The 71,430-nt window shown below is 45.8% G+C and overlaps 3 protein-coding genes across 3 annotated transcripts in view; all 3 read right to left on the bottom strand.

Moving 5' to 3' along the window:
- Positions 1-1,117: 1,117 nt before the first annotated feature.
- LOC133381656 (zinc finger protein 420-like) lies at positions 1,118-59,798 on the bottom strand. Its single transcript, XM_061621005.1, has 7 exons — positions 59,723-59,798; positions 53,038-53,208; positions 51,593-51,737; positions 45,894-46,892; positions 31,746-31,766; positions 29,057-29,884; positions 1,118-2,438 (listed from the first exon to the last, which is right to left on the bottom strand). The coding sequence occupies exons 2-7, from the start codon at positions 53,110-53,112 to the stop codon at positions 1,651-1,653; spliced, it is 2,856 nt and encodes a 951-aa protein (XP_061476989.1). The 5' UTR covers positions 53,113-53,208; positions 59,723-59,798; the 3' UTR covers positions 1,118-1,650.
- LOC133381672 (zinc finger protein 620-like) lies at positions 10,732-18,771 on the bottom strand. The gene is made up of 4 exons (XM_061621045.1): positions 18,531-18,771; positions 15,106-15,252; positions 13,807-13,951; positions 10,732-12,406 (listed from the first exon to the last, which is right to left on the bottom strand). The coding sequence occupies exons 2-4, from the start codon at positions 15,178-15,180 to the stop codon at positions 12,369-12,371; spliced, it is 258 nt and encodes an 85-aa protein (XP_061477029.1). The 5' UTR covers positions 15,181-15,252; positions 18,531-18,771; the 3' UTR covers positions 10,732-12,368.
- Positions 59,799-71,357: 11,559 nt separating the features above from the next.
- Positions 71,358-71,430, bottom strand: part of LOC133381663 (vomeronasal type-2 receptor 26-like) — a 15,690-nt gene continuing 15,617 nt past the window's right edge. The window contains exon 3 of the mRNA XM_061621023.1: positions 71,358-71,430. This exon is cut by the window's right edge and continues 4,759 nt beyond it. The gene's annotated coding sequence lies outside the window, so the exon portion shown is untranslated.

Consider the following 71,430-nt stretch of genomic DNA (forward strand, 5'->3'; position numbering starts at 1 on the left):
ATTACCTCTATCCCAAATATTTTCTTGCCATCCATTCTGAATAGGTTGCTGAAATACTGCTGTAAAATCATATCTCTGTTCTTTTTTTCAAAATACACTGGGTCATCTCTTGAAAGTTTTTCCATTGTTACATGGCTGCAGTTAATTCCATAAATTTTCTCTATATTGGGCTCCATCACATCATTCCAGTCCAGAAGATTATCCATGCCATTGATAACTTTATCTCTAGAATCTTCATTAATTTCTTCAGAGATAACATTGAGTTCCAAACAATAGATTTTATTTCTAAAGTCCATAGACTCCAAATCTTTTTCCTGTTCCACGTTTGTTCCAATCTCCGGGGTCTCCTCTCTCACAGGGACCCCTGTTCCAGTCTCCAGGGTCTCCTCTCTCACAGGGACCCCTGTTCCAGTCTCCAGGGTCTCCTCTCTCACAAGGACCCCTATGTCTTTAATCTCCTGTGTCTCCAAACAATAGATTTTATTTCTAAAGTCCATAGACTCCAAATCTTTTTCCTGTTCCACGTTTGTTCCAATCTCCGGGGTCTCCTCTCTCACAGGGACCCCTTCCAGGGTCACCTCTCTCACAGGGACCCCTATATCTTTAATCTCCTGCGTCATTTTACTCAATTCAATTTTCAGCTCCTTACAACCCTGTCGCAGGTTTTGTTTCGTTATCTCAATCTCATCCATTATTTTCTGAAACATAGTTATTTCCAGATTCTCAGCCACTTTCTTAATTGCCATTTTAAAAGAAAAATATAGGAAAACCACTTATTTCAGCAACAATTGGGTTAATACTCCAAACTTGGTGACATCACAGTATAAACAGAGCAGACAGCCTTATCTCTCCATAGTTAAGTAAACAAAATGCAGTTCCCAGGATCGAAACAATTAATGGCAGTCGTCAAGAAACAGATTCGTCAAAATAAAATAGACCAAAAAGAGAGTAGTCTCAGACAGTATAATATTCTTCAAAATAAAAATCTGGAATAGAAATCCCTCTTCTGTGTATATCTTTAGAATGCAAATCCAGGACAGCTTTTTGCAACAAAAACAGAGATAAGCTATTAATTAGTGCGTAGCAGAGAGAAGTTATGGCTCCCCAGTGAGATGTCAAAAACCGATCAATCTGGCAAATCTCTTTTAAACAGCAACAATTTAAGTCAAGTAAAAGAAAAATATAGAAAGAAGGGTGCTTGCCTGTTAGTGCGTTCTCTCTTAGAAGATAAGATGAACGTTCGCTTTAACAGATAGAGCTTGCTGTTGAAAATCCGTCCCACCTTCGTCGGCTGGACCTCGTCCCATAAATTAATGAGATCTGGTCGTCCCAACAAAAATAGGCTTTGAGGTTAATCTCTTCGTTTCTCCCTACCCGGGAGAAGTTTAATCAGTCAAAAAAAAAAGAAAAAACTGACTGATATATCTGAATAAGCTTCTTTTGAGGCAGGAGCCCGTCTCAAAAGCAGGCACAGGCTAAGTCACCCTTCCCGGAAGTCCCTGTGATGTATTTTTTCAAGTAAAATAACAAAACTGCTCTGACTGAAGCTCTTCCCACATCGTGTGCATTTATATGGTTTCTCCCATATGTATTCTGTAATGTGAATTAAGATTACTGCTCACACCGAAGCTCTTTCCACACTCCATGCACTTAAATGATGTCTCCCATGTGCTTTCTGTGATGTAATATGAGGTGAATACTCTGACTAAAGCTCTTTCCACACTCCCTGCATCCATATGGTTTCTCCCCTATATGTGTTCTCTGATGTAAACAAAGATTACTGCTCCGACTGAAACTCTTTCCACACTCCATGCATTTAAATGGTTTCTCCTTTGTGTGTATTTTTTCATGTAGAGTGACGTAACTGCTCTGACTGAAGCTCTTCCCACATTGTGTGCATTTATATGGTTTCTCCCCTGTGTGTATTCTGTAATGTGAATTAAGATTACTGCTCACACTGAAGCTCTTTCCACACTCCATGCATTTAAATGGTTTCTCCTGTGTGTGGATTCTTTCATGTAACGAAAGGTGAGTTTTCCGACTGAAGCTCTTTCCACACTCCATGCATTTAAAAGGCTTCTCCCCAGTGTGTGTCCTGTGATGTAATGTCAGTTTACTATTGTTACTAAAGCCCTTTCCACATATCACGCATTTACATGGTTTCTCCCCTGTGTGGGTTCTGTAATGTTCAGAAAGACTACTGGTCTGACTAAAGCTCTTTCCACACTCCCTACATTTATATGGTTTCTCCCCTGTGTGCATTCTTTGATGTAAAGTAACATAACTACTCTGAGTGAAGCTCTTCCCACATTGTGTGCACTTAAATGGTTTCTCCCCTGTGTGTATTCTTTGATGAATGGTTAGGTTACTCCTCATACTGAAACTCTTTCCACACTCCATGCATTGAAATGGTTTCTCCCCTGTGTGTGTTCTTTGATGTGCGGTTAATTTACTCCTCGAACAGAAGCTCTTTCCACACTCCATGCATTGAAATGGTTTCTCCTCTTTGGGGTTTTTTTCATGCTGTTTTGGTCCCTCATGATTTCCAAAGAACTCTTTCTGTACTTCGCACTCGGCTATTGCTGATGACACCATCTGTGGTTCCCCGTCATTCTCATTCTTCTCCACAACATCTGTCAAAGGGGAGAAAAAAGTCATGATTGAATATCAAGGCAAAAACAAAGAATCTCATCACAGATCAACTTCACTTAGACGAATCTTGATTTTTGCATCTCCACAATTCTCCCCCTTTCCAACTTTGGAAGGTTCCCCAAACATTCTACAATCTCAAACAACAACATGAATTCCATTTTGGTCCACATGCCACTTGAAGTCCTTATCCACAAGGCACTTAGAATTAAAAAGGTGCCAGAGCAGCTTTTAAACTGACTGAGGGGGGAAACCCGACAGGAGCTGAGAAAGGTCCGGTTCGGAATAAACCTCCCCCCTGGGATAAAAACCAAAGAAATGATGAAATTTTAAAAGGGGTAGGCCTAGAAGTAGGCATTGTGAGAGCAGGGGCACAGGATAAAAATTCAGAAGAGCAAAATTACCACAGGCCAAACCACAAGTGCCAAAGACACTTGAAGAGAGACACTGCTTACAAGTGCCTGTACGCTAATGCTAGGAGCCTGCGAACCAAGATGGGAGAACTGGAGTGCTTGGTCTTAGAGGAGAGCATTGATATAGTGAGCATAACGGAGACCTGGTGGAATGGAGAAAACCAGTGGGATACGGTTATCCCTGGATATAAACTATATCGGAAGGACAGGGAAGGACGTATTGGTGGCGGACTCGCTCTATATGTCGGAAGGCAGAGCTGGGGTCCCAATCCCGGGGAGCTGGATCCCGGAGAGTTGGGAGAAGAGTATTCGGATGGATGGCAGAGGGAAGGGGGAGGAACTTCCCCCCTTTGGAGCGAAGACGAAACAGAGGAACTGCCAGTGATAAGGTCGCTTAGCAACGGGGAGCCTGAGCCCTCCCTGGACATTCTCATGCCTCCCCCTCTTTCAGGCTCAGAGCAAGAGGGGAAAGAGGGAGGGCTGCTCACAGCCGAAAAGCGGGGAGGCAGTTTACCATCAGCCCCTCCCCTATCCCCCATCCTGGAATCGGAAACTTCAGAAGAGGAGGGGGTGATGCTTCCCCCCTCACCGTGCACACGCAGACAGCTGAAAAGACAGGAGAGAAGGGGGGGAAGGCGGGCAGTACCTGAGGGGCAGTTAAGGAGGAGCGAAAGATTGCGTGCCCGTTTGGCCCCTTCTTAAAGAACAGGCTGGAAGAAGTCCCTTGCTCTGTCAACTTTCTCCCAATGCCGCAGGACCTGTATCCCTGTATTGCTTCATGAGAAAACGCAGTCTTTGTTTGGACATTACCCTAATAAAACACGAATTAACTACAGCCGTTGGTCTGGTTCCTGAGTCACATCCTGGGCCTGACACTATACGTGAAAGAAGGCATTGAATCCAGCAAGCTCGAAACCCCAAAAGAGGCAGACTCCTCCACAGAATCGTTGTGGGTGGTGATACCATGCCCCAGGAGGGACTTAATACTGGGAACGATCTATCGTCCCCCTGATCAAAATGCTCAGGGAGACCTGGAGATGAGATATGAAATTGAGGAAGCATCCAAACTAGGAAATGTGGTAGTAATGGGTGACTTCAACTACCCGGACATAGACTGGCCGCATATGTGTTCCAGTCATGACAAAGAAGCAAAATTTCTAGATATTCTAAATGACTGTGCCCTAGACCAGTTGGTCATGGAACCGACCAGAGGGATGGCAACCCTGGACTTAATCCTCAGTGGGGACCGGGACCTGGTGAGAGATGTAAGTGTTGTTGAACCGATTGGGAGCAGTGACCATAGTGCTATTAAATTAAACATACATGTAAATGGCCAATTGCCAAGAAAATCCAACACGGTCACATTTGACTTCAAAAGAGGAAACTTCACAAAAATGAGGGGATTGGTAAAAAGAAAGCTGAAAAACAAAGTCCAGAGGGTCACATCACTCGAAAATGCTTGGAAGTTGTTTAAAGACACTATATTAGAAGCTCAACTGCAGTGCATACCGCAGATCAGAAAAGGTACCGCCAGGGCCAAGAAGATGCCAGCATGGTTAATGAGCAAAGTCAAGGAAGCTCTTAGAGGCAAAAAGTCTTCCTTCAGAAAATGGAAGTCTTGTCCGAACGAAGAAAATAAAAAGGAACACAAACTCTGGAAAAAGAAATGCAAGAAGACAATAAGGGATGCTAAAAAAGAATTTGAGGAGCACATTGCTAAGAACATAAAAACCAACAACAACAAATTCTATAAATACATTCAAAGCAGGAGACCATCTAGGGAGGCGATTGGACCCTTGGATGATAAGGGAGTCAAAGGTGTACTAAAGAACGATAAGGAGATTGCAGAGAAGCTAAATGATTTTTTTGCATCTGTCTTCACAGTGGAAGATATAGGGCAGATCCCTGAACCTGAACTAACATTTGCAGGAAGGGATTCTGAGGAACTGAGACAAATAGTGGTAACGAGAGAGGAAGTTCTAGGCTTAATTGACAATATTAAAACTGACAAATCACCGGGCCCAGATGGCATCCACCCGAGAGTTCTCAAAGAACTCAAATGTGAAATTGCTGATCTGCTAACTAAAATATGTAACTTGTCCCTCAGGTCTTCCTCCGTGCCTGAGGACTGGAAAGTGGCCAATGTAACGCCAATCTTCAAAAAGGGATCCAGAGGGGATCCCGGAAATTACAGGCCAGTTAGCTTAACTTCTGTCCCTGGAAAACTGGTAGAAAGTATTATTAAAGCTAGATTGACTAAGCACATAGAGAGCAAGCCTTGGTGAAGCAGAGCCAGCATGGCTTCTGCAAGGAAAGTCCTGCCTCAGTAACCTATAGTGTCAACAAGCATATAAATAGAGGTGATCCAGTGGACATAGTGTACTTAGACTTTCAAAAAGCATTTGACAAGGTACCTCACCAAAGACTTCTGAGGAAGCTTAGCAGTCATGGAATAAGAGGAGAGGTCCTCTTGTGGATAAGGGATTGGTTAAGAAGCAGAAAGCAGAGAGTAGGAATAAACAGACAGTTCTCCCAATGGAGGGCTGTAGAAAGTGGAGTCCCTCAAGGATCGGTATTGGGACCTGTACTTTTCAACTTGTTCATTAATGACCTAGAATTAGGAATGAGCAGTGAAGTGGCCAAGTCTGCTGACGACACTAAATTGTTCAGGGTTGTTAAAACAAAAAGGGATTGCGAAGAGCTCCAAAAAGACCTCTCCAAACTGAGTGAATGGGTGGAAAAATGGCAAATGCAATTCAATATAAACAAGTGTAAAATTATGCATATTGGAGCAAAAAATCTTAATTTCACATATACGCTCATGGGGTCTGAACTGGCGGTGACCGACCAGGAGAGAGACCTCGGGGTTCTAGTGGACAGCACGATGAAAATGTCAACCCAGTGTGCGGCAGCTCTGAAAAGGCAAATTCCATACTAGGGATAATTAGGAAAGGTATTGAAAATAAAACAGCCAATATAATGCCATTGTATAAATCTATGGTGCAGCCGCATTTGGAATACTGTGTACAGTTCTGGTCGCCTCATCTCAAAAAAAGGATATTACAAGGTTCAGAAGAGGGCAACCAGAATGATCAAGGGGATGGAGCGACTCCCTTACGAGGAAAGGTTGCAGCATTTGGGGCTTTTTAGTTTAGAGAAAAGGCGGGTCAGAGGAGACATGATAGAAGTGTATAAAATTATGCATGGCATTGAGAAAGTGGATACAGAAAAATTCTTCTCCCTCTCTCATAATACTAGAACTCGTGGACATTCAAAGAAGCTGAATGTTGGAAGATTCAGGACAGACAAAAGGAAGTACTTCTTTACTCAGCGCACAGTTAAACTATGGAATTTGCTCCCACAAGACGCAGTAATGGCCACCAGCTTGGATGGCTTTAAAAGGAGATTAGACAAATTCATGGAGGACAGGGCTATCAATGGCTACTAGCCATGATGGCTGTGCTCTGCCACCCTGGTCAGAGGCAGCACGCTTCTGAAAACCAGTTGCCGGAAGCCTCAGGAGGGGAGAGTGTCATTGCACTCAGGTCCTGCTTGCGGGCTTCCCCCAGGCACCTGGTTGGCCACTGTGAGAACAGGATGCTGGACTAGATGGGCCACTGGCCTGATCCAGCAGGCTCTTCTTATGTTCTTATGTCCAGATGTGTCTGGTTTTTCCTCCTACTGCAACACAACTGTGGTATACATTTAGAAAAGAATATGCAATAAGAAGCAGGGTGAAGGGTAAAAGAAGTGCAGGAGGACTGTCAAAAAGCAAACATGGCACAGATCACTGCTCAGTGGTTCCTATGAATTTGGCTGCAGTCAGAAGACGTAGTCTTTAGAAATACAGGAACATAAGCAGTTGCCTTATACTGAAGGAGACCACTGGTCCCTCTCGCTCAGCGCTGAATATTAAGCTGTCCCTGAAGATTCCAGGGACTAAGCCTAGCACCTTCTCCATAGAACTCATGTGCTCTATCTCTGAACTAAGGCAAAGCTGGCCCAAGGGGCACATTACACAAGTCTGAGATGATGGTCTGCACTGTAGGGGCAATTCCTTACCAGTTCAAACACAGCATGGTATATATTTCACCGGCAACCTTTGAATTTAGCCACAGATTTTGCATTGTCCTTTTGTTCCCATTAAAACTTTTCCCAAGGTACCTGCTGATATTGACCCTTCATCACAGCCCGATCCAACTGGATACTGTACTTCCAGCCAACAGATGAACTCCGGTTTTGAAATTCCTTTACGAGAAAATGACAAGCTAGTTAGTTCTGAACCCAAATTATCTAGGCATGAAGAATCAGAGAAGCTCCTGCTGGATCAGGCCAATGGCCCATCTAGTCCAGGATCCTGTTTTCACAGTGGCCAATCAGATGTCCATGGGAAGCTTACCAGCAGGACATGAGTGCAAGAGCACTCTCCCCTCCTGCAGCTTCCAGCAACTTGTATTCAGAAGCATAGCGCCACTGACCATGGAGGCAAAGCACTGCTAGAGCCATTGGCTGCTACATCATGACTAGTAGCCACTGATAGCCCTATCCACCATTTATTTGTCTAATCCTCTTATAAAGCCAATCAATTTGTTGGCCATCTCTGCCTCTTGGGGGAGTGAATTCCACAGCTGAAGGATATGCTGCGTAAATAAGTTTTGTCTCTACTTAATTTTCCAGTGTTCAGCGTCACTGGATGTCCACCAGTTCTACTGTTATGAGAGAGGGAATGAAATGTTGCAGAGATAAGTGCAAAGTTGTACACCAAGGAAAAGAAACCAAATACACAGTTATAAGATGGGGGTCGCTTGGCTCAGCAATACTACATACCACCGAGTCACAGCAGGACTCGATACAGGAATCCAAATCCAAGCATCCCCGACAGATGGCTGTCCAGCTGCCTCTTGAATGCCTCCAGTTTCGGAAAGCCCACTACCTCTCTAGGTAATTGGTTCCATTGTTGTATGGCACTAACAGGAAGTCTCGCCCTTTGGCTTGCCAAAGATGTTTTCATGAAGCCACACCAACCTGCTCATACAACCAAGAGTTTAAAGTGGGCTCCTGATTGCTCCTTTGCTGGAGCGAGGCATGCTCCCACCCACCTATGAGCTGAAGGGGTCTTGCTCAGTTACCACTGAATGGAGAGGGAAGAGCCTCACTCCTAGCGCTGCTCTTTGAAGCAGCCCCCACAGCACCGTTCAAATTCTGAAATTCCTCTTGCCAAAAGAATTTCTTGCATGCCTATTTGCTCCTGTTTGTTGCTTTTTGAACCAGCTGCCTTATGGGAGGAGGGATTTCTCCTGTGGTCAGTTGATCCTTCCAAAAGCAGCCTTCGCCCCGCCTTTAAAAGCCACTCATTTAATAGAGAAGGCTGCTTTCAACTAGTGATTTGCAGCTTTACCATGCTCGCAATTTGCACTCGCGTCCTGCTTGTCCGCTTCTCATAGGCTTCCCTTTGTCAGGCTCACTGTGTTCTTTTTTTAAACCTCCTACATTGGGCACCGGACAGGGAAGTGGGGGAGACTTGCAAAGCCCTGCTCTAAGGGTTGTGCAGGTAAAAGGCAAAGTAACCAATACAAGCAAAAGCCAATAAATCAATAGTATTAAAATCACATGAAAGGAAATAAAACAGACATTCAGGAATCTCGTTGAGGGCAGTATGCTTCTCGGTTCTCATAGGCATCTGCTTGGCCACTGGGAGGACAGGACGCTTGACGAGATGGGCCACTGGCCTGATCCAACAAGATGACGACACTAAATTGTTCAGGGTTGTTAAAACAAAAAAGGATTGCGAAGAGCTCCAAAAAACAAGTGTAAAATTATGCATATTGGAGCAAAAAATCTGAATTTCACATATACGCTCATGGGGTCTGAACAGGCGTTGACCGACCAGGAGAGAGACCTCGGGGTTGTAGTGGACAGCACGATGAATATGTCGACCCAGTGTGCGGCAGCTGTGAAAAAGGCAAATTCCATGCTAGGGATAATTAGGAAAGGTATTGAAAATAAAACAGCTGAGATCATAATACCGTTGTATAAATCTATAGTGTGGCCGCATTTGGAATACTGTGTACAGTTCTGGTCGCCTCATCTCAAAAAGAATATTATAGAGTTGGAAAAAGTTCAGAAGAGGGCAACCAGAATGATGAAGGGGATGGAGCGACTGGTTGGCCACTGTGAGAACAGGATGCTGGACTAGATGGGCCACTGGCAGGCTCTTCTTATGTTCTTATGTCCTTAAAGCCATCTAAGATATCCTCTAGGAAAACGTGCACACTGATGGGTTAATGTGTCAGAATGGAATGGAAGAATCCTTCCATTCCCAGACCAAAAAGGACCCCCAACACAGCCAAGCATCTACCTGCTGATGCCTCCTCTTCTTTGAGGTCCTGGATAAACGGGGCTTTTCTTTCTTCCCAACAGGAATTGAGGTCCAATTCTGTCAAGGAAAGAGAGAAAACTAGTTACTTTTGACCAGAAAATACTCAGTCCTTGTACACAGAGCCTTTTAAAGCTAACAAGAGGTATAATTTTGATCTGGTAAGTCCTGCACTCCATGAATAGAATAAGAACCTGTAGAGTCAGTCTTGCACTTGTGAATATGCATTCACTGGACATGAAACTCATCTTGAAATGCCTGTTGGGGATGACATTGCGGAATCTTGTGTAATGAGCCAGCCCAGATATTGGCTTAAAATATGCTTACAATGTGCCAAAATCATTTACATTTCTTTATATTTGCTTAGCCTATGCGGCTTTTTAACACACAAGTGGGATAGAGGAAAAACTTTCTCTTTTATAAATGGGCTTTTTCCCGCCCTCCCTCCCGAACAGAGCCATGTTTTCTTATGAAACAGACTACAAGAGATAAGGAAGTCTAGGCAGTCAGCCAACACTCTGGCTATTTCAGAGGAAGTTCCATATACAGCGAAGTTAAGCTGACAAGTTGCAGAGAGAAGTCCCACCAGGAGTGCCTGGTTAATCTCTTGAAGAGCCTAAAGAGGTGCACTAAAGAGATGCAGCGACAGGCAATAGCAGATAAGGCCCCAGGAACCCTTTGATAAGAAAGTGTATAAGAGGCCAGTTTTACAGTACTCGTGAGCCCTCAAGCTATGTTGGAATGGGGGGACTGAAAAAAAGCAGGAGACCCATCCATCCATCTATTGGGAGCTGAAAGAATCGGCAGTGCGGGGGGAAGAGCGCAATGGGGAAGAGTGCCCTCAGGTCCTGCTTGCCTGCTTTGCATAGGCTTGCCCTTGCCCATCTCACCATGTTCTTTTTTTAAACCTCCCACATTGGGGGTTGAATGGGGACGCAGGGGAGACTTGCAAAGCCCTGCTCTAACCGGTGTGCAGTTTAAAGACAAAATAATTAAAACAACAGTGCAACCAAGAAAAGCCAATAAGCAACAGTATTAAAATCATATGAAAGGAAATAAAACAGACATTTAGAAATCTAGTCGAGGGCAGTATCCTCTTGGAAAACTCGCACACTGATGCGTTAATGTGTTAGGAGTATTACACAGGAGTGGAAGAATCCTTCCATCCCCAGACCGAAAAGGACCCCCAACACAGCCAAGCATCTACCTGCTGATGCCTCCTCTTCTTTGAGGTCCTGGATAAACGGGACTTTACTTTCTTCCCAACAGAAATTGAGGTCCAATTCTGTCAAGGAAAGAGAGAAAACTAGTTACTTTTGATCAGAAAATATTCAGTCCCTCCAAACATAGCTTTTAAAGCTAAGAAGAGGTATAATTTTGATCTGGTAAGCCCTGCACTCCATGAATAGAATAAGACCACGTGGAACCAGTAAAGTCAGTCTTGCACTTGCGAATGTGTGTTCACTGGACATAAAACTCATATTGACATGCCTGGTCGGGATGACATTTTGGAACCTTGCAAAGCCAGCTGTTTTCATTTGGGCTGTATCATTTTATCTCACCGAAAGCAAAAATCATCCTGGGAGCTGTCCCTCCTCCTTCCCCAGTAAGCAAGTCAGGGCTGCACTTCAAATGGGCAATTCTGGGGGAAATCTCCTTCATGGCAATTAAGATTGAAGCCACTGCAACATACATTATGTATGCAGCCAAAAATGCTCTGATGGACACCATCAGCACTTTGGTGTCTTGGTTTGCGAAAAATAATCAGTCACAGTTATCAGAAATCAATCAGTCAATCTAGTTATCTACCTGTCTAGTTAACTGTCTCTCTCTCTGTGTACATATATATATATAATAATCCCTCCTCCCTCCCTCCCTCTCTCTGTGTATATGAGAAGCTTTCTCAGACATGCAGCTAGAGCAGGGAATGGATCTTTGCAAGGTCTGGTCCCCATATTTCTAGCAATTATAACCGTGGATGCCAATGAATGGCAAACTGAACAGTGACTGGTGTGAGGGGGAGCAGCGCCACATCAGGAGGAACAAGGGTGTGGCAACGCCCTGAGAATGGTCAATGAGTTGAAGCTGGAGGATTCCCTGAGTTGGAGAGAGGGAAGGAAGGTGCCACAGGGTGGGAGACTGGGGTGGAGCAGGCTCCCAGGTGAAAGACTTGGCAGTGCGGGAGGAGGACTTGCAATGGGGAACATCACAGACACCCGCACTGGAAGCAGCTGTGAAATGGTGGTAGTTTGTCACTTTTCCCAAATACATGTAACACACACTTATCATATATAAATATGATATATAGCGTGCAACAAACACTCACACACATATATTGCTAGTACTACGGAGGAAGGGAAGAAAAGCGGGTAAGGGACAATATTGTGTATGGTTGGTTTGTATTATTAATCATTTGTTTTAGAAATTTATAATGTGACCACACTAGGAATACTGTGTACAGTTCCGTTTGCCTCACCTCAAAAGAAACCGGACACGGCTCAGAAAAGCACAGCGAAAATGAACAAGGGGTTGGAGAAACACTATGAGGGAAGGTTACACTATCTGGGGTCATTGCGTTTAGACAAAAAGTGGGTAAAGGGAATATGGTTTGAAAACAATAATCAGTCACAGTGACAGAATCAATCAATCAGTCAGTCAGTCAATCAATCAATCACGTTCTCTCTCTCTCTCTGGGGCCTCAAGTAACAAAAATGGTTCCAGCAACAGCTCCCAAATGATGCACTTGCTCCTTAAGGGAGAGTGCAACCCCATTAAGAATTTGTAGGTCTGACAATTCCTGGGCATGGGAACTGCCCACCCATAGTACTTCCATCTTGTCTGGATTCAGCTTTAATTGTTTGGCCAACATCCAGCCCATTAGTCCCACCAGACACTGGTTGAGGACTTGCGCTGCCTCTCCTGGAGGGTGATCAATATCCTGGAGACACCTTGCTCCAAATCCTCTGAGCTGCAAATTGGAGGAAATGTGAGAATAAGGATTTCAAATAAATATTGAAAATATATATCATCACCTTTCCATCAAGCATGCTTGGGATGGCAGCCTTATTTTGATTTCAAGTTTATGATTCAGTTGTAATTTGTCTATGAAAAGGGGTCCAGCAGAGAGAAATTGGACAGGAACAACCAGTGAATCTTCCTCAGTAGAAATGCAACCCAATATGGGGAACACAGCAATGTTCTTTCAGAGGTTCTGGTCCCTATTGAGGATGTTGCGACCCTAGACCCCAACTCTACTGCATCTGGGCAAGATCCAGGTGGGCACAGCTCTTCCATTTTGGGGTCATGTGTGCACAAGTGAAGTTTTTAAGTGAAGTGCTAAGTTTGCATTATGTTCCATCCCAGTGGTCCCTTTTCCCTTATTGATTAGAGCTTGTGTAGCCAGTGTTCAGCAGATTACGGAACTGTTTTTAACATATTAATGTACAAATGTATTATTATGTACAGAATGTTTGAAAATTGATGTTAATGCTGCTTATGTGTATGCCTTCACAGATTGCCCTTGATAAAGGGTCTCTGTCACCCGAATCGCGTCGGGCAGCAATAAAAGCACTTCTGTTTTTCCTTTTGGCTGTTTGCTGCCTAGGCCTTTGAGGGTTTCCCCTCTTTTCGTGGTGCCTCCCTCCTTGCTTTCCCGGCGAGCCTAGGCCCCGACTCCACTGCATACGGGCAAGATCCAGGTGGGCACAGCTCTGGGCACAGCCTGATGCAAGCACAGCTAAGCCCACCTTGATGCCCTTGCTACCTCCTCCTGATTCAAAGACGAAAGCTGACCTTTGGGCAGAGGAAGGAAGGCGGTGGGTGTCCCAGGCTCCAGGGGAGCATCTCTTCCAATTGGGGGCTTAGACTGCAAGTCACAGAGTGTCGATTACCTAGTGGGGATTCAGAAGATGCTCCATTAGGGCTTGGGAACACCTGCCTTCTTCTTTTCCTGCTCCAAGGTAAGTCTTTTGGTATCGGGGCAGCGGATGTTGCAAGGGACGGACGCTTTTCAAAGCAAATGATCAAAAAACCACAAAACAGAGGAAGCTGCATTATACCAGGTCAGGAGATTTGTCCATCTAGGGCAATCTTGACTACTACAATTAAGAGTGGGTCTCAGGCAGAGAAAGACCTTTCCCACCACCTCCTAGCTGACCATATCCTGCCTCCACTTGGAGCTGCCAGGATTGGAGCTAGCATCTTCTACATGCTTTACTTCTCTCCCCCTGAGCTGCGATCCCTCCCCAGACATCCAGGGCCCAGACACCCATTTCCATTACAACATCCCTGCAGTGCAGTAGCAAATGGCACAAGTACTAAATTCATATCTTCAGCATTCATCAGTCAAGTGGGGAAAAGTGTCCCTACCGAGAGAGGCCACCGTCTCGTAATTCTCCTCCATTACTTCCCTGTGCAGAGCTCTTTGGCCAGGATCCAGCAGGGCCCATTCCTCCTCCGTGAAATACACGGCCACCTCCTCAAAGGTCAAGACAGCCTGGAAAGTCAACAAACCCTGGAAGAAGAAGAGGAGGAAAAGGGAATTTCTACAACATGTGCCATATCCTGAAAGGGGATGGGGTAACAGGGTAGTTGAATGTGGGCATTTATTGAGTGATAGCCCCCATACCTTGGTCACTCTGAGATCATGCAGTGATGGCTGACAATTGAATGGCTTTAAAAGAGAATTAAATGAATTCACGGAGGATAAGCCTATCAATGGCTACTAGCCACAATTGCTCTGCTCTGCCTCCACTGTCAGAGGCAGTATGCTGGGAATTCATGGAGGATATTGCAACATGGCAGCTACACTTTGGTTCATATTGGACTAACAGCCTGACCAGTGGGGCATGCTCGGATTACTCCCTTACTGACCCCACTCTCGTTTCATGATATGAGTTTAAAACCAGTCACTGCTTATCTCTGAGTTTCATTCCATTTGACGTGCTCCACCCACTTTTTCTTTTAATTGCATTAGTATGGTTACTTTTTATTTAGCTTTTGTGGGGGGTGAGTATTTCTGGATTTTAGGCTGCTCTCATACAATTTCAGGGCAGCACTCGATTGACTCTCGAAAAAGATCCCACCTGTCTTAAGAGTGTATTTTAGGAGTCACATGTGTACACGCGAGTTCTGCCAGACACGTGCCACCAAACCACAAGTGGGGCGAGTGCTCGCGTGTTAAGGTCCTGCTTGCAGACTCCCCATAGGCATCTGGTCGGCCACTGCAAGAACCGGGTGGACTGGACTGGGACCATCAAGCGGCATGCTTGTCCACTTCCCTTGCCCCCGCTCCTCCGCTCTTAGTGACATTTTTCTGGGGACTGTCCTTTCCCAGGAAGATGGATGCTTTTGGTTGTTAGCTGTTGTTGCTTTTTAGAAACGATAAAATTTTGTTGGGTTGAATGTTTGAAAATTGTATTGTTTTTATTTGTATTTGTGTTTTTCCATTTCTGTGTTAGCTGCCTTGGGGGCCTTTTTGCCCAAAAGGTGGCCTAGATATAAACCATAACATAACCGGGTGCTGGAAGAGACGGGCTATTGGCCTGATCCAGCAGGCTCTCCTTGTGCAGCCTCAGAAGTAGTCTTCTCCCAGAGCCCTCCCCACCACGCACAGGGAGACACAGCCATGCTGCCCCCTCTGTCTTCCCCCAATGAGCCTTCCCTTACCTGATGGGGCTGCCCGGCCGCTCTTTCCACTCTATCCCAGAGAAGAGACAACCCGGACGGTGCCTCTGAGGCCATGGCGCTGCCTGAGAGGGAGGCGTAAACTAGGCCAGCTCTGGGACTCCCACGTAGGGAGCAGCTCTCAAGGGCCTGCAGGAGAGACAGGAGATGGGAGGGTTTTCATCCTTCGTGCATATTTGGGTTCCAGGGGTTTGAATATTATAAGTAGCCTCAATCTAAATTTAAAAATGGCATGTTCCTTTCCTGTGTTGTTTTCTTTGGGGCTCACTTTTGTTCAGGATGCTCGATCTACGCAGGGCATTAAAGGTTAGGCCCCAAATCTCTCTCAGAGGCCTCCCCAGTTTCTTCCAGACTTTTCTCCATGCTTGGACACCTCTTGTGTCTTTTGTCACCCTTGGCCCATCCAGCCCTCTCTCCCCTCATCTCCTGCTTCCCCAAAGCCTTTCCTTCCTGCCCACCACAGAGTCCCTCCTCCAACTTGTGAATCATTTCAGGCTTTGTTATTGAACCCTTTTCATCATGCGTATAATTAGAAACTTAATCCACATGATATTAATTCCATGCCCTTTTGTTACTGAGCCCTTTCCATCATGCGTGTAATTAAAAACTTAATCAACATGGATATTAATTCCATGCCATGTCCCTGACAGTTGGCAAAAAACAGGTTTTGCACACATTGTAAAAGAAAAGAAAAAAGAGGTGGGTTCAGTCTAATGTCTCCAACTCAGAGCTCCATGGGGATGCAAAACGCCTCTAAGTCTTGCCATGGGAAACAGGGAAAAAGAATACTGCTCTGCATTCAGTCTGGTTCAGCCTACTGGGCAAGGAGTAGGGGTTGAACTATTTGCAGAAGCAAGACACATTTTTGGTACCATCCACTTGGATAATCCGAGTGAACCTTTAGACGTTTCTGAACCACAACATCCATCTGCCCCAGCAAGCTCCCGCACTGGAGCTGATCGTGCCGGAGGAGGGGAAGATCAGCTGTAGCGCGCTCAAACTGATCTTCTCCTCCTCGGAGCGATCAGACTCCCGCGCTCGAGCTGCCGGAGGAGGGGGAGATCAGCTGTAGCGTCTTCTCCTCCAGCACGATCAGCCGGTTAGGTTCCAGATCCCCGCACTATAGCTGATCCGCTTTTTGGCGGTTTTGCTTTTTGGCGGGGGTCTGGTATCTAACCTGCTGCATGAGTGGGGCCGTACTGTATGTGGCGGGGGAGGGGAGAGAGAGAGAGTTTTGAAAGCAATAAACAGAACTTCACTCAAGCTTGCTCTGGATCCCTATAAGGATTCTGTTAATCACCTAAAAATATATGAATGTAATTAACAAAACAGAGGTTTTTATTGTATTAACAAAACATTTCAGCGTCCGCCTTCATCAGCTGCTAACATACAAATGCTGTTACCAAGGTGGCAGTTATAGAGCTTTGAGGATAGAACGCTCAGAGGGGCTTCCTTTGCAGAAGCTAAATAGTGGTGGTACTGTCCTCCAGGTTCAGGCCATGTGGTGCCAATGTGTCCAGAGAGTAAATCCAAAAGCTCTCCCTTTTAGACAATGCTTCTGGATCTGTTGGCATCTCTATCGCCAGAATCCTATGCAGTGAACTGGGGGTTCCATAGCAGGTTGTGCTTATCAGGATTTCCTTAGCTATTGGAGAATATGGAAAAGGATACTCAACCACTGCCTCAGATCTCCTCATACTCAAGCGATGTTCCCAAGGAGTGACGACACCAACGTCGCTCTCGTGCACCAATCAGAGAAAGAGCGAGGGTATCCTTTATATATATATAAATATATGTAATACCGCCATGTGAACGGCTGTATACTATAGTTAGCATGGATTTTTCGCATTCCTCAATGTTAAATTGAAAATACCCCCATGCCAATCTGATGCTTCTCATAAGCTCATTTCAAACAGAACCTTACAAAACTTATAGTCCTGAACTCAGAAATGTTTGCTTAACAACCCTCCCAATTTCCATGGCACTACACAAAACAGTCAGAGAGAATCAAGAGTTCAAAGAGTAAAAAGAGAGAGAAAAAACCCAGACACCTATTGCACATTTTTGTTAGAGTTCTCATAATCTGTTGAAATTAATTAAAAATCACCCATGTTTACAGGGTACCTGTAATCCTATTACTGACCTTGCCCCATACTCTGACCTTCATCTTCTGCAGTTTAAAAGTTAAAAAAAATGCCTGGCTGATTTTTAATTAATTGAAGACATTTTGCATTGAACTGAAAGACAGTGTCGGGCAAGCTTAGTAAGGGCCAACTGTCAGTGTTCTAAAAGCCAGACTCACAGCTGCTGGGCTTGCCTACTCAGGGGGCCACACCCACACCAAACCTTGATTTCATGTGAGACAGGCATGGCTTCCCCCAGAGAATCCTGGGAAGTGTAGTTTGTGAAGGGTGCTGAGAGGAGACTGCTATTCCACTGACAGAGCTCCAGTGGCCAGAATGGTTCAACAGTCAGCCGCTCTGACTGAAAGTCTGTGAGGGGAACAGGGCGTCTCCTAGTAACTCTCAGCACCCTTCACTAACTACACTTCCCAGGATTCTTTGGGAGAAGTCATGGCCATCCAAAGTGAAATAAAGGCCTGGTGTATTTAAAATGTATTTAAAATATTTCTATCCTGCCCTTCTACCCTATAATAGGGCGCTCAGGACGGCTTAGAAAAATAAAATCAAACACATACATAATAATATTGTAAAAAATGAAATCACAAAAACATTAAATTAAAATACATAAAATACAATTAAAATACATAAAATACAACACACACATACACACGTATAGGGAGTGGTACTAAAGGGGACTACAAGGGTAAAATTTAACGTAGAAGGCATAAAATCGGTTTCAGGCTCTACCTCCAGTCCCTCCCAAAAGAGTGTGTTACAGTAATCAAGCCTCGATGTCACCAGTGCATGTCACTGTGGCCAAGTCAACTGCTTCCAGGAATGGACGCAGCTGGCAGACGAGTTTGAGTTGGCCAAAAGCACTCCTGGCTACCGCAGCCACCTGATATTCAAGCAGCAGGGCAGGATCCAGGAGGACTCCCAAACTGCGGACCGGCTCCTTCAAGGGGACTGCAACCCCATCCAGAACAGGTTGCAACCCCATCACTGGTGCAGTTTTTCCCTTGACCAGCAGTAATTCCATCTTGTTTGGATTAAGTTTCAGTTTGTTAGCCCACATCCAGCCCTTCACAGCCTCCAGGCAGTGTTTTAGGATGAGCACTCCCTCCCTGCAATCAGGTGGTAAGGAGAGATATTGCTGAGTGTCATCGGCATATTGATGGCACTGTACTCCAAATCGCCTGATGACCTCTCCCATCTATATCTCTATATTTACCCAGGCCTTCCTTCAAGGAGCTCACAGCGTGAGATACAGTTTAACGTACATACCGCTTTGTCATCGCAACAACACTGTCACTGGACCAATTACGATATGCTGCTACTTAAGCAATGACTCTAGCTGTTAGGAAAAACAAACTTGGGTTGGGGGGGCAGCTTCAGTGGAAACAGTATTGGCCACACTTTGCAGCTGGACTGCGTGGATCAGCCTCCCCCCACTTTCTATGGATTCCCAGAGGGAAGGGGGGGCTCTTCCATCAACCCCCTCCCCCTCCCACAAAGCAAATCTTCCTTCTCTTCCCTCCCCCCACCAGTCCCATCAGGCCCAGGAATTGCAAAGGCAGCTGCCCTTCTCCACCTGTGGCACTCAAAACCAACACAGGACACCAACCCCCCAACACACAGCCACCCCCCAAGTTCCCTCCTGCAGAGCTGCATCCCCTTGCCCGGGCTCTGGCTTCCAAGAGGGCCTTGCAAGGCAAACCCCGCGGCACTTCAGACCCCCTTTGCAAATGGACTGAATGCACCAGGGACCCCCAGAGGGAAAGGGGGAGTGGGGCTCTTCCCCCCTTTCCCCACTCCCCCCCACAAAAATACCAAATCCGCCGCCGCCGCCGCCGCCCCCCCGTTGCACCTCTTTGTCCTCTGCACACTCCAGCCTCCTCCTCTCTGGGCCTGATTACCCGGAATATAAATGAAGACTCACTTCCCCTTCAATATTCTTCCCCCTCCCTGTGATGAAGACTTCCTGCCTGTCTAGGAACCAGAACTCTTTTCCTTAACCCATCGGAGGACTGAGTGGCAAGAGCTGCTTCCGCCCCCCCCACTGCCAAAATGTTTCTCCCTCCTGTCTGTTGGGGAGGGGTGCAAATGCAACCCCCCTCGAGTTCCCCTCCTTCCCCCACCGGCAGCAGGAAGTCTTCATCAGAAAGGGGGGCACAATAGAGAAGGGGACAGGAAGACGGGGGTCTCCATTCAAAAGGGGGGAGGGTGTGGGGCTGGGACTGGCATGAAGGGAGCCTGCGCTTGTGCATTTGCCCCCACGTTACGGGTGCCACTTGGAGGAAAAATGAGATATAAATGCATAAATAAATAAATAGGTAGGTGCAACATAGGGGTCATTCAGTGTATGGGGGGACAAGGAGGGCCTCCTAAATGGGGCTGCAGGTGCCTCTTCCTCAGAGGGAGGCACAGTCTGCCTGAGCCCTTTGCAAGCTGCCCCACGCTGCTCCTTGCAGCTTCCGATGCCAGGGGGTCGAATGGGGCTGTGGGGGCTGCTTCAAAGAGCAGCGACGGGACGGGTGTGTGTGTTGCAGACCTGTTCCCTTTCTGGGAGCACCAGCCAGTGCATTTCTGCACGTTATTTCTCCACTCGTATATTCATTTCTGGGGCACACATTTCACTAATGTATGCATTTTTGTAAACATTGCTTGGCAAACTGCTTCACAAAATTCAAATATGCGCCAATTTCGAAGGGTCGCTGTGTTTCAGTTCACATATTGTGTTGGAACTTGTGTATTTGGATAAATCCAGCTTGAAATGCGAACTGAATGGGAATTCCCACCCATCCCCAGTCCAGGGAGGGCTTTTTGAGGATCACCACCTCTTTCAGGTGGCTGGGACCACTCCCTCCTGCAAAGATGCGTTGGCCACACCCTGGATCCACTCGGTCATATTAAACAGGTACTTAACCCTTACAAAACAGATTAAGTCCAAAAGAGAAAGACGAAGCAAGCATCCCATCAAGGCTAGTTCCCTGGAGTTAAATAAAACGTGAGTGGGTAAGGGTGAGGCTGTTCTGGGCAGCCTTAGCAACTGTTGCTAAGGGGATTGGAATGTGGAAGAAGGGGGCAGCTGGGGGGCAGTTAGGCTAAATGGGGGAAGCAGGAATGGGGGGCTGTGATGTTCCTATATATTAGTGCATATATGGTAAGTGCTGGTTGTTTAGAGTATACATGGTAAGTAGTGAAAGAGGAGGGGGAGTGAATGGGCAATAGAATGCTTGATGATTGGCTGAATGTTTAAAATGGCTGACAGTATAAATGAAAGGATGACAGGTAAATCTGGGTGAATGTGAGGTGGTGAATTGTGGAATCTGTGGGGAGAAGAGAAAGAGTGGATTGCTTGGTGGGGTTTAGAGAGTTGTTTACCAGGAGGGAGGTGGAGTTCGGATTAGTATTGAGTAAAACCATATGCTTATGTGCCTTAAGAAGAAATCTTGTTAATCTTGTTAGCTTTGTTATCTTTAATAAATACTTAATTTGGTTTACCAAAGGCCTGATCCTTGACTGGGGTTTCACAGACCAGAAGGGAGGGTAAGGTAATGACCAAGGCTGAAGGGGAACTGTAACAAATGGTGGCAGCGGTGAAGAGAATAACAATACCAGTATTCAGAGTCTCTGGGAATACTAGTATTGGGACGTTACTGGTGGTTGCCTAGCAGGGGGATCTGTTGAGATCTGTGCTAGAGCGGGGAGAGAAATCATAAGAGAGAGCGGTCCGGACTGGTGGAGTCCCTGGTGGTGCCTAGAGACAGGCAGTAACCACGAGCAGGTAGGAACCTGACAGGGAGAGCCAGGGAAGGACGCATCACATGGACTTTCAAGGAAGAAGAGTGGGAAATGGCCTCTTGGCTGCAGCTGAAGCTGTGAGGGTTTGTTGGAACAAATATGTCTCGGGAGAAGTCATGACATTGTTGGGAGAGGCCAGGGCAGATGTGTGAAACCAGAATGAAGAGATTGCCGGGGGTGGGGGGACTTGTTGCGCTCAAGAGAGATTAGCAGAGTCTGTTTTTTGAAAAAGGAAAATAGATCTGATGGGGGGGGGAAAGGAAGCCAAAGTTGTTGTTGAGGAAATAGAAGTTGCCCAGAGTCACTGTATATTGAAAAGAAGAAGAAAACAGCTGGTCAGGTGTCTCAAATGTTGATCCTTTCAGAGACCGGATCTCATCAAGTGCTCAAACAAACCCAGGATCGCTCTGGGGATGTGGGAATGGAAATGACAGGCTCTCAGTAGCCCAGGGGATATGTCATGCATCAAACCTTTGAGACAGAGGGCAAGAAGTTACCGCACTTTGCCCTTGAATCTGATGTTTACACAATTGCTCTCACAGGCAATCTTTGGTGAAATCCCTGGAGCTTTGGCAAGAAGAAGAGTAATTATAAGGGGGGGGGGGAAACATCGCTTTGGCAACATCCCAGAGCCTCTGTGCGACTCAGGAGCAGAGCTGGAAAAAAACATTTTTACAAGAATTCACGGAAGTGGCTCCCTGGTTCTGACATGGGTCAGCATGGAGGAAATCTGACCTTGGTCTTTAACTGACAAAGCACCTTCATAGGATCAAGGTCCAGGACCGAGGTATTCTTTTAGGATGTATGTGAACATGCTAGGAGTAGTTTGGGGGATGTTTCTTCTAACCCTGTGTCATGGTCAGATCACTATCTGGTGAATATAGATCTCTCGATGCCGCACACCCTCCGCAGGGGACAAGGACCTATTAGGATGGTCCGCCCCAGACGCCTGATGGAACCGCAGGGATTCCTGAATGCGCTGGGTGATTTGGAGCTGACTGAAGGACACCCGACCGAAGCCCTGGTGATGGAGTGGAATAGGGAGATCACTGGGGCTTTGGATAGGGTGGCTCCGAAACGTCCTCTCCCCCTGAATAGAACTGAGACAGCACCCTGGTATACACCACGGTTGCGGGGTCTGAGGCATGAGGTGAGACGACTTGAGCGCCGGTGGCGGAAATCTCGCACTGAAGATGATCGGACACTGGTTAGAGCGGCAATAGCTGCCTACCAGGTGGCAATAAAGGCAACAAAGAGGGATTTCTTTGCTGCCTCTATTGCGTCAGCAGAGTGTTGTCCCAGGAGATTGTTCCAGGTGGTCCGAAGCCTGGTCGGTCCAGTTGCTCAGGAACCCATGGAGCAATCTAAAATCTCCTGTGACATTTTTGCTAAACACTTTGCTGGTAAAATCGAGCGCCTGAAGAGCTTGATTCCGTTCGCCGTGGATACAGGTAGTAGGCCAGGGTCGGCCAGTTGCGTTCCGGTCCGGTGGGATCGGTTTCAGCCTCTTCCCTCTGAGGAAGTGGACAAGGTGCTCAGTACTGTGACGCCAACCACCTGTCTGCTTGATCCTTGCCCTTCGTGGCTCATCATGAGTTGCAAAGAGAGACTGAGCAAAGGGATCAAGGCAGTGGTAAATGCATCCTTGACAGAGGGTGCAATGCCATCAGCCCTCAAGGAGGCGGTGATAAAGCCCATCTTAAAAAAACCCTCCTTGGATCCCCAAGAGTTGAATAACTTCCGCCCAGTTTCTAATTTACCATTCTTGGGCAAGGTGATTGAGCGAGTGGTGGCCAGACAGTTACAGACACACTTGGAGGAAACGGATTACTTAGATCCATTCCAATCGGGTTTCAGGACTGGGCATGGAACTGAAACAGCCTTGGTCGCTCTGGTGGATGATATGAGGAGGGCGTTAGATAGGGGAGAGTATACCTTCCTCGTCCTCCTAGATCTCTCAGCGGCTTTCGATACCGTTGACCACGGTATCCTGTTATTTATTTATTTATTATTTATTTATTTATTTTATTCAGCTTATATCCCGCCCGACTAGCAAACAGCTCTCTGGGCGGCAAACATAGAAACATATACAATAATAAAATTACAAGATCAATATAACAAATATAAAAGTACATCATCTAAAATACCAATTACAACATTTACATAAATAACTTAGATTAAAATGCCTCAGAGAAGAGAAAGGTTTTAACCTGGCGCCGAAAAGATAATAGTGTCGGCACCAGGCGTACCTCCTCGGGGAGACTATTCCACAATTCGGGGGCCACCACTGAGAAGGCCCTAGATCTTGTTACTACCCTCCGGTTCTCCCTATGGGTCGGGACCCGGAGGAGGGCCTTCGTAGTAGACCGTAGTGTACGAGCCGGTTCATAACGGGAGAGGCGTTCCTGCAGGTATCGTGGTCCTGCGCCGTATAAGGCTTTATAGGTTAATACCAACACTTTGAATCTGGCCCGGTAGCATATTGGAAGCCAGTGCAGGCGAGCCAGAACAGGTGTTATATGTTCAGACCGCTTAGTTCTTGTTAGCAGTCTGGCCGCCGTATTTTACACTAGCTGTAGCTTCCGAACCATCTTCAGAGGTAACCCTACACAGAGCGCGTTGCAGTAGTCCAAACGTGAGGTTACCAGAGCATGAACCACTGATGTAAGGTCCTCCTTACTCAGATAGGGACGTATCTGGGCTACCAACCGAAGTTGGTAAAACACATTCCATGCCACCGAGGCTACATGGGCCTCGAGTGATAGGGAAGAGTCTAAAACGACTCCCAAACTACGAACCTGATCCTTTAGGGGGAGTGTAACCCCATCCAGGACAGGGTATGTATCCACCATCTGACCAGAGAAACCATCCACCAGCAGCATCTCAGTCTTATCCGGATTGAGTCTCAGTTTGTTAGTTCTCATCCAGTCCATTGTCGCGTCCAGACAACGGTTCAGCACATCGACTGCCTCACCTGAAGAAGATGAAAAGGAGAAGTAGAGCTGCGTGTCATCAGCGTACTGATGACAACGCACTCCAAAACTCCGGATGACTGCACCCAACGGCTTCATATAGATATTAAAGAGCATGGGAGACAAGACCAAACCCTGCGGGACCCCATATTGGAGAACCCACGGGGTCGAGCAATGTTCCCCAAGTATTATCTTCTGGAGACGGCCCGCCAAGTAGGAGCGGAACCACTGCCAAGCAGTGCCTCCAACACCCAACTCCGCAAGTCTCTCCAGAAGGATACCATGGTCAATGGTATCAAAAGCTGCTGAGAGATCAAGGAGAATCAACAGAGTTACACTCCCTCTGTCTCTCTCCCGATATGTTGGATCGCCTAGAGGGATTAGGAATAGGGGGCACTGTTTTACAGTGGTTCCATTCCTATCTCTCAGACAGGCACCAATGGGTAGCTTTGGGAGATGAGGTTTCAGACCCTTGGCCTCTTAATTGTGGGGTGCCACAGGGTTCTATCCTCTCTCCCATGCTGTTTAACATCTATGTGAAACCGCTGGAGGCCATCATCAGGAGTTTTGGGCTGAAGTGTCACCAATATGCGGATGACACTCAGCTCTATCTCTCATTTAAGTCCTCACCAGAGTTGGCTGTGGATACCATGTCCAAGTGCCTGGAATCCGTAAGTGGATGGATGGGAGAGAACAGGGTGAAGCTGAATCCCGACAAGACCGAGGTGCTGCTTGTGAGAGACAGAGAAAGGTTGGGTATTACGGACCTGATGCTTAACGGGGTGAGATTACCCCTGAAGGACCAGGTCCGCAGCCTTGGGGTCATTCTTGACTCCAAGCTGTCCATGGAGGCTCAGGTTTCAGCGGTGAGTCGGGCAGCTTGGTATCAGCTACATCTGATACGAAGGCTGCGACCCTACCTTCCTGTTCATCTGCTCCCATGGGTGATACATGCCCTGGTCTCCTCTCACTTAGACTACTGTAATGCGCTCTACGTGGGGTTACCCCTGAACACAGTCCGGAAGCTACAGCTGGTACAAAATGCGGAGGCACGCTTGATTAAGCATAGCCGTCGCCGTGATCATATCACGCCAGTATTAATAGATCTCCACTGGTTACCAGTTGTTTACCGGGCCCAATTCAAGGTGTTGGTGTTGACCTTTAAAACCCTATACAGTTTCGGCCCAGTCTATCTGAAGGAGCGCCTCCAGAATCACCAATTATGCCGCCTGACAAGATCAGCCTCACAAGACCTTCTCTCGGTCCCACTGGTTAAAACAGCTAGGCTGGTGCGGACCAGAGAGAGGGCATTTTCGATTGTGGCCCCCACCCTCTGGAATTCTCTTCCTTTCGGTCTCCGACATGCTCCCTCCCTGATGGGTTTTCGCCAAGCCTTAAAAACCTGGCTATTCAGGCAGGCCTATGGAATTGGGGAGGATTAATTTTTATGAGGTTTTAACTGGAATTGTTTTTAAATTGGTTATGATTATGTTTCCTGGTTTATTATGTTATGTTATATATTATGTACTGCTTTTATTAGTGTAAGTTGCCTAGAGTGTCCAGTAACCTGGACAGATAGGCGACCAACAAATAAAATTTATTATTATTATTATTACTTCTGAGCTTTCTTTTACCGAAGGGGTATGAAAGCTTTTTCACAACAAGGATCACTTCCCTTCTGCGCCACCATTGGGGCCACATGTCAGTGGTGAGCGGTGCCAGGGACAAAAATGGGCAGACATCCACATCATGCATAATCCTATACACCTCTATCATGCCCCCCCCCCAGTTTTGTCTCTTTTCTCTCAACTAAAAAACTAAACTAAACTAAAAAGACTCAACACCTGATATGGGAGTTGTCCAGGGCCCTTGATCATTTTGGCTGCTGTTTTCTGAATCTTTTCCAGCTCTACAATAACTTTTTCAAGATGAGACAACCAGAACCATACACAGTATTCCAAGAGAATTCACACCACCGATTTCCCTAAAGAAATCTTAAGCCGCCTTGGGTTTCAATCATGAAAAGAAAGGCGGGGTATAAATGTAATAAATAAATAAATAAATAAGAGAAAAATCAACTCATTTGAAATGTGGTGTTGGAGGAGAGCTTTGCTCATACCATGGACTGTGAAAAAGACAAATAATTGGGTGTTGGAACAAATTAAACCAGAACTGTCACTAGAAGCTAAAATGATGAAACTGAGGTTATCATACTTTGGACACATCATGAGAAGACATGATTCACTAGAAAAGACAATAATGCTGGGGAAAACAGAAGGGAGTAGAAAAAGAGGAAGACCAAGCAAGAGATGGATTGATTCCATAAAAGAAGCCACAGACCTGAACTTACAAGATCTGAACAGGGTGGTTCATGACAGATGCTCTTGGAGGTCACTGATTCACAGGGTCGCCATAAGTCATCATCGACTTAATGGCAAATAACAACAAGGGATAGGGCTGATTCCAGGTTTGTGTGGGGCCCTGGAGAAAGGATCCTTGGGGAGGGAGATTGTCTGTTGGTGGACCATGAAGGGACTACTTGGCTGTGGGGGCAGGCAACAATCCAAGGAGCCCTGGGTGAGTCACTCTAGCTTTGACTACGAAGGTGCTGAATTGGTGTGCATTCCTGAAACTGGGTGGGTGAGCTGGGAGGAGTTGATCTGACCCAGCTTTGCCCACCTGGATACTCGGTGCAACACCAGCACAGGCTGCAGGGATGGGGGGGAGGAGTTGCTGTGGTCTACAGAACTTCCATCACTGTCACCAGGAAACCACTCTGTCCTGGAGCTGGCTGTGAGGGCCTGCACCTGATGTCGGGCCAAGGAGACAGGAAACTATGGCTGCTGCTGGTGTAAAGTCCAGCCTGCTCCCCAGCAGCTTCTCTGACTGAGCTGGCGGAGGCTGTCTCGGCTGTGGTCTAGTGTAGATGGGACCATAGTGCCATCCCTTTCCTAGCATATGTGGCAGCGTTACTTCCAGATAAAACCCAAAATTTTATGAAAATATGGATAAAAATAGATGAATGGATATTTTCTTTCACACCGGGTCACTAGTCTAATCACCTTTACTGGCTAGATCCTAAGATACAGGAAGGACCGGATGGAGCAAGTGAGCCTTTCAGCAATCTGGTCCCTGAGTCACTCCCTTGTCTGTGGATGACCCAGTTCACCAATCTCCCAGACAGTCGTCTTCACACTTGTGATTCCTAGCAAGTGCCATTCAGAAGCATACTGCCTCCAACAGAGACCCTAGAAGGAAGCGTAATTAACAAACACACAACACGGATTAGTTGCTCCTGAAGATTCTGCACATCTACATTTACCTTCTAGTGAACCAGACGGTTGATATATCTGGTCCAGGACTGCTTATCCTGACAAACAGTGGCTCCCCAAGATCTTAAGGAGAGAATTCACCCAACCCTGCTGCCTTCCCAAAAGGCCCCTCCGTTGCACGGAGAATGAAGTTTTACTAAGCAATTGCTGTCAAGACCCAATTCTCACTCCCTTCCTGCTACAAGTACCAGATGAAAGCAAAGACCTTCATGTGCCCGACAAGGGAAGAAGGTCGTGACCAGATATACCTGGGGGGTGAAATCAGCGTAGAATTATTATTATTATTATTATTATTATTATTATTATTATTTAATTAATTAATTTGTATCCCGCCCTTCCTCCCAGCAGGAGCCCAGGGTGGCAAACAAGGCACTAAAAACACTTTAAAACAACATAAAAACAAATGTTAAAATACATTAAGACAAAACAGCATTAAAAACATTTTAAAAACTTTTTAAAAAGGGTTAAAACATTAAAAACAGATTAAGCAATTCTGACACAGACACAGACTGGGATAGATCTCAACTTAAAAGGCTTGTTGAAAAAGAAAAGTCTTCAAAAGGAGCCAAAAAGATAGCAGAGATGGCACCTGCCTAATATTCAAAGGGAGGGAATTCCACAGGGTAGGTGCTGCCACACTAAAGGTCCGTTTCCTATATTGTACAGAATGAACTTCCTGATGAGATGGTATCTGCAGGAGGCCCTCACCTGCAGAGAGCAGTGATCGGCTGGGTATAGAAGGGATAAGACGGTCTTTTAGGTATCCTGGTCCTGAGCTGTGTAGGGCTTTGTACACCAAAACTAGAATCTTGGCCCGGTAGCAAATGGGCAGCCAGTGCAATTCTTTCAGTAGCGGGGTGACATGTTGGCGATACCCTGCTCCAGTGAGCAGTCTCGCCGTCGCCTTTTGCACCAGCTGCAGCTTCCGGATGAACCTCAAGGGCAGCCCCACATAGAGCGCATTACAGTAATCCATCCTGGAGGTTACCAGTGCGTGGAATGTACTTAAAATACATCAGCCGAAGACCAGTGAATGAATTTCAATTTCTGAAAGATGTTAGCATAGTCCACACAAAAAATGTCAAAGGAATATCAAAAACAAGTTATACATAAAAACCGACAGGATACCATAATTAGATGGGGAGATCAAGTGAAGCAAACTGTTTATTTACTTCATTTATAATTTAACGAAATCTGTATATTCCTGAGTGTTTTACAAAAAAACCCCCAAACATTAAAATTGTCAATACAAATGAACATTTAAAAACAAGTTTTAAAAAGGGAAATGAATAAAATCAATAAAATTTAGAGGATATAGAAGGATATGGAAGCACCTCGTAAACTAGCCATCACATACAAGGATTATCATTTGTTTATTTCCAATCATTGTTCACCTCCCATATAATATCTCAAAAACACCAAGAACGAAAACAAAACAAAACACATACCTCATATGTAAAAATATATTTTCAAATCCAATACAGGTACAGGGAACCTCCTACCCACAGCACGTCTGTCTTAGAATTCACCCTCAGTTTGTTGGCCTCCATCCAGCCCATCACTGCCTCCAGACACCTGTCCATTACCTTAGCAGCATCTCTCAATTCAGAAGATGGAACGGAGGCAGATGTAAGATACTCACTCCAAAGCTCTTTCTGCATTCCCTGCATTTAACTGATTTCTCCCATGTGCATTCTGTAATGTAATGTAAAGTGACTGCTCTGACTGAAACTCTTTCCACACTCCCTGCATTCATATGGTTTCTCCCCTGTATGTGTTCTCTGATGTAAAGTACTCTTCCCACACTCTATGCATTTAAAAGGCTTCTCCCCAGTGTGTATTCTGTGATGTGCAGTCAGGTCATGGTTACTAACAAAGCCCTTTCCACACATCATGCATTTATATGGTTTCTCCCCTGTATGTGTTCTCTGATGTAAAGTAAGCTTACTTCTCTGACTGAAACTCTTTCCACACTCCCTGCATTCATATGGTTTCTCCCCTGTATGTGTTCTCTGATGTAAAGTAAGCTTACCGCTCTGACTGCAACTCTTTCCACACTCTATGCATTCATATGGTTTCTCCCCTGTATGTGTTCTCTGATGTAAAGTAAGATTACTGCTATGACTGAAACTCTTTCCACACTCCCTGCATTTATATGGTTTCTCCACTGTGTGTATTCTTTGATGAATGGTTAGATTACTCCTCGTACTGAAGCTCTTTCCACACTCCATGCATTTAAAAGGCTTCTCTCCAGTGTGTATTCTGTGATGTACCGTCAGGTCACTGTTACTACCAAAGCCCTTTCCACATATCACGCATTTACACGATTTCTCCCCTGTGTGGGTTCTGTAATGTTCAGAAAGACTACTGGTCTGACTAAAGTTCTTTCCACACTCCCTGCATTTATATGGTTTCTCCCCAGTGTGCATTCTTTGATGTTTCATAAGGTGACTGCTCACAGTGAAGCTCTTTCCACATTGTGTGCACTTAAATGGTTTCTCCCCTGTGTGTATTCTTTGATGAATGGTTACTTCTCATACTGAAACTCTTTCCACACTCCATGCATTGAAATGGTTTCTTCCCTGTGTGTGTTCTTTGATGTGCTGTTAATCTACTCCTCCAACAGAAGACCTTTCCACACTGCATGCATTGAAATGGTTTCTCCTCTTTGAGGTTTTTTTGATGCTGTTTTGGTCTGTTGTGATTTCCAAAGAACTCTTTCCGTGCTTCCCACTTGGCTATTGCTGATGTCACCATCTGTGGTTCCCTATCATTCTTATTCTTCTCCTCAACTTCTGTCAAAGGAAAGGGGAGAAAAAAGTCCGGTTTTGAAATTCCTTTACAAGAAATAGACAAGCTAGTTAGTTCTGAACCCAAATTATCTAGGCAAGAAGAATCGGAGAAGCTCCTGCTGGATCAGGCCAATGGCCCATCTAGTCCAGGATCCTGTTTTCACAGTGGCCAATCAGATGTCCATGGGAAGCTTACCAGCAGGACATGAGTGCAAGAGCACTCTCCCATCCTGCAGCTTCCAGCAACTTCTATTCAGAAACATAGCGCCACTGACCATGGAGGCAAAGCACTGCTAGAGCCATTGGCTACTACATCATGGCTAGTAGCCACTGATAGCCCTATCCACCATTTATTTGTCTAATCCTCTTATAAAGCCAATCAATTTGTTGGCCATCTCTGCCTCTTGGGGGAATGAATTCCACAGTTGAACTATGTGCTGCATGAGCAAGATTTGTCTCTTCTTAATTTTCCACTGTTCAGCTTCACTGGATGTCCACAAGTTCTAGTGTTATGAGAGAGGGAATGAAATGTTGCAGAGATAAGTGCAAAGTTCTACACCAAAGAAAAAGAAACCAAACACACAGTTATAAGATGTGGGTTTCTTGGCTCAGCAATACTACATACCGAGTCACAGCAGGACTCGATGCAGGAATTCAACTTAAAGCATACCGAACAGGTGGCTGTCCAGCTATCTCTTGAATGACTCCAATGTTGGAGAGCCCACCATCTGCCTAGGTAATTGGTTCCGTTGTTCTACCTCTCTAACAGTTAGGAAGCTTTTCATGATGTTCAGTTGAAATCTGGCTTGCTGTAACTTGAGCCCATTATTCCGTGTCCTGCACTCTGCGATGATTGAGAAGAGATGCTGAATCTCCTCTGTGTGGCAGCCTTTCAAATACTTGGAAAGTACTATCGTATCGCTCCTCAGTCTTTTCTTCTCAAAGCTAAACATGCCCAGTTCTTTCAGTCCCTCCTCATAGGACTTTGTTCCCAAGCCACTAATCTTCCCTGTTGCCCTTCTCTGAACCCGTTCCACTTTGTCTGCATCCAACTCGAGATGAGGCCTAACCAGTATGGAATAGAGGGGAACTAATACGATGTCCCCGAATACTTTTTCAAAGATTGGTATTACCACAGCCACTTTCCAGTCCTCAATGTAAGGAGAAGTTACATATTTTTGCTAGTTAGGTTGTTATATGCCTTCAAGTCATTTTCGACTTACGGCGACCCTATGAATCAGTGACCTCCAAGAGCATCTGTCATGAACGACCCTGTTCAGATCTTGTAAGTTCAGGTTTGTGGCTTCCTTTATGGAATCAATCCATCTCTATTTTTGCTAGAAGATCAGTAATTTCACATTTGAGATTTTTGAGAACTCTCAGGTGGATGCCACTGAGACCCAGCATCTCGTCTTTTTTAAATTTTGTCTATTAGGCCTAGAACCTCATCTCTCGCTATCACTATTGCAAAAGTCAGTATCATCATAGACATCTATAATGCAACCACACTAGGAAGACTGTGTACAGTTCTGCTAACCGCACCTCAGAAATACATGGCTCAGAAAAGCACAATCAGAATAAACAAGGGGTTGAAGAAACCCCACAGTTGGGGCCATTTAGCTTAGAGAAAATGTGGATAAAGGGGGATATGATGAGGTTTATAAATTTATGTGTGGTGTGGAAAAAGTGGGTACAGATGAGTTTTTCTTACTCTCTCCTAACACTAGACCTCACGACATCCAAGGAAGCTGAATTTAGGACAGACAAAAGAAAGTACTTCACACAGCAAATGTGGGAATTCAGAGAAGATATGGCTATCAATGCCTGCTAACTACAATGGCTATGATCTCCTGGTTTTATTCATTTAAAAGTGTTTATAAATTGGTTAGTGTTTTTAAATTCTCTAAGCCATGGGTTGGGAACCTCTGGCCGGTGGGCCAGTCTTGGCCACTCAGGGCTCCCCCTCTGGCCCGCCAAGATGTTTTCGTGAAGCCACACCAACCTGCTCACCCCACCAAGAGTTCAAAGTGGGCTCCTGATTGCTCCTTTGTTGGAGCGAGGCGTGCTCCCACCCACCTATGAGCTGAAGGGGCCTTGCTCAGTTACCACTGAATGGAGGGGGAGGAGCCTCCCTCCTAGCGCTGCTCTTTGAAGCAGCCCCCACAGCACTGTTCAAATTCTGAAATTCCTCTTGCCAAAAAGAATTTGTTGTATGCCTATTTGCTCCTGTTTGTTGCTTTTTGAACCAGCTGCCTTATGGGAGGAGGGATTTCTCCTGTGGTCAGTTGATCCTTCCAAAAGCAGCCTCTGCCCCACCTTTAAAAGCCACTCATTTAATAGAGAAGGCTGCTTTCAACTAGTGATTTGCAGCTTTACCATGCTCGCAATTTGCACTCACGTCCTGCTTGCCCGCTTCTCATAGGCTTCCCTTTGTCAGGCTCACTGTGTTCTTTTTTAAAACCTCCCACATTGGGGACCAGACGGGGAAGTGGGGGAGACTTGCAAAGCCCTGCTCTAAGGATTGTGCAGGTAAAAGGCAAAGTAACCAATACAAGCAAAAGCCAATAAATCAACAGTATTAAAATCACATGAAAGGAAATAAAACAGACATTCTGGAATCTAGTTGAGGGCAGTATGCTTCTCGGCTCTCATAGGCATCTGCTTGGCCACTGGGAGGACAGGATGCTTGACGAGATGGGCCACTGGCCTGATCCAGCAACCTCTTCTTATGTTCTTAAAGCCATCTAAGATGTCCTCTAGGAAAACGTGCACACTGATGGGTTAATGTGTCAGAATGGAATGGAAGAATCCAAAAAGGACCCCCAACACAGCCAAGCACCTACCTGCTGATGCCTCCTCTTCTTTGAGGTTCTGGGTAAACGGGACTTTTTTTTCTTCCCAACAGGAATTGAGGTCCAATTCTGTCAAGGAAAGAGAGAAAACAAGTTATTTTTGATCAGAAAATACTCAGTCCTTGTAAACAGAGCCTTTTAAAGCTAACAAGAGGTATAATTTTGATCTGGTAAGTCCTGCACTCCATGAATAGAATAAGACCTCATGGACTCAGCAGAGTCAGTCTTGCACTTGCGAATGTGCGTTCACTGGACATAAAGTTCATCTTGACATGCCTGGTTGGGATGACTTTTTGGAACCTTGCAAAGCCAGGTGTTTTCATTTGGGCTGTATCATTTTATCACACCGAAAGCAAAAAATCATCCTGGGAGCTGTCCCTCCTCCTTCCCCAGTAAGCAAGTCAGGGCTGCACTTCAAATGGGCAATTCTGGGGGAAATCTCTTTCATGGCAATTAAGATTGAAGCCATTTCAACATATTTATGCAGCTGAAAATGCTCCCATGGACACCATCTGGGCATAGGTATCTTAGTTTGCAAAAAATAATCAGTCACAGTACCAGAAATCAATCAATCAATCAAACTTCATTCTCCCTCCCTCCCTCCCTCCCTCCCACTCACTCACTCTCACTCTACATAGGAAATTTCATAAGGGGGAGCTTTGCCCCACATGATAGCACCTAGGGCATGGAAGGGATCCTTGCAAGGTCTGATCCCCATATTCCTAGCAATAACAACAGCGGATGCCAATTCACGGCAACCTGAGCAGAGACTGGTGTGAGGTGTGGCAGCGCCATTGGTCTGTATACCACCGAGACAGCTGCGTGGTACTTGCACTAGGTATGCTGATCCCTGTTACTGCTTTTGGTGCCTTTGAATCAGAGACAGCCGTGAAAGAATATTGGCTGTATGTCTATTCACATTCATATTTGCCTTTAGCTTCCTTCCCAATTCCAATTAATTTTAGTTGCTTTGCTTTTGATTTTTCCTTCCCCTAGAGCCAGTCTCATTCAACACATTTAGCTTGAGACAGTGATTAGATAACAGCGTGTTAAATGTATTACACATTTTACCTTTGCATTTCTCTCTCTTTTTGCTTGGTTCAGGTTCATTTTGGGGAGAGAAGTCCTGTTAGAAGCTTCCATTTTGGGGTCATGTGTGTGCACAAGTGAAGTTTTTAAGTGAAGTGTTAAGTTTGCATTATGTTCCATCCCAGTGGTCCCTTTTCCCTTATTGATTAGAGCTTCTGTAGCCAGTGTTCAGCAGATTACGGAACTGTTTTTAACATATTAATGTACAAATGTATTATTATCTACAGAATGTTTGAAAATTGATGTTAATGCTGCTTATGTGTATGCCTTCACAGATTGCCCTTGATAAAGGGTCTCTGTCACCCGAATCGCGTCGGGCAGCAATAAAAGCACTTCTGTTTTTCCTTTTGGCTGTTTGCTGCCTAGGCCTTTGAGGGTTTCCCCTCTTTTCGTGGTGCCTCCCTCCTTGCTTTCCCGGCGAGCCTAGGCCCCGACTCCACTGCATACGGGCAAGATCCAGGTGGGCACAGCTCTGGGCACAGCCTGATGCAAGCACAGCTGCGCCCACCTTTCCTCTTCCAACTGCCATTGCTGCCTCTTCCTGCTTCAAAGACGAAAGCTGACCTTTGGGCAGAGGAAGGAAGGCGGTGGGTGTCCCAGGCTCCAGGGGAGCATCTCTTCCAATTGGGGGTTTAGACTGCAAGTCACAGAGTGTCAATTACCTGGTGGGGGTTCCGAAGATGCTCCATTAGGGCTTGGGAACACCTGCCTTCTTCTTTTCTTGCTCCAAGGTAAGTCTTTTGGTCTCGGGGCAGTGGAATTTGGGAGGGTAGATGCTTTTCAAAGCAAATGATCCAAAAACCCCAAGGTACATTATACCAGGTCAGAAGATTTGTCCATCGGGCCAACCTTGACTACTACAATTAAGAGTGGGTCTCAGGCAGAGAAAGACCTTTTCCACCATCTCCTAGATGACCATTTCCCGCCTTCACCTGGAGGTGCCAAGGACTGGACCTAAGACCTTCTGTGCGCAAAACAAGTGCTCTCCTCCTGGGCTGCGATCCCTCCCCAGACATCCAGGGCCCAGACACCCAGTTTCATTACAGCATCCCTGCAGTACAGTGGCAAATGGCACAAGCACTAAATTCATATCTTCACCATTCATCAGTCAAAGACAAAAGAGTGTCCCTACCGAGAGAGGCCACCATCTCGTAATTCTCCTGCATGACTTCCCGGTGCAGAGCTCTTTGGCCAGGATCCAGCAGGGCCCATTCCTCCTCCGTGAAATACACGGCCACCTCCTCAAAGGTCAAGAGAGCCTGGAAAGTCAACAGACCCTAGAAGAAGAGGGAAAGGGAATTTCTACAATATGCGTCATACTCCCAGTCTGAAAGGGGACGGGGTAGCAGGGCAGTTGAATGTGAGCATTTATTGAGTGATCAGCCCCATACCTCAGTCACTGAGATCTTGCAGTGATGGCTGACAATTGAATGGCTTTAAAAGAGAATTGAATGAATTCATGGAGGATAAGGCTATCAATGGCTACTGGCTACAATTGCTCTGCTCTGCCTCCACTGTCAGAGGCAGTATGCTGGGAATTCATGGAGGATATTGTAAACTAGCAGGACTGTGGCAGCTACACTTCGGTTCATATTGGACTAACAGCCTGACCAATGGGGCATGCTCGGATTACTCACTTACTGACCCCACTCTCGTTTCATGATATGAGTTTAAAACCAGAAACGGTTTCACACCATTGGACGCGCTCCACCCTCCTTCTCTTTGCATTTCCTTAGCATATTTACTCTTTATTTAGCTTTTGTGGGGGGTGAGTATTTCTGGATTTTAGACTGCTCTCATACAATTTCAGGGCAGCACTCGATTGACTCTCGAAAAAGATCCCACCTGTCTTAAGAGTGTATTGTAGGAGTCACATGTGTACACGCGAGTTCTGCCAGACACATGCCGCCAAACCACAAGTGGGGCGAGTGCTCGTGTGTTCAGGTCCTGCTTGGAGACTCCCCATAGGCATCTGGTCGGCCACTGCAAGAACCGGGTGGACTGGACTGGGATCATCAAGCGGCATGCTTGTCCACTTCCCTTGCCCCCGCTCCTCCGCTCTTAGTGACATTTTTCTGGGGACTGTCCTTTCCCAGGAAGATGGATGCTTTTGGTTGTTAGCTGTTGTTGCTTTTTAGAAACGATAAGGTTTTGTTGGGTTGAATGTTTGAAAATTGTATTTTTTTTATTTGTATTTGTGTTTTTCCATTTCTGTGTTAGCTGCCTTGGGGGCCTTTTTGCCCAAAAGGTGGCCTAGATATAAACCATAACATAACCGGGTGCTGGAAGAGACGGGCTATTGGCCTGATCCAGCAGGCTCTCCTTGTGCAGCCTCAGAAGTAGTCTTCTCCCAGAGCCCTCCCTTACCTGATGTTGCTGCCCGGCCGCTCTTTCCACTCTATCCCAGAGAAGAGACAATCCGGACAGTGCCTCTGAGGCCATGGCGCTGCCTGAGAGGGAGGCGTAAACTAGGCCAGCTCTGGGACTCCCACGTAGGGAGCAGCTCTCAAGGGCCTGCAGGAGAGACAGGAGATGGGAGGGTTTTCATCCTTCGTGCATATTTGGGTTCCAGGCGTTTGAATATTATAAGCAGCCTCAATCTAAATTTAAAAATGGCATGTTCCTTTCCTGTGTTATTTTCTTTCGGGCTCACTTTTGTTCAGAATGCTTGATCTACACAGGGCCTTAAAGGTTAGGCCCCAAGTCTCTCCCAGAACCCTCCCCCGTTTCTTCCAGACTTTTCTCCATGCTTGGACACCTCTTGTGTCTTTTGCCACCCTCGGCCCATCCAGCATCCTGGACCCCCCCACTCTCATCTCCTGCTTCCCCAAAGATGAGGGTTAGTTGGCTCAGCAATACTACATACCATCAAGTCACACCAGGACTCGATGCAGGAATTCAACTTAAAGCTTGGAGAGGTGACCACCTCCCTAGGTAATTGGTTCCATTGTTCTACCTCTCAAATCCTGCAAGAGCAGCTGAGATCCACCCCAAGGGGGCTTCGATCTTCCTCTCCAACACACTCTCAAGGGGATGTCTGGAGAAGCCCCTTCCCCTCCAGTCCAGCTGAGGAGGGGGCATTTATTCACCCACTTCCTCCATCCTCTGCCTTGAAAGCTTCTAGAAGCCCATTCGGAGCCTGGTCAATTTCAGATTCCTCTCTCCATCTCTCCCTTTTCCTTTCCTGGCAAGTGGGAAACTGACCAGACCCTCTTCTTCCAGTTTAAGAAATCCAAAAGTGGCTCTCCCTCCAGTTCTGGGCACCCCCTCTTTTCCCCCTATCTGAGCTGCGCATCATCCCTGGGGTGTCTGGGCTGATCTGCAAAAGGGGTTTGTCAGGGGGGCAGCTGCAGTGGAAAGTTTTGGCCACACTTTGCAGTTGGACTGCGTGGATCAGCCCAAGTTTCTATGGATTCCCAGAGCGAAGGGGGGCTCTTCCATCAACCCCCTCCCCCTCCCAAAAAGCAGTCCCCTATCAGGCCCAGGAATTGCAAAGGCAGCTGCCCTCCTCCACCTGTGGCACTCAAAACCAATGCAGGACATCGACCCCCCCAACATACAGCCACCCCCAAGTCCCCCCCTGCAAAGCTGCATCCCCTTGCCCGGGTTCTGGCTTCCAAGAGGACCTTGCAAGGCCAACCCTGTGGCACTTCGGACCCTGCTTTGCAAATGGATTGCATGCACCAGGGACCCCCAGAGGTAAAGGGGGGAGTGGGGCTCTTCCCTCCTTTTCCCTCACCCCCCAATAAAAATACCAAATCCTCCCCCCCTTGCACCTCTCTGTCCTCTGCACGCTCCAGCCTCCTCCTCTCTTGGCCTAATTCTTTCTTTGCCCAGAATTTGAATGAAGAAAGCTCCCCCACTTCCCCTTCAATATTCTCTCCCTCTAGCAGTGATTAAGCCTGTGCTAAGACCTGGAGTTTATCCTGCTTGTGACATCATTCATGAAGTCATAATGATGTGTTTGTATCCAGCCTAGGCCATCTCCATGGCAACGCCAGTGGCTAGTAAACCTCTGCAACTAGGCCGCCATCAGCCTGACCCTCCAGCAAGTTTGAGGTTTTAGTTCACAGCCTATGCTTGAAGAAGTGTATGTGTGTGTTATGTACCTTCAAGTTGATTACGACTTATGGCGACCCTATGAGTCAGCAACCTCCAAGAGCATGTGTCATGAACTACCCTGTTCAGATCTTGTAAGTTCAGGTCTGTGGCTTCCTTTATGGAATCAATCCATCTCTATTTTTGCCAGAAGACCAGTAATTTCACATTTGAGATTTTTGAGAACTCTCAGGTGGATGCCATCGAGACCCAGCATTTCGTCTTTTTAAAATTTTGTCTATTAGGCCTAGAACCTCATCTCTCGTTATCACTATTGCAAAGGTCAGTATCATTATAGGCTGTGGGGGCTGCTTCAAAGAGCAGCGATGGGAGAGGTGTAGACAGAGGTGTGTGTTTTGTTTTGAGACCTGGGTAATTGAGCTGGGAGGAGTTGATCTGACCCAGCTTTGCCCATCTGGATACTCAGCACTAGGGTTGCCAGGTCGGAGCCATCCAAAAACCTGAGAAGATGGGGGTGGGCCCTAGTGACGTCACAGGGCGGGCCCTAGTGACGTCACGGGGCGGGCCCTAGTGACGTCATGGGGCGGGCCCTAGTGATATCATTAAGCATGATACATTGTATCAACCACAGTTGCTTGGAGCATGCCATTGAAAAAAAATTCTCTGGAGATTAAAATAGAAATCTTACCTAAAATAGGGTGTAAAATAAGGTCATTCTTTCTCACAAGCTTAGGGTGATGCAAAATGGAAATGGACTGCCTTCAAGTTGATCCCAGATAGGGTCTTCATGGTAAGCAGTATTCATACAGAGGTGGTTTACTATTGCCTTCCTCTGAGTCTGAGAGGCAGTGACTTGCCCAAGGTCACCCAGGGAGCTTCATGGCTGTGTGGGGATTTGAACCCTGGTCTCCCAAGTCACAGTTCAATGCCTTTAGGGAACATTTAATCTAGCTTCCTTGCTTCTGGCAAGAAGGGTTTACGTGCCCTCAGGCCAGGCCATTATTGGAAGAAAGGAGCCTAGTGTTGCAGAGATGTTAGATGGGAGCACAGATGGATGCTCCTGAAGGCAGCAATTATAAACATGCTTATTAAGGAACTAAGCCCCATAGAACTCAACAGGACTTACTTCTGAGTAGATAGTTTGGATTGTGCTGTTAGTAATGCTTGACTAGGGATCCTCTGCAAAGACATCCATATCCAAGCAGGGTTGACAACCCCCTGCCTGGAATGCCCTGCCCTTATCTTTTAATGTGGCTGCTCCAAACTTCTTTACAGATTTGACCCTTCACTTCAGAAAGAGGTCTGAGAAATGTGTAAGAGAAAGAAGATTCTCTACCCTTTCTGTCTACTCTGTGGGGTGCTATAAACTCACTTGGACAGCCAATCCAATTCCAGTGAGTAATAATTGACAGAGAAAAAACACCCATGGTTTGGTCTACCTTCACAGGCAGCAGCTTGGGAACAACAACTGCAGCCACACTTTCAAATATGTGAATTCTCTTTTACCATTAGTGGGCAAAAAACAAACCATCATGCAACCAACAAGGCACATCATCAATGGGTTTTAGGGGTTTAGTTGACCACATGGAACCACTGTTGTTGCTTCTATGGATGTAAGGGAGGAGGGTCAAATGCAAACAGAAAATGAAAAAAGACAGTGATGCTTCCCTAAATGCAATACCATACCAACCACAGCAACACATACCAAAGGGTCAGCGTAACCCTTCAACTTCTAGGTAGAACTCTTACTAGGACATTAGGGACATTTCTTGGGAGGTGCAGTTCTGATGCCTTCTAGTTTACTTGCTTCTGGCAAGAAGGGTTTACGTGCCCTCAGACTTGGCCATTATTGGAAGAAAGGAGTTTAGTGTTGCAGAGATGTTAGATGGGAGCACAGATAGATGCCCCTGAAGGCAGCAACTGTAAACATGCTTATTAAGGAACTAAGCCCCATAGAACTCAATAGGACTTACTTCTGAGTAGATATGGTTGCAGCCATGTTAAGGACAAGGGAGGGCATTCTAGGCAAAACAGACAAATAATTGGGTGTCCGAACAAATTAAACCAGAACTATCACTAGAAGCTAAAATGATGAAACTGAGGTTATCATACTTTGGACACATAATGAGAAGACACGATTCACTAGAAAAGACAATAATGCTGGGAAAAACAGAAGGGAGTACAAAAGAGGAAGGCCAAACAAGAGATGGATTGATTCCATAAAGGAAGCCACAGACCTGAACTTACAAGATCTGAACTAAATAGGACTTACTTCTGAGTAGATACGGTTGCAGCCATGTTAAGGACAAGGGAGGGCATTCTAGGCAAGCAGTTGGCAATCACAATTATACAATTATACAATTACCTCTAGTATTAAGGTAAAGGTAAAGATGTGACAGAAATAAAACCAATAGCACCAGGTTACAAACAATTTTTTTATTAACAAACACTATCTTTAAGAGAACAAAGGCAGGTTACATCACCAATCAATCTAGTCCCAACTAGAGTAGAGACCCACTGAAGCAATGAAATTGCAGCTGGTTTTAGACATTTATCTCTCTTACAAAAGAGAAGTGGATGACATCCAAGGGATGTTTTCAACCATTATAAACATTATAAACAGTATTACTCTTTATAAAGGAAAAACAGAAAGAATGAACAAGGTGCTTTCACTGTAGGAACTGGTGTTAAATAACTAAACAGGCTGAGTTTAGAATTTGTACTTCTCATTTGAAACACAAGCTTTAGGCAACCTTTGTTCTTCCTTCACATATTTAAAAAACTCAGCACAGTTCATGCCAAAGTTTAATTTGACACAAAGCTCTGCTTTAACAAGGGAAGGTAACATACGGTTCCTGTTGTCAGTCCATACATTGCCCATTAGTGAAAACGCTCTCTCCACGAAAGCATTGCTTACTGGGATGGCAAACACTGCACTGACAACCTTCACCAGAATTCTTGATCTGATGCTGTTTAGCAACTGCACCCATTTCTTATCCAGAGGAAGATCAGATGTTCTGACCTCAGGCACAAACTTTTTAACCAGGCAAAGTTCATCAAAAAGTCTATCAACAGCCGAAGCTCTCTGGGAGGTTTACAGTAACTAAAAACATTAAAAACAAATATACAAATTTAAAACACATCTTTTAAAAACAATTTAAAACACAATTTAAAAACTTTAAAACAATTTATAAGCAAAAGTTATTATTAGACAAAAATTACTAAAGAAATTGAATATGGTTTATCAACAATGAGCATTTGACAGCTTTTATAGTAGTGTCAGTCTCACAATTAACCAGTATAGTTGTCTAAACAAGTCTACCTTCTGAGACTTTTGGAACTACATCATGCAAGAGACAAAAGTAGGGCACATACATTGACCATGGTGGGGGATGCTGAAGCTGAACTCAACATTACTCTTCATTTAACATGGATTCCACCTAGTTTGGAGTATGGTGAAACTCAGTGGGATCACATGGCAGGTAAGTAAACTGACTCCTTCCTTCCCTGGTCAATGAACAAATTGTTCAAGAAGCAGTGTATCATCATGTTTTGGGATGTTTTATTACAATGCCCAATACTAAAGTTGTAACCATATGTAACAACTACTTTTGAATAAAAGTGGAGAGGATTGAGGTGTATGTCATCCTATGTGCTAGCCTGCAGACTTAAAGATGTACTTTTAACTCGCCAACAATTAACTTTAGACCAGAAAAAGATCGTTCAATTTACTTTTTTATGGTTAAAGTATGTAGAAACCGCAATTAAAAAATAAGAAAAAAAGGGGTGGGGGAATGTTGCCAAAGCCATATTGCTCTAATAAAATTATGGCTCTATAAAAATGCAGCTTTCAAACAGGCCAGTTTCTTTCTGTTTTGATAATATTGAACATCTGACAGCTGGTAGTACACATGCTGTCATCATTCAGGGTTTGCAGACAGCAACAGATAACAGAAAGCTTTTTTAAAAAAAAAGAAGGGGAGAAGAAAACACAGACTATAGACTGTCTTGCAAAGTTTAATACATGAATTCAGATATGAAGCTAAAGTGGGGAATTCTACAGCCAGATTTAAATCTAACCTGGCAAGAAATAATTAAGTCCCTGGAGGATGGAAGCACTTAAAAACACACAGTAACACAAAGGGGAGAGAAGAACACAGGAGTCCTGCAGAAACAAATCCTTTCTGCCCTTAACTCTACTCTTCTTATGGCCCATGTATTTGTATGGAGGCAGCCCCGAGCTAACAAATCCCCAATTTTAGTTTAAGGCAAGGGTCAAGCACAGTAATACCCCAAGAAACATGCTTTCACCACCACGGCTCAGCCCAGAAATGAAGAAGTAAAGACAGTATCGCCGAGCATGTGCAAAGTTATTTCAATAAACAGCGCTTCAAGCACCTGAGATTAAGTTAAAGAGTTGCAGGTGCGAGAGTGTGACATCCAAACAGGCCCTCAAAGCCTTTCAGCACGCTTCCTTAACAGACGTACCAGAAGTGGGCCGGTCAGCCTACCTCCGAACCGGCTGGACTAAGGAGGAGGAGCCGGCCCAGCCTGCCCTCCACGGCTCCTGCTGAGGCTGAGCCTGCAGGCCGCCGCGTCGGCCCTATCTCGGCAGCGGTTGCTAGGAGACGGGCGTCGCGGCTTGTCAGCCTCAGCAGGAGCCGTGGAGGGCAGGCCGGGCCGGCTCCTTTATAGCCCCGGAGCCGGTTCCTCTGCTCCGGGAAGGACGGCCGCCGGCTTCACCCCTCCTGCTGTGGGCACCCCTGGGCGGCAGCGGCCGCGATGGGCCCCCCAGCGGCGCCAACAGCAGGAGGGGTGAAGCGGCCGGCCGTCCTTTCTGGAGCTGGAGAACCGGCTGGACTAAGGAGGAGCCGCCCCGGCCTGCCCTCCACAGCTCCTGTGCTGAGGCTGCCAGGCAGGCTGCAAGCCGCATGGGATGGGCCCCGGCCCCCGTCTTGGCCGGGGCTAAGAGGGAGCCAGCCCAGCCTGGGCTCCACTGCCACCCCACCACTCGCCTCAGTCCACCCATGGCAGCGGCTGCGGCCGCAATCCCCCCCCAGAGACTTCAGCAGCCTGAGCCCCAGGGCGGGGAACTGGCTTCGGGCCGGCCGGGGCTAAGAAAGACGGAGCCAGGCCGGCCCAGCCTAGCCTCCGCTGCTGCCACCGCTCGCCTCCACCCACCCATGGGCCATCAGATCACCCCCACACGCTCGGGCCCTGGCCACCTGTATGTTCTCTCTGTGGGTGGTGGCGGGAGCAGGCAGGGGCTGCTGCTGGAGGAGTCCCTCCCTCACTGTGTCGGCTGCTCAAGTCCTGCCTGCCTGAAATTGTAAAGAGCGGAAGTCGGCCAGCCGCAGCCCAACGTATGCGTGGTCAATCGCGCATGCGTGGCTGAGGGGGCCAATAAAAAGCCAGAGATCCACCTTTTAAATTGAAGTATAGCCGGAGGCCGGACACGGCCCCCTTTTGCCGGACTCTCCGGCAGATTGCCGGAGACCTGGCAAGCCTACTCAGCACAACACCAGCAGAGGCTGCAGGGGCAGCAGGGAGGAGTTGCTGTGGTCTGCAGAACTTCCATCTCTGTCACCAGGAAACCACTCTGTCCTGAAACTGGCTATGAGGGCCTGCACCTGGTGTCATGCCAAGGAGACAGTAAACTACAGCTGCTGGTGGTGTAAAGTCCAGCCTGCTCCCTGGTAGTTTCGACCAAGCTGGTGAAGGCTGTCTCAGCTATGGTCAAATGCTCGCTGGATCTCCACCTTGGAGTGGTGAGTCTCCCTGAATCCTAGAATGGTTTCCTCCCTTCCAGGGGGACAGTGGATATGATCTTCACTGCACGACAGCTTCAAGAAAAATGCAGGGAGCAAAACCAACCTCTGTATATGGCGTTTATTGAGCTGACTAAGGCCGTTGATACTGTAAAGCGAACTGCTCTCTGGACCATCCTTCTGAAAATTGGATACCCTGATAAATTTGTGAATGTTTTGTGACTCCTCCATGACAACATGATGGTGACAATTTTGGATAACAATGGCTCTCAAAGTGATCCATTCAAAGTGGGATCAGGCATCAAACAGGGATGCGTCATTGCTCCGAACTTATTTGCTATTTTCATCGCCATGATTCTACGCCTTGTTGAGGGGAAACTTCCCACTGGCATGGAAATCACATACCAAACAGATGGAAAGCTTTTTAATCTCAGTAGGCTGAAAGCAAAAAGTAAAGTAATTACAGCCTGTCATAGAACTTCAACATGCTGATGATAATGTAGTCTCCGCACATGCAGAGGAAGATCTTCAAACTATCCTAAATGTTTTTGCAGAAGCATATGAAAAGCTTGGCCTCTTGCTTAACATCAAAAAACCCAAAGTGCTTCATCAGCAAGTGCGAACCAATCCCTCTGTAGCACCATCAATCCAGCTTAATGGTGTGACGCTGGAGAATGTCAATCACTTTTCTTATCTTGGGAGCAATCTCTCTGTAAAAGCTGACATCGACACTGACATTCAGCATCATCTGAGCTCTATGAGTGCAGCATTCTCCCGAATGAAGTGTAGAGTGTTTGAGGATCGGGATATTCGCAGGGAGACCAAAATGCTTATTTACAAAGCCATTGTACTACCAACCTTACTGTATACCTGTGAAACATGGACCATCTATAAACGCCACTCCCAACTTCTTGAAAGATTCCACCAACGCTGCCTCCGGAAAATTCTGCAAATTACTTGGGAAGATAGGCGGACTAATGTTAGTGTGTTGGAAGAAGCATAGACCACCAGTGTTGAAACAATGATCCTCCAACATCAACTTTGCTGGACCGGCCATGTTGTTCAAATGCCTGATCACCTTCTTCCAAAGCAGCTCCTTTACTCCCAACTTAAGGATGGAAAACAGAGTATCAGTGGACAGCAAAAGAGGTTTAAAGATGTTCTCAAAGCTAATCAAAAAAAATGTAACATAAGCATCGAGAACTGGGAAGCCTTGGCCCATGAACTTCCCAATTGGAGGTCGGCCATTATCAAAGGTGCTATGGACTTTGAAGAAGCACGAGTACAGGGCGAAAGGGACAAATAAGCTAAGCGGAAGGCAAGTCAATCAAATCCTCATTGTGACCATCTTCCATCTGGAAACCTATGTCCTCACTGTGGGAGGCTGTGTGGATCCAGAATTGGCCTCCACAGTCACTTACAGACCCACTGTTAAAGACCTTATCCTGGAAGACAATCTTACTCAGACACGACTGATCGCCAATGAATGAATGAATATCTGAAAAAAACCAACAATGAAAACAAAACACATACCTCATATGTAAAAATATATTTTCAAATCTAAGAGAGGCACAGGGAACCTCCTACCCACAGCATTTCTGTCTTAGAATTCACCCTCAGTTTGTTGGCCTCCATCCAGCCCATCACTGCCTCCAGACATCTGTCCATTACCTTCACAGCATCTCCTGATTCAGAAGATGGAACGGAGGCGGAGAATATACTCACTCCAAAGCTCTTTCTGCACTCCCTGCATGTAAATGATTTCTCCCATGTGCATTCTGTGATGTAAAGTGAATGCTCAGACTAAACCTCTTTCCACACTCCCTGCATCCACATGGTTTCTCCTCTATATGTGTTCTCTGATGTAAACTAAGATTACTGCTCTGACTGAAACTCTTTCCACACACTATGCATTTAAATGGTTTCTCCCTTGTGTGGATTCTTTCATGTAAAGTGAGTGCTCTGATTAAAGGTCTTACTACACTCCTTGCATTTATATGGTTTCTTCCCTGTGCGTATTCTGTAATGTGAATTACGATTACTGCTCACATTGAAGCTCTTTCCACACTCCACGCATTTAAATGGTTTCTCCTGTGTATGGATTCTTTCATGTAACGAAAGGTGAATTTTCTGACTGAAGCTCTTTCCACACTCCATGCATTTAAAAGGCTTCTCCCCAGTGTGTATTCTGTGATGTACAGTCAGGTCACTGTTACTACCAAAGCCCTTTCCACATATCATGCATTTACACGGTTTCTCCCCTGTGTGAGTTCTGTGATGTACCGAAAGGTTACTGGTCTGACTAAAGCTCTTTCCACACTCTCTGCATTTATATGGTTTCTCCCCTGTGTGCATTCTTTGATGTGAAGTAACATAACTGCTCTGACTGAAGCTCTTCCCACATTGTGTGCATTTAAATGGTTTCTCCCCTGTGTGTATTCTTTGATGAATGGTTAGATTACTCCTCATACTGAAACTCTTTCCACACTCCATGCATGGAAATGGTTTCTCCCCTGTGTGGGTTCTTAGATGTGCAGTTAATTTACTCCTTGAACAGAAGCTCTTTCCACACTCCCTGCATTTATATGGTTTCTCCCCTGTGTGCATTCTTTGATGTAAAGTAACGTAACTGCTCTGACTGAAGCTCTTCCCACATTGTGTGCACTTAAATGGTTTCTCCCCTGTGTGTATTCTTTGATGAATGGTTAGATTACTCCTCATACTGAAACTCTTTCCACACTCCATGCATGGAAATGGTTTCTCCCCTGTGTGTGTTCTTTGATGTGCTGTTAATCTACTCCTCGAACAGAAGCTCTTTCTACACTGCATGCACTGAAATTGTTCCTCCTCTTTGAGGTGTTTTTGATGCTGTTTTGGTTCCTCATGATTTCCAAAGAACTCTTTCTGTGCTTCCCACTCGGCTATTGCTGATGACACCATCTGTGGTTCCCCGTCACTCTCATTCTTCTCCCCAACATCTGTTGAATGGAAGGAGGGAGAAAAAAGTCATGTTGGAATGTCAAGGCAAAACAAAGAATCTCATCACAGATCAACTTCAGTTAGACGAATCTTGATTTTTGCATCTCCACAATTCTCCCCCTTTCCGACTGTGGAAGGTTACCCAAACATTCTACAATCTCAAACAACAACATGGATTCCATTTTGGTCCACATGCTGCTTGAAGTCCAGATGAGTCTGGCTTTTCCTCCTACTGCAACACAACTGTGGTATACATTTAGAAAAGAATATGCAATAAGAAGCAGGGTGAGGGGGAAAGAAGTGCAGCAGGACTGTCAAAAAGCAAACATGGCACAGATCATTGCTCAGTGGTTCCTATGAATTTGGCTGCAGTCAGAAGACGTAGTCTTTAGAAATACAGGAACATAAGCAGTTGCCTTATACTGAAGGAGACCACTGGTCCCTCTCACTCAGCGCTGAATATTAAGCTGTCCCTGAAGATTCTGGGGACTAAGTCTAGCACCTTCTCCAAAGAACTCATGTGCTCTATCTCTGAACTAAGGTAAAGCTGGCCCAAGGGGCATGTTACACAAGTCTGAGATGATGGCCTGAACTGTAACAGCAATTCCTTACCAGATCAAACACAGCATGGTATATATTTCAGTGGCAACCTTTGAATTTAGCCACAGATTTTGCATTGTCCTTTTGTTCCCATTAATTTTTTTCCCAAGGTACCTGCTGATACTGACCCTTCATCACAGCCTGATCCAACTCGATATTGTACTTCCAGCCAACAGATGAACTCTGGTTTTGAAATTCCTTTACAAGAAATAGACAAGCTACTCCAGGATCCAGTTCTCACAGTGGCCAATCAGATGTCCATGGGAACAAGCAGGACATGAGTGCAAGAGCACTCTCCCCTCCTGCAGCTTCCAGCAACTTCTATTCAGAAGCATAGTGTCACTGACCATGGATGCAAAGCATAGCCATCATGGCTAGTAGCCATTGATAGCCCTATCTGCCATTTATTTCTCTAATCCTCTCATAAAGCCAATCAATTTGTTGGCCATCTCTGCCTCTTGGGGGAGTGAATTCCACAGTTGAAGGGTGTGTTGCCTGTTCTTAATTTTCCAATGTCCAGCTTCACTAGTGTCCACAAGTTCTAGTGTTATGGGAGAGGGAATGAAATGTTACAGACAGAACTGCAAAGTTGTACACCAAAAAGAAACCAAATGCACAGCTATAAGATGGGGATTAGCTGGCTCAGCAATACAACATACTACCGAGTCACACCAGGACTCGATGTAGGAATTCAACTTAAAGCATACCTAACAGGTGGCTGTCCAGCTATCTCTTGAATGACTCCAATGTTGGAGAGCCCACCACCTCCCCCGGTAATTGGTTCCATTGTTCCACCTCTCTAACAGTTAGGAAGCTTTTCATGATGTTCAGTTGAAATCTGGCTTGCTGTAACTTGAGCCAATGATTCCATGTCCTGCACTCTGGGATGATTGAGAAGAGATCCTGGCTCTTCTCTGTGTGGCCTCCTTTCAAGAACTTGAACAGTGCTATCCTATCTCCCCTCAGTCTTTTCTTCTCAAAGCTAAACATGCCTAGTTCTTTCAGTCCCTCCTCATAGGACTTTGTTCCCAGACCCCAGTCTTCCCTGTTGCCCTCCTCTGAACCTGTTCCACTTTGTCTGCATCCAACTCGAGATGAGGCCTAACCAGTATGGAATAGAGGGGAACTAATACGATGTCCCCGAATACTTTTTCAAAGATTGGTATTACCACAGCCAGTTTCCAGTCCTCAATGTAAGGAGAAGTTACATATTTTTGCTAGTTAGGTTGTTATATGCCTTCAAGTCATTTTCGACTTACGGCGACCCTATGAATCAGTGACCTCCAAGAGCATCTGTCATGAACGACCCTGTTCAGATCTTGTAAGTTCAGGTTTGTGGCTTCCTTTATGGAATCAATCCATCTCTATTTTTGCTAGAAGATCAGTAATTTCACATTTGAGATTTTTGAGAACTCTCAGGTGGATGCCCCACATGATAGCACCTAGGGCACGGAAGGGATCCTTGCAAGGTCTGATCCCCATATTCCTAGCAATAACAACAGCGGATGCCAATTCACGGCAACCTGAGCAGAGACTGGTGTGAGGTGTGGCAGCGCCATTGGTCTGTATACCACCGAGACAGCTGCGTGGTACTTGCACTAGGTATGCTGATCCCTGTTACTGCTTTTGGTGCCTTTGAATCAGAGACAGCCGTGAAAGAATATTGGCTGTATGTCTATTCACATTCATATTTGCCTTTAGCTTCCTTCCCAATTCCAATTAATTTTAGTTGCTTTGCTTTTGATTTTTCCTTCCCCTAGAGCCAGTCTCATTCAACACATTTAGCTTGAGATAGTGATTAGATAACAGCGTGTTAAATGTATTACACATTTTACCTTTGCATTTCTCTCTCTTTTTGCTTGGTTCAGGTTCATTTTGGGGAGAGAAGTCCTGTTAGAATCTTCTATTTTGGGGTCATGTGTGTTCACAAGTGAAGTTTTTAAGTGAAGTGTTAAGTTTGCATTATGTTCCATCCCAGTGGTCCCTTTTCCCTTATTGATTAGAGCTTCTGCAGCCAGTGTTCAGCAGATTACGGAATTGCTTTTAACATATTAATGTATAAATGTATTATTATCTACAGAATGTTTGAAAATTGATTTTAATGCTGTTTATATGCATGCTTTTACAGATTGCCCTTGATAAAGGGTCTTTATCACCTGAAACGTGTCAGAAAAATATGGCTTTCTGACTGGAGGATGTAGGCTTGGAAAGGCATAAACAGCTGGAACAAGTTAATTTTAAAATCTCAAAGATCTGATGTAAACTAAAAAGTAGAGTCAACACTTACTGAATGAATGAAATATCTTGAAAGGGAAAACAGTCTAGGATAAAGAATATCACTATTAACTAGCTGTGTATACCTGGTGTGATGAGAAATGCATGTTATTATGGAAATTATTTCTTCAGACACTTCTGATATTCCGTTTATTTGCACTCATGTGCTTGCTCTTGGATATAACACACATCCAGAGAGATATGTGACATCATTTCCGCCTCCCCCTCTTCACCCCGGTGGTTTGAACATGTTTCACATTCCGTCTTTCAAGCAAAAACTCTTCAAAAATGGCAGTAATAAAAATCCAAAAGACACAGTATCAGCAGGATCAGTATCAGCAGGATCTAGAGTCAAAACTTTAAAAAGGAGGTTTTCCTACTTGAGAAGGGCCAGTTCCACACTTTAGGGGACAAAAAGTCTTTGCTTAGTCCCTGTTGTCATTTCCCCAGTGGGCTTGACGCTCCAATCGCCAGCCATTATTCACCAAAGCAGGCGACCCACCTGCGGAGACTCCTGCATTTCCTTTTCTGCACACTCTCTGGGGAGTGTTGGGAATGATCCTGCTTAGGCGACTGAGCGGAGATGTTGTAAGGCCTCGGTTTACTGTTTGGACTACATGCGATCAGCACAGTTCCTGTATAGTTGCAGGTGTCAGGCATGTTGAATCAGTTGAATTATTTGAAGTAGTGGACGGCAAGGCTTGTCTGCACTAGATTTTACTGCAGGCCAAGGTCCTTTTTGAGATAGTGTGATAGTTCCTTCCAAGATGGTGCCAGCATGGAGCAGCTTCCTGCTACTACAACTGCAATGGCAAGAGCAAGCTGCCCCAGCAGGTGTGCCCGTGCACCGTCTTGGCCCCATTTACACTGTCATCCGCGCCGTGGCCTGTGGCTCCTTCGATCCCATGCTGCCCACTGACCACAACGAGCCAATGACAACTGGCCAATCAAGGTCTACGTCTACCCGGTCTATTCGCTCCATCCGCAGACGCCGCTGGGGAGTCGTTCGGCCAGCCCGAGAGGAACTTACGGTGGCACCCACCGCCCTGGAAGAGCTGCAAGACTACGAGGCCTGGGAGCTGCCGCTGCAGCGTCGGAAGGCCCGCAGGCCAGACCAGTTGGTCAGCCTGCCGGTGGCTGTTGCCCGCTTTACACTTTACCAGCATCGTCGTCGACGGCTTCGGTGACCTGGGCCAGGGCATGCAGACAGAGACCCCCAGCGTTAAGCTGCACTACTCCTGGCCTGAGCTGCAGGCCGTCGCCATTTCGGACTGGTGTACCGCCCCTTGAAACAGCTGTAAGTTCAGGCGAGATGGAATGCCTTTCCTGGATATTTTTAATTAACGTTATTTGCTATTTAATTTAATTTTTTGTGCAACGTATTGCTTTATTGATGTATTTTTATATTTGTGTTTACTTTTTCTGTAAGACTTCTCGAGAGCCGTTTGGCCAAAAGGCGGGGTATAAATAAACATTAACATAACAAAAAGCCCCAAGAACAGAGGAAGCTGCATTATACCAGGTCAGAGGATTTGCCCATCTAGGCCAACCCTGACTATTACAATTAAGAGTGGGTCTCAGGCAGAGAAAGACCTTTCCCACCACCTCCTAGCTGATCATTTCCTGCCTCCACTTGGAGCTGCCAGGGACTGGACCTAGGATCTTCTGTGCACAAAACAAGTGCTCTCCCCCTGAGCTGCAGTCCCTCCCCAGACATCCAGGGCCCAGACACCCAGTTTCATTACAGCATCCCTGCAGTGCAGTGGCAAAAAAATAAATCCGTATCTTCAGTGTTCATAAGTCAAAGAAAAAAGAGTGTCCGTACCGAGAGAGGCCACCATCTCGTAATTCTCCTGCATGACTTCCCTGTGCAGAGCTCTTTGGCCGGGATCCAGCAGGGCCCATTCCTCCTCCGTGAAATACACGGCCACCTCCTCAAAGGTCAAGAGAGCCTGGAAAGTCAACATATCCTGGAGGAAGAAGACGGAATTTCTGGAACATGTGCCATACTCTCAGTCTGAAAGGGGACGGGATAACAGGGTAGTTGAATGTGGGCATTTATTGAGTGATCAGCCCCATACCTCAGTCACTGAGATCTTGCAGTGATGGCTGACAATCTGAATGGCTTTAAAAGAGAATTGAATGAATTCATGGAGGATATTGTAACATAGCAGGACCTTGGCAGCTACACTTTGGTTCAAATTGGACTAATAGCCTGACCAGTGGGGCATGCTGGGATGACTCCCTTCTTGACCCCCTCTTGTTTCATGACATGAGTTTAATCCCAGAAACGGTTTCACTTTGGTTTCACACCATTGGACCAGCTCTACCCTCTGTCTCTTTGCATTTCCTTAGTATAGTTACTCTTTGTTTAGGTTTCGTGAGGGTGAGTATTTCTGGTTTTTAGACTGCTCATACATCAGGCATAAGAACATAAGAAGAGCCTGCTGGATCAGGCCAGTGGCCCATCTAGTCCAGCATCCTGTTCTCACAGTGGCCAACCAGGTGCCTGGGGGAAGCCCGCAAGCAGGACCCGAGTGCAAGAACACTCTCCCCTCCTGAGGCTTCCGGCAACTGGTTTTCAGAAGCATGCTGCCTCTGACTAGGGTGGCACAGCACAGCCATCACGGCTAGTAGCCATTGATAGCCCTGTCCTCCATGAATTTGTCTAATCTTCTTTTAAAGCTGTCCAAGCTGGTGGCCATTACTGCATCTTGTGGGAGCAAATTCCATAGTTTAACTATGCGCTGAGTAAAGAAGTACTTCCTTTTGTCTGTCCTGAATCTTCCAACATTCAGCTTCTTGGAATGTCCACGAGTTCTAGTATTATGAGAGAGGGAGAAGAACTTTTCTCTATCCACTTTCTCAATGCCATGCATAATTTTATACACTTCTATCATGTCTCCTCTGACCCGCCTTTTCTCTAAACTAAAAAGCCCCAAATGCTTGATTGACTCTCTAAAAAGATCCCACCTCTCTAAGTGTGTATTTTAGGAGTCATGTGTGTACAGTGTGTTCTGCCAGACACATGTCACCAGATCACAAGTGGGGCGAGTGCTCTTGTGTTCAGGTTCTGCTTGCAGGCTTCCCACAGGCATCTGGTCGGCCACTGCAAGAACCGGGTGCTGGAACAGACGGGCAGTGGCCTGATCCGGCAGGCTCTCCTTATGCAGCCTCAGAAGTAGTATTCTCCCAGAGCCCTCCCCACTACTCACAGGGAGACGCACCCCAGCTGTCCCCTCTGTCTTCCCCCAATGATCCTCCCCTTACCAGATGGGGCTGCCTGGCTGCTCTTTCCACTCTATCCCAGAGAAGAGACAATCCGGATGGTGCCTCTGAGGCCATGGCGCTGCCTGAGAGGGAGGAGTAAACTAGGCCAGTTCTGGGACTCTCACACCTTTCACCACGAGGCACGTTTCGTAGGGAGCAGCTCTCAAGGGCCTGCAGGGGAGAGACAGCGGATGGGAGGCATTTCACCCTTCATGCAAATTTGGGTTTCAGAGGTTTGAATATTATAAGTAGCCTCAATCTAAATTTAAAAACCGTATGTTCCTTTCCTGTGTTGTTTTCTTTGGGGCTCACTTTCCTTCAGGATGCTCGATCTACACAGGGCATTAAAGGTTAGGCCCCAAATCTCTCTCAGAGGCCTCCCCAGTTTCTTCCAGACTTTTCTCCATGCTTGGACACCTCTTGTGTCTTTTGACACCCTCGGCCCATCCAGCCCTCTCCCCCCTTATCTCCTGCTTCCCCAAAGCCTTTCCTTCCTGCCCACCACAGAGTCCCTCCTCCAACTTGTGAATCATTTCAGGCTTTGTTACTGAACCCTTTTCATCATGCGTATAATTAGAAACTTAATCCACATGGATATCAATTCCATGCCCTTTTGTTACTGCGCCCTTTTCATCATGCGTGTAATTAAAAACTTAATCAACACGGATATTAATTCCATCCCATGTCCCTGACAGTTGGCAAAAAAATAGGTTTTGCACACATTGTGGAAAGGTTGGTTCAGTCAAATGACTCCAACTCAGAACTCCCTGGGGATGCAAAACGCCTCCGCCTTTCCATGGGAAACAGGGGAAAAGACTGCTGCCCTGCTTTCAGTCTGGTTCAGGCCATTGGGCAAGGAATAGGGGTTGAACTATTTGCAGCAGCAAGACACATTTTTGGTATCATCCACTTTTATAATCCGAGTGAACCTTTAGACATTTCTAAACTACAATACCCATCAGCCCCAGTAAGTATGGTCAATGGCCAAGGATGATGGGAGCTGTAGTTTGGCAACATTTGGAGGGCCAAAGGTTCCTCACACCTGCATTAGATGTTGTGGACTGCAACTCCCATCATGCTGACTGGGGCTGATGGGAGTTGAAGACCAGCAATACTTGGAGGGCACCAGGTTACAGAAGGCTGCTCTGAGTTCAGCAGGTGGCGCACACGGTGCAATGCTTAACAGTGAATTCACCTACTGTATAAAGTTGCAGCTTGAGCGACTGAGATAAGTCGATTTACTCATATTTTTATCCATATCTATATCTATCTATATATTATACAGCCACAAGAGTAGCTTGATATTATAACCAGCATGGATATTTCACATTCCGCAATGTTAAATTGAAAATATCCCCCATGCCATTCTGATCCTTCCCATAGCCTCATTTCAAAACAAAACCTTACAAAACTTATAGTCCTGAACTCAGAAACGCTTGCTTAACAACCCTGTCAATTTTCATGGCGATACACAAAACAGTCAGAGAGAACAGAGAGTTCAAAGTCTAAAAAGAGAGGAACAAACCCCAGAGCCCTTTTGGACTTTTTTCTGTCAGAGTTCTCATAATCTGTTGAAATTCATTAAAAATCAGCCATGTTCACAGAGTACCTGTAATCCTGTTACTGACCTAGCCCCATACTCTTGACCTTCATCTTCTGCAGTTTAAAAGTTAAAAAAAAAACGCCTGCCTGATTTTTAATTAATTTAAGACATTTTGCATTGAACTGATAGTGGCAGGCACGCTCAGTAAGGACCCAATGTCAGTGTTCTAAAAGCCAGACTCACAGCTGCTGGGCTTGGCTAATCCTGGGAAGTGTTTCTGAACGGTGCTGAGATGAGACTCCTATTCCACTGAGAGAGCTCCAGTGGCCAGACTGGTTCAACGGTCAGCCGCTTTGATTGTAGCTCTGTGAGGGGAACAGGGCATCTCCTAGCAACTCTCAGCACCCTTCACTAACTACACTTCCCAGATTCTTTGGGAGAAGCCATGACTATCTAAAGCAATGGTTCTTAACCTGGGGTGCATGCACCCCTGGGAGTGCGACACACTTTTTCTATGGGTGGGAGGCGTTGTTCAAGAGATTTTAAAAATTCATTTACCTTAACTAAGTTAGGCTAAAACACACATTAAAATCGAATAAAATAAAATTTTAAAAAGAACAGTATTTTTTCAGGGGGTGAGAGCGCATATTTTGGAAATCCAAGGGGTGCTGGCAGTGGAAAAGGTTAAGAACCACTGCTCTAAAGTGAAATAAAGGCCTGGTGTGGATGTGGCCAGGGACAGCTTTGGTATAAATTTGGGTGGGAGGCTACATGTGCCTGCTGTAGAATAAAAAGGTGGGGGGAACCCTGAAAAAGAATGTTTTCCTTTTGGAAAGGAGCTTCCCCTCTGCCCAGTGCCCGCCCACCCAATCTCCTCCCCTCCCCTTCCTGCCCTCCTCCTCCCCCCGGTCAGTTTCACCTATCCTAAGCATGATTGCACAGAAGTAAATCCCACTGAACTCAAACGCATGCAAATGATCAAACCTGCCCACCCCTCCTCCTCCCTCCTATCCCCTCCCTTTTGCCCCTTCCTTCACCCCTCCCCCTTCCCCTTCCAATCTCCTTCCCCCTCCCCCTCCTCCATGGTCAGTTTTACCTATCATAGGACTATGACCTGGGAGACCAGGGTTCGAATCCCCACACATCCATGAAGTTCACTGGGTGACCTTGGGCCAGTCACTGCCTCTCAGCCTCAGAGGAAGGCAATGGTAAACTCCCTCTGAACACCGCTTACCATGAAAACCCTATTCACAGGATCTCCACAAGTTGGAATCGATTTGAAGGCAGTCCATTTCATTTTTAAGCATGATTGCACAGGAGTAAATCCCACTGAACTCAATAAGCATGCAAATGATCATACCTGCCCTCCCCTCCTCCTCCCTCATCACCTCCCTTTTGCCCCTTCCTTCTCCCTTTCTTTGCCCCTCCCCCTCCCCTTCCAATCCCCTCCCCCTCATTCTGCTCCCCTCCCTTCTCTCCCCCTCCTCCCCCTCATGGCCAGTTTTACCTATCCTAGCCATGATTACATAGGAGTAAATCCCACTGAACTCAAGAAGCATGCATAGAATCATAGAATAGTAGAGTTGATCAGACCTGCCTTTCCCCTTCTTCCCCTCTACTGTCCTCATCCTTCCTACTTCCTTCTTCCTCCCCTCCCCTCTTCCTTTTTTCTCCTCCCCTTCCCACTCCAGGCCTACCTCACCATGGTCAGTTTTACCTATCCTAAGCATGATTGCATGGGAGTAAATCCCACTGAACTCCATAAACATGCAAATGATCAATCCATTCTCAGCAAACTTGGACAGGATCCCATTTCTTACCTCCCGGATTAAAAAGCAGAGAAATTCACTAATAGGCAAAAAAAACCCCCTGTGGTTTAAAAACGTACCTATAGCCAAGTTATATCTATTAATCTTTAAAAAGCAGAGAAAATGGGTAGCTATAGTGAATGCACCAGGGGAGCAGGAGACCTGAGCTCCTCTCTGAGATATTGTACTGCCTACAAATTTGTAAAAATACAAACACAATTTGGGTTGGTCTTTCACAGTCCAGTTGGTAGCATGTGCCTCTAAGCATATGGTGAGTGGTGGCAACATTTGCAATCAGCCCAAATAAAATAAACAAGACATGTGCTTTGCTAATCTTGTTTTAGCAGGGAGGAAGCAGCAATATTAAAACAGTTGATAGAGTTCAGATAGTCACTTTAAATATGCTTGTTTTACTTTGCAATTTTAGTGACGTTTCCTATAGCAAATCATTTTCCTTTGTTTCTGTGAGTATGTGAAATGCAGCAACACTTTGCAAAATATACACTGAAAAACGCTCCAAAAACGATAGTGGAATAATGGCACTGACTATTCTGCAGAATAGTTTCCAATGGACATAAGGAGTGTCTCAGTTTGCACAAGATGAAACAGTGGGGGGTGAAATATATTCTAGCAAAATTCTAGGTGTGCTCTGTATTTTTAATTAACCATGCCCACCTTTCCTTAAGTGGAGTAGTTTAACCATAGCAGGCTGAAAACATGCATCTTGGGCAGGCCAAGTTTGTTTTTTCCAACAGCTAGAGTCATTGCTATAGACAGCTGGTATAGTACAGTGGGGAGGAGAGCCTGGTTGAGAGTCCAGAGTCTGTGAGTTCAAATCCCCGCTCGTTCCTTCTGGGAGTAAAGGGCCAGCTAAAAGATCACCCCCACACTGAGTGGCTCAGTGGTCACATGCCCTGCCACCTGTGCAGCCGTGGGCAAGCTGCATGGTCCCAAGGAACCCAGTTGCCCCCCAGCTGGCAGTTGCGGACAAGGAAGGGGCTGGCTTGTGCAGCTGTGGCAAGCTGAGCAGGCCCTAGCCAGCTGAGGAGAACTAGCCTCAGAGGGAGGCAATGGTAAATGCCCTCTGAATACTGCTTACCATGAAAACCCTATTTGTAGGGTAGCCATAAGCCGGAAACGACTTGAAGACAGTCCATTTCCATTTTCAGCATCATTGCTTAAGTGGCAGCATATTGTAATCATTCTGATTTTACATCAAACTGCAGTTTCAGATTCAACTGTTAACGTTCCCAAAATAAAAATAGAGCATAACCTCCTGTTTGAAACACAAAAGGCAGTCTTCAGCATCATATGACATTGACCAATAAAAAGGCTTTGGAATTAATAAAAATAAATTTGATACAGATTTCTAGGATGACTAATGAGGGAAATATAATTTTCTAGGTTAGATTGTAGAAAAAGTAGTAACACAGGAAAGAAGCTAAAACACAGCACATGTCTTGTTTATTTTATTTGGGCTGATTGCAGGTGTTGCCACCACTCATTATATGTTCAGACACCAACAAATTGCATTTTCACAAATTTGTAGGACAGTACAATATCTCAGAGAGAGACACAGAGAGAGAGAGAGAGAGAGATACACACATACCCAGGCCTTCCTTCAATGAGCTCACAGTGTGAGATATAGTTTGACATACACACCCATTTGTTGTCACAACAACACTGTCACTGGGCCAAGGTCACCAATGGAATTTCACTCCTGAGCAGGGATTTGAACCTGGTTTCCTTTTGACATAGTTCAGTTATTTAAATTGTGATTCTAATAATAAGATACACACACATATGCACTTGCAGAGATGTGCAAGGTCACACATACGCTGGATGCCCAAAATTTAGAGTAGCACATAAAGTTCCCCTTTGTCCTCACAACAATCCAGTAAGGCGGGCTGAGCTGAGAAATAGTCACTGGCCCAAGGTCACCCACAACCTTGTAGACAACTAGGAATCTAAGTCTAGTCTCCCTGGTAGAGATGTGAAGGCCTGTAACAAAATCAGAAACAAAAATGAAAAAAACCACAAGTTTTTCCCTGATTTTTTTTCTGGGTCTTCACATCTCAGCTCCCTGGTCTAAGCCCAATGCTCTGCATGTGTTTGTGTGCTGAAGAACCTGCTGACATTTTCATGGCTACAGTGTACCCTGCTAGGTAAGAGTCACGTCCATTTTTCCACCCACATTATTTGCCTCTAAAGCCATCCAGCCACAGCTGGAAAGTGGCCCCTGGAAGGCTGCTCAAGCATAAATGTAGCCCTCGGGCTGGAGAATATTCCCCACCACTGCTCTAACCACTACATGAGACACAGGCTTTCATCCTGGCCCACCTTACAGGGCTGTTGTGAGCATTGCCCAGGTATGGTACTTTGGACACCCCACACCAATAGCACTGTAAGGCCCTCCTGCCAACATGGTTGTTCCCAAGGCAAGTGGGCCAATCTTGCAAGAGCAGCTGGGATCCACCCCAAGGGGGGTTAAATCGTCCCCTCCAACACACTTCCAAGAGGATGTCTGGAGAAGCCCCTTCCCCTCAAGCCCAGCTGAGGGGGGGCATTTATTCACCCATTTCCTCCATCCTCTGCCTTGAAAGCTTCTAGAAGCCCATTCAGAGCCTGATCAGTTTCAGATTCCTCTCTCCATCCCTCCAGTTTTCTTGCTTGGCAGGAGGGAAACTGACCAGCCTCTCTTCCAGTGGAGAAAATCCAACAGGGGCTCTCCCTCCAGCTCTGGGGCAGAAAAGCAGCACAGCAAACCCCTCCCCTCCAATGTGCCCCCCAACAAGGCTGTTTCCTCTGCATCAAGAACCCCCCCTTTCCCCCCTGCCTGAGCTGCGCATCATCCCTGGGGTGTCTGGGCTGATCTGCAAAAGAGGTTTGTCGGGGGGGGGCAGCTGCAGTGGAAACAGTTTTGGCCATACTTTGCAGTTGGACTGCATGGATCAGCCTCCCCCCACTTTCTATGGATTCCCAGAGGGAAGGGGGCCTCTTCCATCAACCCCCTCCCCCTCTCAAAAAGCCGTCCCCTATCAGGCCCAGGAATTGCAAAGGCAGCTGCCCTCTCCCAGCTGCGGCTCTCAAAACCAACACAGGACATCAACCCCCCCAACACACAGCCACCCCCAAGTTCCCCCCTGCAAAGCTACATCCCCTTGCCCAGGCTCTGGCTTCCAAGAGGGCCTTGCAAGGCAAACCTGGAGGCACTTCCTTTGCAAATGGACTGAATGCACCAGGGACCCCCAGAGGGAATGGGGGGAGTGGGGCTCTTCCCCCCTTTTCCCTCACCCCCCAACAAAAATACCAAATCCTCCGCCACCCCTTTCACCTCTCTGTCCTCTGCACACTCCAGCCTCCTCCTCTCTGGGCCTAATTACGCGGAATATGAATGAAGACAGTCCCCCCCCCTTCCCCTTCAATACTCTCTCCCCCTCCCTGTGATGAAGACTTCCTGCCTCTCTAGGAACCAGAACTCTTTTCCTTAACCCATCGGAGGACTGAGTGGCAAGAGCTGCTCATCCCCCCCAACTGCCAAAATGTTTCTCCCTCCTGTCTGTTGGGGAGGGGTGCAAATGCAACCCCCCCCTCGAGTTCCCCTCCTTGCCCCACCGGCAGCAGGAAGTCTTCATCAGAAAGGGGGGCACAATAGAGAAGGGGACAGGACGGGGGTCTCCATTCAAAAGGGGGGAGGGGGCTAGGACTGGCATGAAGGGAGCCTGCGCTTCTGAATTTGCCCCCACGTTACTGGGGAGAGCCACGGGTGCCACTTGGAGGAAAAATGAGATGTAAATGCATAAATAAATAAATAAATAGGTACGTGCAACATAGGGGTCATTCAGTGTATGGGGGGACAAGGAGGGCCTTCTAAATGGGGCTGCAGGTGCCTCTTCCTCGGAGGGAGGCACAGTCTGCCTGAGCCCTTTGCAAGCTGCCCCACGCTACTCCTTGCAGCTTCCGATGCCAGGGGGTCGAATGGGGCTGTGGGGGCTGCTTCAAAGAGCAGCGATGGGAGGGGTGTAGTCAGAGGGGTGTGAGTGTTGCAGACCTGTTCCCTTTCTGGGAGCAGGGTCCCAGCCAGGTCCCTATGCATGAGCCAATCAGTAGGAGAAGGGAGCATATTAGCCACTGAGAAGAGTCCTTGTCGTGCTGGTTGGAGCCAATCAGAGTGAAAGGAGTTGAGAGGGTCACTGAGAAGACTCTTCTCAATAGCTAACACACAGGCTTCCCCCTCCTTCCATGCTGATTGGCTCCTAGGGATGTCTGTTGCAGCGGAGTGTGAACTCGCAAGGCAACAGGGAGACAAAGGAAAGTGGGAGAAGGGACGTGGCTGTGAGGGGGTGTAGGGTGACTGTCATGAAGGGACCTTGCACTTCTGAATTTGCCGCTGTGCTATGGGAGAAACTTCCCTCTCCAGTAAGGCAACCTCCTCCCCCTCCAATATCCCTCCAATACCCTTGGCTCCAGCAAAGGGATGATCAAAAGCTCCACTTTAAGCATCTTTGAATGATCTCGGAAGCCCTGCCCTCCCCTGCCCCATGTTTGAATCCGTGTATGATGGCAGGTGTGGGGCAGGTGGTCATGGCTTCCCCAAAACAGCCTCATGGGCCAAAGAGGCAGGTCTGGATGGCCCAGATTCTCCCCCCCCCGGCTGAAGGTTCCCCACCTGGTTTAGAGATTTTAAAAATACTAACGGGTTCGTAAATACTTTTGAATAAATAAAACAGGTAGATCCTGGCCACTGTAGTTAGCACCCATACATATAGCCTTAGCCTCTGTTAATTTGTCTAATTATACTTACTTTTTATTTTTTTATTAAAACATTTCCTGTCGTAGACCCAAAATACAAATGGACATCAACAGTACAGATAAATTTAAAACTTTTAAAATAGGAGATTCTTAATTTACAGTCCGAAGTAATAAAAGCTGCCTTTTCCGTATGATTTGAGCTATAAAAAGGAACTTGGCCACTGTTTTAGTTATAATCTTATCATTATCAGACATTAGTAATTGGAGAAGCTTCTTATGTGAGCAGCCAGGGAAGGCCTTAAAAATTGGAGATATAAGCCTGGAGTGTAATTCCAAATAATAAGTGCATACAAACAATATGTGTGCAATTGTTTCAGCCTCTCCCTGGGAGCAGGGACACAGCCGCAGCTCTGGAGGAATTCCTTGGAAACGGCCCTCTGTCATCGCAGAGGGGAGACAGTTGAATCTGGCTCTAGAAAATAGAAAACAGTAATGGGGAATTCTCAAATTTTCAAGATATCCTGCAGGTTTTAAAAACGGGAGGGTCAAATCAAAAGAAAGAGGTGAACAGGAAGTACATGCACTAGCTCTTAGGTATTGGGAGTCAATATCCTTAAGGCGCTGTGATATATTCCGCTTTGCTACTTCTAGATCCCAAGTCGACAATGTTTCCAATGAAAAACCCATATGATTTATCCTTTCATGGTAAATACTAGACCAGGAACTTACAAAAGGATCCTTCCATAATAAATTTAGAAAGCCTAGGGAGGGTCCAGCATAAGCCACTTTGACCCAATAATTATTGGCCCAGAGCCAAGCTGTACATTCCAATGATGTAAAACCGACCTCAAGTCGGAGCCCAGCTGGGGATGCACAACGAGGCAGACCAAATAAAGTGCGTAAAAAATATGATGCCACTGCCTCAACCTTGGGGGTGAAACTCGTAACCCAAATGGGTATCCCATATAAAAGTTGGGGGAGAATTTTGATCTTAAAGATCTGGATAGCTGCTGGGATATACTGGCCTCCCATAGAATAAAAGAAATGAATAATTGCTTTAGAGGTGTTATAGGCAGATAAAACTGCAGCCTGACTATGAGCAGCCCATGAAAGTGAAGAGCAGAAAAGTATTCCCAGATACCTAAACTTCTTATCCTGCTCAAAACATCCATTTATAGTCCAATGGTGTTTCCTTGAACTGCGTGAAAAAAACCATTATTTTTGACTTGGTATAATTGATGACAAGGAAATTTTTATCACAGAAAGACATACATGCGCGAAGGAGGCGTTTAAGACCAACCTTCGAGTAGGACAATAATACAGCATCGTCTGCATAAAGTAATAGGGGGCATTTCACATTAGCTAATTTAGGTGGGTGGAATTTATCCGCAGAACAGTAGCTATTCAGATCATTGATATAAAGATTGAAAAGACAGCTAAAACACAGCCCTGATGAACCCCAACATTTGCAGGGATAGCGTTGGAGAGATTACCGTTTGACCCACATCTGATCCGAATCATGGTGCTCTGGTAAAGGCAGCTAATAAGATAAAGAAGACGTTTATCTATCAATGTTTGTGATAGCTTAGCCCATAGTAATTCTCTTGGGACTGAATCAAAAGCTGTCTTAAGATCCATGAAAGCCGCATAAAGGCCCCTCCTTGAGAGGTTCATATATTTTTCTGCTAAGTATCATAGCACTAAGCAATGGTCAATAGTTGATCTGCTCCTGCGAAAACCTGTCTGTTCCCTCCCTAAAATGTTCTCCTCCTCAATCCAGGTCTGTAGTCTTGCATTTAAAAGACCAGCGTATAACTTACCTATCACTGAAAGAAGACTGATTGGCCTGTAATTTGAGGGATCACCCCGATCTTCTTTCTTATATATTGGGATGACCGCCGCTTCAAGCCAAGTGGTAGGGAGCTTCTCCGTGAGATTTATCAAGGTGAAAAGATTTGCCAAGAGCGGGGCCCACCACTGGACATGGGCCTTTACTAGCTCCGGAAGGATTTTATCTAGACCTGGCGCCCTACAAGGTTTTAAGGTCCTGATCAAGGAAACAACTTCTGATTGCTGCACAGGAGGCCAGATAGGTAAGGAGCTAAGGTCTTCAAAAATAAAAGCTTGGAGCTTATGAGCCCTACAGTTTGCAAATAGAGTTTTAAAATGATGCTCCCAAGTTGCAGGTGGAATGTTACACTGCGGGGAGGGAGAGGAGGAGCCCAAAGCATCGGTAACCATTGACCAAAAAAGCTTCGAGTTATTATTTAAAGAGGCAGTGATTAAGCCTTGCCATCCCACCTGACTAAATTGCCTGTTTCCCCCAATGATTAACTGTTTATACTTCCTTTTTGTGAGATAGTATTCTGGCAGGAGGGAATTCAGATTCTCGCGTCTATAAGTACCGTAGATTCTTCTTAGCAGGTTCTTAATTTCATGGTATTCCCTATCGAACCATTTAGGGCAGCGCTGTTTTGCCGAGCAGGAAGAAAAAGCCAGTGGGGTTAACACACTTTCCAGGGCCGAAGACAAAGAAGAGTAGTCACAAAGAGCAGCCGATATTGAATTAGCTGCAGATATGCTAGTTTTAAGCTTTAGACCATTTGAAGAACCAAGAAAAGTGGCTATCTTCACAAAGATCTGTTCGTTCCAATGGGGTCTCTTATAATTTACTTGAGATGGACTGGTCTTATATTGGGTGACATTTGTCGACTGACCCACTCCCGTTATTGAGAGATTAAAAGTTAGTGGTAGATGATCACTTTCCATCCTGAAATTAACTGAAAAGTTAAGAGTCTGATATATTAGAGAGCGGGAAATCAAGAGATAGTCCACGACACTACTGCCGCAGTTAGAAATATAGGTGAATTCCGCTGGGGTATCAGCCTGGGAATGCCCATTGATAATTGTCAGATTTAAACGAGCTACCATCTGAATCAAACAAACTCCTGCGAAATTCACCTTTTGGTCTTTTGAGTATCTGTCATAATTTGGAATAACATTTTCAGTGTCCATTTCCTCCCAGAGTGGAGATGCCGCTAAAGATTTACTATCGGGACCAATCCTGGCATTAAGATCCCCCATTATAATAAGGGGAGCCTTAGGATGTTGTTTTTCTAGCTCCAAGATGTAGTTTTCCAATTTCCCCCATAATGAAGTCGCATCACTTTTCCGAAGAGAGGGGGGGGATGTATACATTTAATAGGAGGAGGGCAGTGGATCTAAATTCTACTAGTGCCGCAATAGCAAAGTTATCGCATGGGGGGAATTTTCTCATTTTAGAGCAGGAAATGGTAGATATCATAATTGCAAGCCCTGACTTGGATCTTCCTCTCCCTTTGGTAAATCAATTATCCTAAACCCATTAAAATCAATGTTTTTAGAGTACCAAGTTTCCTGGACACAGATCACATCGAAGGACCTTAGAAATTGAACCAGGCCCAGACAATTTTGTTTAGAAGCCCAGCCCACGATGTTCCATGACAGAAATTTGATCTGATCTAGTTTACTATCAGGGCCAGCACTGCTCCACCCTTTAGGATTAAATTTTACCGAAGGGCTGGCAACAGCTCGAGGGTCATAAGAGCGTGGGGAGTTATCATGATTCGTCCAGGATTGTTGGAGACTTACAGTTTTAAACTTTTGTGGGAATTTACCCAAACCCACCCCCAATTGGTTATTAATCCAGCCCTCTTTGTTACAAGACCAAGTTGGTGATTGTCAGTTAGAACATGATAGATCGACTTCTATTATTTCCAGACTGTCACCCATTTTCCTGAAGACACAGCAATTGTTAGACAATAAGCGAGGAGTAGGAGTTTGAATCGGAGAAATGAGTGGATTATCTTTAGAGTCTGATGAACCAAGCTCATGGGGTTCCAAATACTGGACAGCCAACCAATCTAGAGTTAGGGCATATGATCTTGTTGATGAGGTCTTAATTTGTGTGTCTTTATCCTCTGCTGGATCCTGAACCAGGATAGGAAAGTTGGTTAAATGGTCTTCAGAAGTTTTTAATACAATTACTTCAGGTGAAAGTACTAGATATTTCCCCACATTGGAATGATGGTTTGGTATGGTCATTGAGGATGAATTCCCCAGAATATTAAGATTAGGCATCATGGTATGGTCCTTATCGCCCTTTTGGGAGCACTGATTATCCTGTTTTTAACAGGAAGGTTCCGGTCGGGTTCTTTACTTGTATCTGGAGCTGGCAAAGAAAAATCAATCATGGTATGGTCCTTATCGCCCTTTTGGGAGCACTGATTATCCTGTTTTTAACAGGAAGGTTCCGGTCGGGTTCTTTACTTGTATCTGGAGCTGGCAAAGAAAAATCAATCAGATTCAGTTTGGTGTCATGCCTAAAGATGTTCAAAAGAATATCTAGCAAAGAAGCTAGTCATGACAAGATCTCATTTTGCTCCTGCTTAGGAAGTACACCGAAGCTCTCAATAAGCAGAGCTTCTTCAGGAACCATCATCCCAAAGGCAAAGGCTTCCTTGCTTTGATGGGATATAAATCAAAGTCGATGTTGATATTTTATATTATAGCCAGCATGGATTTTTCACATTCCACAATGTTAAACTGAAAATACCCCCATGCCATTCTGATGCTTTCCTTAAGCACATTTCAAAACAAAACCTTACAAAATTCTGAACTTAGAAACGCTTAAGAACCCTCTAAACTTTCATGGCGATACACAAAACAGTCAGAGAGAATCGAGAGTTCAAAGTGTGTGAGAGAAACACCCCTGTTGAACTTTTTTCTCTCAGAGTCCTCATAATTTGTTCATATTAATTAAAAATCAGCCATGTTCACAGAGTATCTGTAATCCTATTACTGACCTTGCCCCATACTCAGACCTTCATCTTCTGCAGTTTATGTCCTGTCACATATCCTTGGCATATTAACTTTGCCAACCTATCATCTGCCAACCTTCAGTGGCTGCATAAGATGTATTTATTTATTTATTGTCAGTTTTCCTGTCCTAAAACTGCTGTCTGTCACTTTGTATGCCCAGCTGAAACCAGCGTTCCCAGAATATTCTGAAACCTCACACAGCATGAATTCATTTCTGTTCATTATTTCTTTATTTATTATTTGATTTATATCCTGCCCTTCCTCCCAGGAGCTGATGCAAGAAGCTGCAAGAGTAATTGCAGCCTCTCTCTGGATCCAGGGTCAGGCAGGGGGTCCCAGTCCTTGCAGCACTTACCAGGGACTTCAGCTGTCTCAAAAGACAGCAACTCAGGGGAGCAAGCAGCAGTCACTGAGATGCAAAGATACTGACTCCCAGGGCAGGTCTTGTTCAGTCCCCCTAGTGCGGCAGCTGCTTCTCACTTGATGTCATTAAGCCCAGATATGTCTGTTTTTTCCTGTTACTATCATACAACTGTGTTATACTTTTTTCTCTCTCTTAAACAACATGGAATGAAAAGTGGAGTGAGGGGGAAGCTGCTGCAAAATGGGCTCATTCCAGCATTAATACAGGATACCTGAAAGACCGTCTTACCACTTATATACCCAGCCGATCACTACGCTCTGCAGGTAAGGGCTTTCTGTAGATACCATCTTATCAAGAGGTTCGTTCTGTACAATATAGGAAATGGACCTTTAGTGTGGCGGCACCTATCCTGTGGAATTTCCTCCCTTTGAATATTAGGCAGGCGCCATCTCTGCTATCTTTTCGGCGCCTTTAGAAGACTTTCATCTTCCAACAAGCCTTTTAAGTTGAGACCTATCCCAGTCTGCTTCTGTGTTAGAATTGCTTGTTAATATGTCTTTTAATATCTTTAACTCTTTTTTTAAAAAAGATGTATTTAAAGGTTTTTTTAATGTTTTTAACATTGTTTTGTTTTAATTGTATTTTAAGGTCTTTTCATGATGTTTTAAAGTGTTTTTAATGTTTCTGTTTGCTGCCCTGGGCTCCTGCTGGAAGGAAGGGCGGGGTATAAATAAATGACACACACCCCGCCGCCCCAATAGCCGTCTTAATGTGGTAGTTCCTCCTGAATGGCAATAGGAATTGATGGGATTTCTAACTAAAGGGATGTCCCAGAAGCAAATAAAGTGGCAGGATCTTAAGATCTTATATACATTTATACTCCCCTGACAAACTGGCTGAGCAAGATATTAATGATTACTTAGTAGCAGTAGGTATGAGTCTCCCTTTCTGGCTAGCAGAAGGAGTACATGGACTGTCCTGTTACTGAACTTGAAAAAAAGTATTCAAGAAGCCACTGAATCTTCAAAAACGTTTTGACTTCATCTGTTGATTCTTCTAATTAGGTGAGGGGAGGAGTCAAGGCAGGCACAGCATGGTGATGCAACTTCTGTTTCCGCTGCTGCTGCTGCTGCTGCTGCCGCCGCCGCTGCTGCCGCTGCTGCTGCCGCCGCCGCCTTATGGAGACTGAGATGCTGAAGGCAAAATGCCTCTTGACTCTGGAAATGGATCTGATAGATGAACTCAATTATTTCAGGCCAGGAGACCACCTCATTAGTGGGGTCATCTCTCCCACACATGCTGTGTTCTATCCATATGTCTTCAACCAGCCTCCCTTTACCAGCATTCTCGAGTAAGTCATTTTATGGGGGTGGGAGTTACTGCTGCTTCATTTGCTACCAATTGCATGAACTCCAGTTATGCCCGGTGACCAGGCTGTCTCCTGCTCCTACTAAACCCCTGTCCTGCTTTGCCTTTGGGAAGATACTTTTCCCCCAGTAGATTTCCCCATCACCTTTTCTTTTGAGAAAGTTTGCTGCACAAGAGCTCAACATCCACTTTACTTGTGCAGTTGGGGGCAAATGAATCAGCAGCAAAATGATCAGCCAGGGAGAACAGCAAGAGGGGAGGGGGGGCAGAGAGCCTTGGTGTGTGTTTTTTTGCATGTATTTTGAATTAGTAGAGATCATAGAATAGTAGAGTTGGCAGGGGCCTATAAGGCCGTCAAGTCCAACCCCCTGGTCAATGCAGGCATCCAAACAAAAGCATTCCCGACAGATCGCTGTCCAGCTAACTCTTGAAGGCCTCCAGTGTTGGAGAGCCCACTACCTGTGCAGCTCTGTGTGCATGTGCTTGCATGTATACCCCTGCTATGACTTCTCCAGATGTTGTTGAACTACAACTCCCATCAGCCCCAGCCAACTTAGTCAGTGATGAGGGATGATGGGATTTCTGGTCCAATAACATCTGGGGACCCAAGGATGAGGACTTCTGGGACAGATCACATCGGAGGACAAAGTGGCTAGGAAAGTGGAATGTGAACAGAGCTTGGAAAAGTTACTTTTTTAAACTACAACTCCCATCAGCCCCAACTAGCATGGCCACTGGGTTGGGCTGATGGGAGTTGTACTTCAAAAAAGTAACGTTTCCAAACTCTGAATGTGAAGAACACTGAATTTTGGGAAAGGGGAAAGTCATGGGAACTGGTGCTAGGAAACAGTTGTTGGGAGGTTAAAGAGCTAAGCTGGGGGGGAGGGAAGTGGCACTGCTTTCTTATTGGGGGGAAAACGGGGGGGAGAAAATGTTGATGGAAAGCTGATGGAAAGTTGATGGAGGAAAAGAGCAGGGAGTGTCCAAACAGCATCTTAGCTGAGAGATTGGATGCCCGTCCTCAGGCAGAAATGCAGTTGGGGCAGGTGGCTATTATTTTATTTATGACATTTGGGTGACACCCTATTAATACAGTGATGTTTTAAAGTGTTTTAGCACTTTATTTGCAGCCCTGGGCTCCTGCTGGGAGGAAGGGCGGGATACAAATTAAATAATATAATACAAAGTTCTCCAGAGAGCTTACTATAAATAAGAAAAAAACTATTAAAATAGTATTATTATGGACTGCCTTCAAGTCGATTCTGACTGGGTTTTCATGGCAAGCAGTATTCAGAGGTGGTTGACCATTGCCTCCCTCCCTTATGTGCACCCCAATTTCTGAGTGGTGAGTGACTTCAGGGATGCCAGCATTTACCTTTGGTTAAGTTTCCTTGGAATGCATGTTAATGGAAATGGTAGTATCTTTGTGATATGTACAGGCTGAGCCTAAGATGAACGGACTCACAGTTCACTTGCTCCCCTATTAGGTTTCCAGGTACCACCCTCAGCAAACTTGGCTTTCAGTGTAGAGAGTAAATCAAGCCTTTGTGTCTTTCAGCTCCAGAGGAGACGAGGCCCAAGTAGCCCTTGGGCTATTGTTCTAGGATGACCGTGGCATCCAGCCAGACAAGGGGGGGGGGAGACCTACGCCCTTCTTCTAAAGGCACAACTAACTAGTGGTTTCTATGGCAACACATCTGCAGCTCAGTGGCAGAGCATCTGCCTTGCGTGCAGAAGGTCCCAGGTTCAACCCCCAATGGCATCTTCAGGTAGGGCAAGGAGAGATTCCCTGTCTGAAACCCTGGAGAGCAGCTGCCGGTCAGTGTAGACAATACTGAGCTAGATGGACCCCAATGGCCTGACTCAGCGTGAGGAGGCGGCTTCCTTCGTTCCTACTTGACCAATTCTTTAGACATGTTAAAAGGATGGCTTTTAACATCCTGACTTAACAAAAAGACTGGTTTGACCAATTCAGCACTCTTCTACCACAGACTTCCCATCTTACAGACATAAACCAACAGGCTTGGAAGGACCCAAATACATCATCCAAACCAGCCTCCTAATCCTATGACACTACAAAGTAAAAATATTGTTGTTATGTGCCTCCAAGTCAATTACAACTTATGGTGACCCTATGACTCAGTGACCTCCAATAGCATCTGTCGTGAACCACCCTGCTCAGATCTTGTAAGTCCACGTCTGTGGCTTCCTTTATGGAATCAATCCATCTCTTGTTTGGCCTTCCTCTTTTTCTACTCCCTTCTGTTTTCCCCAGCATTGTTGTCTTTTCTAGTGAATCCTGTCAGCTCATTATGTGTTCAAAGTATAATAACCTCAGCTTCAACATTTTAGCTTCTAATGGTAGTTCTGGTTTAATTTGTTCTAACATGCAATTATTTGTCTTTTTCACGATCCATGGTATGCGCAAAGCTCTTCTCCAGCACCACATTTCAAATGAGTTGATTTTTCTCTTATCTGCTTTTTTCACTGTCCAACTTTCACATCCATACATAGAGATTGGGAATATCATGGTCTGAATGATCCTGACTTTGGTGTTCAGTGATACATCTTTGCATTTGAGGACCTTTTCTAGTTCTCTCACAGCTGCCCTCCCCAGTCCTACCCTTCTTCTGATTTCTTGACTATTGTCTCCATTTTGGTTAATGACTCTGCCAAGATATTGATAATCCTTAAAATTAGAAATATAGAATGATTAAGATGGGGGGAAAGGAACTACAGAAATATCGGTTTGATGGCTCCGGCAGAGTGGTCCAGCTGTGCTCCTTTTGCTAAGGAATGCTGTCTTCATGAAAGGGCTCTTGTGAAAGGAGAATGAGGACTTACCCCACACAGAGAGAGATGCTGTCATCAGGGTTTTTGAAAGAAAGCTGCAAGTTTACATTTTGGAGGAAATTTTGAGGAAATTGTCAGGGAGCTGTAGGATTAAACTCAGCCTGGATATATGTAAATAAACCATATATCACGAAAATGTCAGAAAACTCCAGTAACCTGTTCTAGCATATGCAGCCTAAAGTGTTTTCACGTATTTCAAATCTAATCAAGAGGACCAAAATCTCAGAAGAGATGCAGGCGCATCAAGAGCACTCAAATGAAGTCATCTCAACTCTCTCTTCTATCTAATTCACACAAAAGTGTGTGTGTGTGTGTTCAACTTACCTCCCGCCTAATTTAGAGACTGAGTGCTCCATTTGAAGGTATCCCCCACAATCTAACTAAATCACACAGATAACAGCAAATGCTCTTTATCCTTCAATAAAGCTTTTGATCCTTTTATGTGCTATTTGTCAAAGACCCCCCCCATCTTTGCTTCTGGGTTCCACCCCCAACCCCCCATGGGCAATTGTTCCCAGGCAGACACTACCCGTGCCTCTCCTTACCAAGGCTGAGTTATAGTCAACAACAACCCTGTAAGGTAGGTAGACTGCCACCACCCCTTAAGAGCAAGAGCTGTTATTGCACTCCTTGCCCTGGATCCTTTAGCCAAACCTAAAATAATACTCAGTAGTCAGTAGCGTGGTAGTCAAGGAACTGGATTCAGAGCCAAAGTCCAAAGTAGCACACACCAAGTAATATGAGATAATTTATTAAATATATAAAAGTGCATATAAAAAGAGCAGCATACAAATCCTTTTAAGCCCAAACACCCTTATCAGGGCTAGGCAGAGTCAACACTTATA

The sequence above is a fragment of the Rhineura floridana genome, chromosome 3 (genome assembly GCF_030035675.1).
Source record: "Rhineura floridana isolate rRhiFlo1 chromosome 3, rRhiFlo1.hap2, whole genome shotgun sequence".
Lineage (NCBI taxonomy): Eukaryota > Metazoa > Chordata > Lepidosauria > Squamata > Rhineuridae > Rhineura > Rhineura floridana.

Coding starts and splice junctions, on each gene's coding strand:
- LOC133381672 (XM_061621045.1), bottom strand. CDS start 15,180: ATGGCCTCAGAGGCACCGTCCGGGTTGTCTCTTCTCTGGGATAGAGTG. Junction 13,952..15,105: donor CGGCCGGGCAGCCCCATCAG/GTAAGGGAAGGC, acceptor TTCTTCTTCCAG/GGTTTGTTGACTTTCCAGGC. Junction 12,407..13,806: donor CGAGACGGTGGCCTCTCTCG/GTAGGGACACTT, acceptor TCCAATTTGCAG/CTCAGAGGATTTGGAGCAAG.
- LOC133381656 (XM_061621005.1), bottom strand. CDS start 53,112: ATGGCCTCAGAGGCACCATCCGGATTGTCTCTTCTCTGGGATAGAGTG. Junction 51,738..53,037: donor CAGCCAGGCAGCCCCATCTG/GTAAGGGGAGGA, acceptor TTCTTCCTCCAG/GATATGTTGACTTTCCAGGC. Junction 2,439..29,056: donor GAGCAGTCACTTTACATTAC/ATTACAGAATGC, acceptor AATTAACCGCAC/ATCAAAGAACACACACAGGG.